The sequence below is a fragment of the Rattus rattus genome, chromosome 11, assembly GCF_011064425.1.
Source record: "Rattus rattus isolate New Zealand chromosome 11, Rrattus_CSIRO_v1, whole genome shotgun sequence".
In the NCBI taxonomy this organism is placed as follows: domain Eukaryota; kingdom Metazoa; phylum Chordata; class Mammalia; order Rodentia; family Muridae; genus Rattus; species Rattus rattus.
The window spans coordinates 74794120-74862951 of record NC_046164.1 but is presented as its reverse complement, the minus strand read 5'-3'; the positions used below and the strand labels follow the sequence as shown (position 1 = coordinate 74862951).

At 51.8% G+C, this 68832-nt stretch overlaps 5 protein-coding genes across 5 annotated transcripts in view; 4 read left to right on the top strand and 1 right to left on the bottom strand.

The window, feature by feature from the left end:
- Gck (glucokinase) overlaps positions 1–4471 on the top strand; it is a 40799-nt gene extending 36328 nt beyond the window's left edge. Inside the window, exons 7-10 of the mRNA XM_032916344.1 lie at positions 669–852; positions 1975–2130; positions 2989–3222; positions 3487–4471. Coding sequence (XP_032772235.1) covers positions 669–852; positions 1975–2130; positions 2989–3222; positions 3487–3631 — 719 coding nt within the window. The 3' untranslated portion in view covers positions 3632–4471. The remainder of the gene's footprint in view (positions 1–668; positions 853–1974; positions 2131–2988; positions 3223–3486) is intronic.
- A 2377-nt stretch (positions 4472–6848) lies between these two features.
- Positions 6849–9637, top strand: Myl7 (myosin light chain 7). Its single transcript, XM_032916298.1, has 6 exons — positions 6849–6963; positions 7144–7219; positions 7442–7546; positions 8043–8121; positions 8266–8314; positions 8664–9637. Exons 1-6 carry the CDS (start codon positions 6928–6930, stop codon positions 8763–8765), a joined length of 447 nt encoding a protein of 148 aa, XP_032772189.1. The 5' UTR covers positions 6849–6927; the 3' UTR covers positions 8766–9637.
- Positions 9638–28459: 18822 nt separating this feature from the next.
- Pold2 (DNA polymerase delta 2, accessory subunit) lies at positions 28460–33454 on the top strand. The gene is given in 11 exon segments (XM_032915914.1): positions 28460–28731; positions 30440–30561; positions 30789–30867; positions 30870–30911; positions 31237–31351; positions 31444–31642; positions 31905–31985; positions 32103–32260; positions 32481–32904; positions 32939–32973; positions 33216–33454. Coding segments are annotated over 11 exon segments (1638 nt in total). The 5' UTR covers positions 28460–28511; the 3' UTR covers positions 33379–33454.
- A 93-nt stretch (positions 33455–33547) lies between these two features.
- Aebp1 (AE binding protein 1) lies at positions 33548–43731 on the bottom strand. The gene is made up of 21 exons (XM_032916562.1): positions 43246–43731; positions 41266–41604; positions 40661–40732; positions 40468–40539; positions 40251–40361; positions 40108–40176; positions 39042–39119; positions 38640–38720; positions 38502–38558; positions 37801–37910; positions 37588–37727; positions 37187–37271; positions 36949–37093; positions 36762–36847; positions 36411–36534; positions 36003–36199; positions 35741–35920; positions 35190–35535; positions 34968–35107; positions 34771–34870; positions 33548–34367 (listed from the first exon to the last, which is right to left on the bottom strand). Exons 1-21 carry the CDS (start codon positions 43490–43492, stop codon positions 33763–33765), a joined length of 3384 nt encoding a protein of 1127 aa, XP_032772453.1. The 5' UTR covers positions 43493–43731; the 3' UTR covers positions 33548–33762.
- A 22718-nt stretch (positions 43732–66449) lies between these two features.
- Positions 66450–68832, top strand: part of Polm (DNA polymerase mu) — a 9161-nt gene continuing 6778 nt past the window's right edge. The window contains exons 1-4 of the mRNA XM_032916724.1: positions 66450–66905; positions 67946–68134; positions 68575–68668; positions 68769–68832. The exon at positions 68769–68832 is cut by the window's right edge and continues 107 nt beyond it. Coding sequence (XP_032772615.1) covers positions 66715–66905; positions 67946–68134; positions 68575–68668; positions 68769–68832 — 538 coding nt within the window. The 5' untranslated portion in view covers positions 66450–66714. The remainder of the gene's footprint in view (positions 66906–67945; positions 68135–68574; positions 68669–68768) is intronic.

The window sequence follows — 68832 nt, the reverse complement described above, 5'->3', positions numbered from 1 at the left end:
CTGCAGCAGGTCCTGCCTGCAGTAGCTTCTGGAGGGCTTACATGGTGCCTCACTCACTTTGAGAGTCTTCTAAAAGGGTTCAGGAGAGAGACTCCAAAAGGTGCCTGCAACATGCTAGAAAACAAGGGCTGGAGAAATGGCCGAGGAGTTGTGAGCACTTGATGCTCTTCCAGAGGACCTGGGTTTGATTCCCAGCACCCACATGGTGGTGACTCACAACTGTCTGTAACTGCAGTCCCAGGAGATCTATACCCTCCGCTGGCTTCTCTAGGCATCAGACAGACAGACATGTAGTGTGCAGACAGAACATTTATATACCTAACATTTAAAAAAAAATTAAAAAGGGGGTTGGGGATTTAGCTCAGTGGTAGAGCGCCTGCCTAGCAAGCGCAAGGCCCTGGGTTCGGTCCCCAGCTCCGAAAAAAAAAGAAGAAGAAGAAAAAAAAAAGCCATGACCCCCTCACATTCATTTCCAGTGTCAAAAACCACATTGGCACACCTTGTCTTTCCTCCATCCCCAGACTTCCCAGGAAAGGAGTGGGGATGCCATTCTTGTTAGAGGGCAGTCTGCAGACTGACCCCGCTACCCTTCGTTACATAGATGCTCCAGTCTCCCAGCATCCGCCCCCGGTTCTCACAGCCTCAATGTGCCCCATCCCTCCCTCTAGGCACTGGCTGCAATGCCTGCTACATGGAGGAGATGCAGAATGTGGAGCTGGTGGAAGGGGATGAGGGACGCATGTGCGTCAACACGGAGTGGGGCGCCTTCGGGGACTCGGGCGAGCTGGATGAGTTCCTACTGGAGTATGACCGGATGGTGGATGAAAGCTCAGCGAACCCCGGTCAGCAGCTGTAAGGATGCCCCCTGCCCTCCTAGCCCACCCCGGCAGCTGCTCTGGCCCGGGTCATCACAGCTGGGTCACAGCACACAATAGCTTGTTTATAAGCAGCTCTGGGGAGAAGCAAATTGACGTCTTTCTGTGAGCTCTTTCCTTCAGCTCAGTTACACCCTGCTCTGTGAGGTGTGGAGCTGTCACCGGGGTTGGTATAAAATCCTGTCCCTCTACTCTCATAGGTGGCCGGCCACTAGATGGCCCTGAAAGACCCTTAGCAAGGTTTATCTGGTTTAAGGCAGAAACCCCCACAGCACATAATGCATGCCAGATCTACACAATGAGTATTGGCATTTAGGGGAATGTATCTTGGGATCCAACTGTCTTGAATCATGGCTACTGCAGGGTGTTGAGGTATGCTCCTCTAACCTCAACACTTGGGAGGCAGAGTCCCACAAATTTCTTTGTGTTCCAGGCCAGCCAGGGCTACAGAGCAAGTTCCAGAATAGCCAGGGATACATAGTGAGACCCAGTCTTAAAATAAAAGTAACTAAGTAAATAAAATGAATGGTGCCTGAAACAAGTTAGCCACCTACATGGTACTGTTCTCGGGCTAACTACTTAATGAGTTTCATATCAGAACCTCACAGGCCTCTGTTGGATCATTTAATATCTGCTGTATTTCAAGGTGAAAATATGGAGGCTCACACATTAGACAAAAATATACCAGGCTGCCACGGGCCATGCTGGCACCAACCCTGTGAGTCACTGAGAATAGTTAGCATCCCTTCACGTGGTTGTCACTGAATTCCCAGGGTGCCGGCTTCACACAGGTTTGCCACCAGTAAGTTTTCAAAGGACCACAGAGGGTAACTCTGTGACCCTTTCATATACCAGGGCCAGCCCAGAGTCAGATGAGGCCCTCAGCTGGGTTTAAAATGTGCAGGTTCCTAGGACCTGAGGTTTCTGAAGCCTCTGTTTACAAAAGTGGGGGCAGGGTGTGAGGGCAAGGACCTTGGGTAATGGCTAGGGGGTGGGAATGAGAGGAATCACAGTGCCCCACGTGGTCACCTCCTAACCAGAATAAGCCTGTGGGGATTTCCCGACGGCCAGCTGGCATGACCCACAGTTCTGTATCCAGGTACGAGAAGATCATCGGTGGGAAGTATATGGGCGAGCTGGTACGACTTGTGCTGCTAAAGCTGGTGGACGAGAACCTTCTTTTCCACGGAGAGGCCTCGGAGCAGCTGCGCACGCGCGGTGCTTTTGAGACCCGTTTCGTGTCACAAGTGGAGAGGTGCCTGCAGGGGGCAGTAGCAGGGCCCAAGTGCGGGAGGGGAAGGGATGGAGTGGGCACAGAGACAGCTCAGTGGACACAGAGAGATGGAGCGCGGTTCTAAGGGAAGCAGAGTAGTAGGTCAGGGGCACCGGGGAACATGAAACTAGGCTCAATACTCCTAGGACCTCTTGAGTGTAGTGTTTTATAAAAAGGCCAAGAATGGGGTTTTGTAGAGCACGGTATGGTGAGGTTGGCCCATGCTGAACTGAGGCCCTGGGTTCGGTCCCCAGCTCTGAAAAAGAAAAAAAAAAAAAAAAAAAAAGCCAAGAATATGTTTTGTAGAGCACGGTATGATGAGGTTGGCCCACACTGAACTGAGGATTCCCTTTCCTCCCTGAGATACCAGCCATACTACAGGTATAGTGTATTTACTTAGGGAAAGGGAGACAGAGAGAGAGAGGGGGGGCAGACAGAAGAAACACAGAGATAGACACACAGAGAGAAGAGACCGGCCAGGAACATATAAAGGGGAGTGGGGGAGGGATGGGGAAATGAAAGAACCGGAGAACACAAGGAATTGCCAAGCAGTCCCTTTTACAGCAAGCCAGGCCTACCTAGCTGTTGCCAGGTAACTGTTGGTAGCCTAGAAGGAATGCTAACACTGAGTGTCCACTAACTCAGTGTCCACGGTCCCCAGTTTCTCTCCATTACCCAGAGCCAGCGTCTCTCAGTTTCATGCCACAGCTCGGAGAATATGGCGCTGCCATCCTCGCGACAGCGAGGATCCGGAGCTGAAGAAAGGATTGCTAGGCAGGGCAAGTCATACCCATTCCCCCCAGGACCCTCAGTGACTTCCCTCCTCAATCCTGCCCGCAGCGACTCCGGGGACCGAAAGCAGATCCACAACATCCTAAGCACTCTGGGGCTTCGACCCTCTGTCACCGACTGCGACATTGTGCGCCGTGCCTGTGAAAGCGTGTCCACTCGCGCCGCCCATATGTGCTCCGCAGGACTCGCTGGGGTCATAAATCGCATGCGCGAAAGCCGCAGTGAGGACGTGATGCGCATCACCGTGGGCGTGGATGGCTCCGTGTACAAGTTGCACCCGAGGTCAGCTTCCACCTTCGCTTGCGCTTCAACCTCCCAGGCTTCAACCTCTCCTTCTAAAGGGAGGCTCAAAGGGCGTGGCTTTTCAGTCATTTGTGAGCCCATCCTATTTGGCTCTCCCTGGGCCAGGAAAGCTGAATGAATATACTGTAGTCTGGGGTGAGGGGTGGGGGTGAAGAGATAGGGTATGGGCTGCCGTGGCGGGGTGGCAAAGGTGGGCTCTAAAGGATGGGATAGAAATAGCAGCCCTATTTTCCTCCTGTTCAGCTTCAAGGAGCGGTTTCACGCCAGTGTACGCAGGCTGACACCCAACTGCGAAATCACCTTCATCGAATCAGAGGAGGGCAGCGGCAGGGGAGCCGCGCTGGTCTCTGCGGTGGCCTGCAAGAAGGCTTGCATGCTGGCCCAGTGAAATCCAGGTCATATGGACAGGGACCTGGGTTCCACGGGGACTCCACACACCACAAATGCTCCCAGCCCACCGGGGCAGGAGACCTATTCTGCTGCTACCCCTGGAAAATGGGGAGAGGCCCCTGCAAGCCGAGCCGGCCAGTGGGACAGCCCTAGGGCTCTCAGCCTGGGGCAGGGGGCTGGGAGGAAGAAGAGGATCAGAGGCGCCAAGGCCTTTCATGCTAGACTCAACTACAGAAAATGGCGGAAAACTCTCAGGACTTGCACTTTCACGATTCTTGCTTCCCAAGCATGGGTCTGGCCTCCCAAGGGAATGCTTCCTGGACCTTGCAATGGCCTGGCTTCCCTGGGGGACACACCTTCATGGGGAGGTAACTTCAGCAGTTCAGCCAGACCAGACCCCAGGAGAGTAAGGGCTGCTGGTCACCCAGACCTGGCTGTTTTCTTGTCTGTGGCTGAAGAGGCCGGGAGCCATGAGAGATTGACTATCCGGCTACATGGAGAGGACTTTCCAGGCATGAACATGCCAGAGACTGTTGCCTTCATATACCTCCACCCGAGTGACTTACGGTTCTGGGATGAACCCTCCCAGGAGATGCCAGAGGTTAGAGCCCCAGAGTCCTTGCTCTAAGGGGACCGGAAAGGGGAGGCCTCACTCTGCACTATTCAAGCAGGAATCATCTCCAACACTCAGGTCCCTGACCCAGGAGGAAGAAGCCACCCTTAGTGCCCCTCCAAGAGACCACCCAGGTCCTTCTCTCCCTTGTTCCCAAATGCCATGCCAGCCTCTCTACACCAACCTGGGACTGTGGGGGAGTTTTTAATTAAATATTTAAAACTACTTCAACATGGCCTGTCCGTTGTTCTTTGGCCTCCGTGGTGGTGACAGCAAAGAAACATCACTGATATACACAGATACTCCCTAAATTGGCTGTGTCTCTATTTGCTGTGCCCTGCACCACCACCACCCACCCTCCTGCCCCCAACACTATTCCCCGGGGTGTGTGTGAGAGGTAGGCTGTAGGAACAGGAATGAAGTGACATGGGGGACACTGAATATCCCCTGCTGGGCCCAGACAACCCCTCCCCCCAAGCTGCCCTTGCAACAGGGAGGCGCTGCTCCAGTCAGGGGTGGGGGAGGGGTCAGTTCAGCTCTAGGATGGTCTCAGCCACATTCTATCTCAGAACCAGGGAGGAAGCAGGAAGGGCCAAGGTTAGGAGTTGTTGAGCAATTTCTAAGGTCCCTCCAGAGGCTCTGGTTGATGACATCACTAGCAAAGGGCTTAATCTATGCAGCATGAATATGCCTTCGGGTGAACAGACTTGTATGAGCTTAATGCACATTTATTTCTCAATGGAACTACCCAGGAAGTCAAGCTTACTCTGTTCTCCGTTTCATTCAGAAAAAAAAAAAATCCCAAATTGGTGGTTTTGGGTGAAAGTCGAGTTTTCCTTGAAATCTTGCTGTTTTCTGGTAATTCTCATGTCGCATTGCTTCCGATCGGCTTCACTTTCTTGAACAAACACAAGCATTGGCATTCACAGGGCCCAACACTCACATTTGCACACTTACGTATTGGAGCAGATTTTCAGTACAATGTCTTTCAGCTTCTCCTACAGACCGGACTCTGAGGCACTGTACTGATGTTTTCTTTTTTAGTCTCTCTTTACACATCCAACCTGAATGAATGAACTTTATTTTCAGATAGTTAGGAGGGGTGTTATAAAATACTCATACGGGGTTGGGAATTTAGCTCAGTGGTAGAGCGCTTGCCTAGCAAGCGCAAGGCCCTGGGTTTGGTCCCCAGCTCTGAAAAAAAAAAGAAAAAAGAAAAAAAATAAAATACTCATACAAAAGGAGGCCTTGGATCCGTGTGTGGTACAGACTTGTAATCCCAGCACCAGCCTGGGCAACATAGTGAGTTCCAGGCTAGCCTCGGCTACACAGCTGACCCTCTCTCACAATAAAGGAGGGTGGGGTGGGACTTGAGGCCCACCAGGGGCGAGTGCCCATATTCTAACCCACCTTGCCACATTGGGATAAGGATGAACATTGAACCCAGTCAGAGGCCTACTCATGATCTCCCCTAAGCTGTCCAGCTTCTCTGACTTCTCTGTCACACCAGGGTCCTCAGAAGTTGACTGTTGCTGTTTGCAACCAAAGCCCCTTGGTCCACGATTCGAGATGGGCTCTGCCAGCCAGTTTCACAAGAACCCAAAACTTCCCTGAGAAACAGTATCACACAGGCCTGTCACGTGCCGGGGCCTCTGGATTCCAGATGTTGAACAGGCTGGGTGGCCAGGAGAAGGCTACAGCTCTCCGTTGGGAATGTCAGAGAGAACTTGGGGAGGAGGGTAGAGTGAGGTGGAACTTAACGAACAGCAAGACTCCAAATAGGGTGGGTATGAATGACTCCACAGGGCAGGCGCGAGTGAACAGCAGCTCAGGTTGGAATGTGAGGAGAGCACATTCTGTCACCCCAATCCTGAGTTACCCCCAAACCAAGTAAATGGTCCTGCGGGGCTCACAGCCTGCTCAGAACTGCTGTCTGTCTGTAGTCAGCTAGGCAGCAGGCCAGAGCTCAGGGGTTTTACCTGGCCCAGAGGATACTGTCCAGAGACCATCTCGGAAACACGCACTGCTTCCTAAGCTCACAGCAGCGAAAGCAGTAGTCAAGTAGGAGGGAGGGTCAGGTGACAGGGACTTCCAATATGACCTGGAATAACAAAGGCTTTGAGTGTCTCTGACAGGGACAACACGGAGCCTGGCCACATGAGATGGATCTATGGATCCTAGGATGTTACACTCGGGGGCCTGAAGGTTACCAGCAGTGTGAGTGGGATCTACTTGGGGTCCTGTCTTTCTCCACCAGCGGGGGTTTCCAAGTTTAGCCCAGTTATCCATTCCTCTCCTTATTTGGGCCTCTGGGTGATAAGGCTCAGACATAAAGAGTCCAGTGACAAGATCATTCAGTCAGACCACTACGGACCATGGTAAGTGCTGGGTGGGGAACAAGAGACCAGTCATGCACAAGTGCTAGTCTCTGAGCTGCCAGGGGACAGAGCCAGGGACTTCTGTGCCTGTGCTGGGCTCTGGGAAGTGATCTCTCCGGGTGGGGAAAGGCCCCTCTCCCTGGCACTCCCGCATGAGACTACAAGTGGTGGGAGGAGGTCTTTGGAGAACTGGAGAGAGGACCCCTCTGACTATCAGTATTACAGGCCAGTAGGAAGGCTGGGACCCGGGGCAAGGCTGCAGCCACCAAGCAGGCTCAACGTGGCTCTTCCAATGTCTTCTCAATGTTCGAGCAAGCCCAGATTCAGGAATTCAAGGAAGTGAGTACCCTATCTCAAACAGCCTCTCACACCAGGGGAGACCGCTTCATCCCCCATGCACACTGCTCTTCTCCGAGGGTCAGTGGTCCTCGCTCACACCGCCCGAGCCTCTCTCCCTTGCCTACCTTCCCTGGAAGAGATGGGGTTAGCAGCTCCCACCTGAAGGCCGTCTCCTCACAGGCCTTCAGCTGCATTGACCAGAACAGAGACGGAATCATCTGCAAGTCAGACCTGAAGGAAACCTATTCCCAGCTCGGTGAGTGGATCCATGGATCGGCCTCCCAGTGACCCGTCTTGCTGTCCTCAGGGGCTTGCTCCGAAGGACATGGCCCGCCCTTTCTCTCACAGGCTAGCCTCAGTTCAGTCACAAGTCCCCCACCCCCTACCTGCCCACAGCTGGAGCTGCCCCTGCCTCTCCCCTCACTGCCTGGGAAGCTGGGGGGAGCAGCCTGGGTCACCTCTAGTCCTACTTTCATAGGGAGGGTAAGTGTCCCAGAGGAGGAGCTGGATGCCATGCTGCAAGAGGGGAAGGGCCCCATCAACTTCACCGTCTTCCTCACGCTCTTCGGGGAGAAACTCAATGGTGAGTTTGCATCGGGTTTGAGTCTCCTTAGCCAGAGAGCAAAGCTGACCTCACCTGACCCCTGAGCCCCATGTGAGGCTCAACTTAACTCACCTGAAACTTGTGGACCCTGCCTGCCCATGGCCAACGCGGAGGCCACGGAGCATCCTGGACCGACTTGTTCAGAAAACATCCACTTCCAAATCACAGTTTTGACTTCCCAGCTAGGCCAGCCAATCCCTTTGATCCCCAAGAAACACTCTGTAGGGTGAACCCTGACGCACACCTCCAATCCACCCCACCTTACCTTTATTCACTTGATGTAGCCTGGGCTTTACAAGGCCCCAATACAAGAAAGCTCCCTTGTAGTCTAAATTCATCCCAGGTAGGGCCTAGAGGCTGGGGATGTGAGAGTTGACCTGGCTGCTTCTCCCTCTCCCACCTCCCCCCTCTCCTCCTTCCTTCTCCCCTCTCCCCCACTTACCCCTTCCTCCTTGCTCCTCCCCACTCCCCACAGGGACCGACCCTGAGGAGGCCATCCTGAGTGCTTTCCGAATGTTTGACCCCAGCGGCCAGGGAGTTGTGAACAAGGAGGAGTAAGTGAGGCCCTTGCATCCCCATGGTGGGCACCACAGGGAAACCACAAGGGTGGTGAGGTCATTTGTGTGTCTCAGGTATGTGACCAGTTCTACCCTGGGCCCCAGTCACTCTCTCCCAGCTCAGGCCTTCTCTTTCCTCAGGTTCAAGCAGCTTCTCATGACCCAGGCAGACAAGTTCTCTCCTGCTGAGGTGAGACACCCTGACCCCATCAACACCTGCTCCTGGCATTGTGGCAAGCCCAGGGGTTAGGCCTCAAGACACCCCCACCCCAGGGCTGTGTGGTGTGAGCTAAACGGCTAACAGGGTCTTCCCAGAAGACATATGGGCTCTGTTAAGGCCCGAACGGGAGAATTCGGACTCACAGGAGGGTGGGTTTATCTCTGTGGTGAGCCCTTCGGTCTCTTCCCCGCTGGGCCCGTTCCTTAGTCTGTCCACACACAGGAAAAGCCACCAGACTGCAGTTTGGGGCTGAAAAGGCTGAGTCCCAAAGCACAGCTGTTGGGACAGGGCGTCACATCTCTGCTGTCACCTCCCGCAGGTGGAGCAGCTGTTCGCCCTGACGCCCATGGACCTGACAGGCAACATCGACTACAAGTCTCTCTGCTACATCATCACCCACGGGGATGAGAAAGAGGAGTAGAGACACGCGGGGGTCACCTCAATAAACTCTGTGCCTGAACTAGAACTGAGGCGTTGGCTTGACTGTGACAGGCGGGATGGAGGTGGACCATGCAGGGCACCTCCCTACACCACCAAGTAAAATAGCAACCACTGTTTTGCCCGTCACTGAACTCCAAGAGAGAAAACAGGGTACACACAACCTCCATGAGGCCCAGGAATGAGCCACATGTGGGCAACCCAGCTCTTGAGGTCTGGGGAAAGACAAAATATCTTGCTGGACACTTTCTGCCCAACATCCAGCGAGTGGATGCAGCCCCAGGGACTTCCAACCACATAGCCTTCCCTGTACACTCAGGTCTACTGCCCCGTTCTCCTTTTGATAGGCTGCCTGTGTGGGCCCCTATGGGAAAAGCACAGCCAGAACTAGATGCTGGCTGAGGGGTGGAGGCCTTGCTTAACACGTTCCGTGTCCTGGATTCCATTCACAGCAAGCACCTCTCCCTTAGAGGGCATCACGATCATATGGGAAGCATGGGAAGAGGATGAGATGATGGGATATGATGCTGGACACACAGCCGATCACAGATGCTAGAAATGGGTCTCCTGCTTCATGAGGCCCTCATCGGGGTTTTGTTAAGGAGTCATACAACTATATCCTAGGGAGAGGACTGCCCCTACAGAATTGTTAGCCCCCCACCCCACCCAGACCCCCCTTCTCTGTCAGACAACAGAGGTTGCAGGAACAGGCAAATTCCTCCACAAGTATCTAGGGAGAGACAGAAAAACTAGTGAGTGCTGGGGCAAACCAGAGCAGCCAGCTCTCTGTGCCCGGCCTCCCTCCAAGCCTGCCACAGTGGCTGTAAACTTGGAGCTGGGATGAGGTGAGAAAGAACAGGAGAAAGAGAAAGAGGGAGGAGAGGGAAAGGAGGAGTGAGGGAGGGAGAGAGGGAAAGAGAGAGGAGAGAGAGAGACACCTCCCGCCCAGCCCCACCTCCCACTCCCCACCCCCGCCCTGAGCAAGCGCTCTACCACTGAGCTAAATCCCCAACTGAGAGAGAACTTTTACACCATGCCTTCCTGAAGGCAGGCAAGAAAACGGCTTTTACCTGCCCAGGTGCTCCGCACCGGCCCCTACCTGAACCTGACAACTTACCTCAAGACTCAAGGCTTAAAACAGTTGTTGTGGTTTCTGTGGCTTATGGGGTCAGAAAAACCCGACTTTGCCCACATTTCCAGGCAGAGGGAAGCTCATCCCATTTCACTGGAGTGCCAGCCGGGACAGGATAGACAAATCCAGGAGCTGTCCTAGTCTGGTGACAGGCCTACACACTGGTTTCACAAAGCAAGGACTATGTGCAGCCCACGGCTCTATGCAGAGCTTGTTGAAGACTGAAATGCACAGAGAAATCACAGGAGTCCAGGGGTGAGCACAGCAGTGAATGGCTGTTATCCCAGCACCCAGAAAGCAGGGGCGAGGGGGATTGTGAGTCAAAGCCAGTCTGGGCCAAGTAGCAGAACCGTCTTTCAGAAAAAGAATCTATAGATTGGATATTGTCTCTGCATTTTTTCATTGTCTTTGAGCAGTTTCAGACTCTGGAGGTTATGAGAAACATCAGCCCATGGCTTTCATCTGCAGACACAGGAGGAGAGGTGCAGGTGGTTTCCCCTTCCGCTCAGTCAGAGAAGCCAGGCTCTCATCTCAGCCTTCCTGATTGTCCAACCTGTGGTGCTCCTTGAATCTGCTTCCAAACTCTTTGCGGTATCTCACTGGGTCTCTCATGAATGAGCAAATAAATCTTCGCCAGGCATTCATTTTATTTCATACTTGAGTCATGTGTCCTACTTTGCACCTGGTGGGGGTGGGTGTCGGTATGAGCATGAGGACCTTAGAGTCCCAGAACCTACAGGGGAGAGCTGGATGTGGTGGTGCATGCTGGTAACCCAGTAAGTATTGTGGAGTCAGAGGCAGGTGGATTCCTGGGGCTCACTGGCCAGCTGGGCTAGGCTAATCGGTGAGGAACAGGCCAAGTGAAAGACCCTGTCTCAAAATCAAAAACAAAACAAGGCAGACATTCTTGAGGTCTGGCACCCTAGTTTGCACACACAGATACATATACATGAGCTCAAGGACACATCCATACCCACACCCACACAGCCTTGGGTCCCACCTGCCATTGCCAGGTAGCAGCTTCCACTGGAAAGCAAACCTAAGACGTGCAACAGGGCCTCAGAAGCCCGTGTGCCTCAGGCTTGCACCCGAGTTCTGTGTGGCTTGAGGTTAGGCCTCTATACTCTGTGCTCCCTCTGCCTACCACCCTGCACCCCAGTTATTCCTGAAGCTCCTTTAAGGGGCCTTATCAGAAGGATATATAAAAACAAACCCTCCACCTCTGATCCTTCTGCCTTCTTGAAGCCTGGGAAGCCTCCTTGTTCCAAAGACACTGTTACTCTAACCCAAGGTGAACGTTCCGGATTCCCCAGAGCTCTTGGTCCTCTAGAACCTCCCAACCTATCTTACCTCAGGGCCCCACATAGCGACTCCCTGAGCTTCTTGCTCTTATGCTACAACAGCACTGGAGTTTCCCCATCTCCCTGGATGGACTGTAGCCACCTTCTGCTCCTCCTCTCTTAGAGGAGCCCACCCATCCTGACCTGTGCCTCTGCAGAGCCCGGCCGTAAAGGCCTGTGGAGCCTCGCTTCCTACAGTGTGTTTCTGGAATCGCAGGTGTTGATCTTATCTGGGCTCTCAGGGCAGGGCCCACTGTAGAACACAGTGCCCTAATAGCATCTTTAAGGGACAGAAGCAGAGGCATCTAGAAGATGATTCTCAAAACAAGAGAAAGTTAAGTGTTGATCTCATAGAAGACGAACGTGAAACCGTAATGGGGGAATCGAGGAAAAGAATGGGCACTAAGTTCACGTCACGGGAGAAATAAGTTCTGGTTACCACAGCACAGGAAGGGGCTACAAAGAACGGCAATGGCCCCTGCGTCACATAAAACCTAGAAGGGTGGACACTGGATGCCTTTATAAAAGAAGAGAATTGGGTGTTTGAGGAGACAGATGCGATCGCTGAGCTTTAGTTACATACATGTGGAAAGAAAGAAACATGGCAAGGCTCTCAACTCGCATGCAACTATTGTGTGTCAGCTAAAAATACACACGTAGGCTGGGTGTGCTATACAAGTAGGCTTTGTGGTGGTGCACACCTTTAGTCCTAGCACTGGGAAGCTGAGGCAGGCAGATCTCTAAGTTCGAGGCCAGCCTGGTCTGCAGAGTTAGTTCTAGGACAGCCGAAACTACACAGAGAAATTCTGACTTAGGAAAACTCAAACGAATAAACAAGAGCCAGGCTGGTGGTGCAGGCATTTAACCCCATCACTTGGGAGTTGGATCTCTCTGAGCTCAAGGCCAGCCTGGTCTATATATAGGAAGTCAGGCCAGCCAGTGTTACATGGCAAGACCCTCTCTCAAGTCAATAAGGACTTCAGAGATAGCTCAGTGGTGAAGAGCACTGGTTGCTTCTGAAGAGGATCCCGGTTTGTTCCCCAGCACCTACGTGGGAACTCACACCTGCCTGTAATTCTCCTTCCTAGGATCTGATCCCTTCTTCAGGCCCCTAAGAGCACCAGACATATGAGTGGTGCACAGACACACATACAGGTAAAATACACACACACACACACACACACACACACACACACACACACACACACACACGAATAACTATTAAAGTTTTAAAAACAAGTTAATCCCCAGGGCACAAAGGAGGTGTAGGCATCCCCCTTGTTTTCTACTGGGGCGTTTGTTTAGAAATCTTGTAACTCCAGCCTCTTTCTTGGCCTCTAGTTATATAAATCTATCTGAACATCTCTTTCCAGAGTTGCAGCCCACGACTGTTTCCTAATGGCCTGGGAGCCCACTTGAGATGTCATCACCATAGGGGACAGCATCCTTATCTCCCAGCGTCCCACAGGAAGCCAGAGGCCTAACTTCAGCAGGCGCCTCTCTGTGCGCTCCCAGCCTTAAAGATAAGAGTTTATTTTTTCCTTTGGATAAAGGTGATTAGCACACCCAGATGGTCCAGGCCTGAGGGGGACTTGGGATTCACTATGTGTGACATAGGGTTCCCATATCTCTCCAGAAAGTGAATGGAACAGGTTCGCCCTGGCAGCAGATGTCTGTGTTTGATCTCTCTGGGTTGTCAGAGACAAACGCTATGGAGTGTTTAGTGGTTACTCTCTGTATTTTTGTGGAAAGGTTTTCTGGGCTGACAGGACAGTTCGTTTTCCGTTATCTTATCAATATGGCCCAGTGAGCAATCTTTCCAGAGCCTTCACAAGCCTCTGATATGAATGCAAGCTGCTCCCTAAAAGCCAGGTTAGTGGAGGCTGGGAGCCTGGAACTTTTGTGTCCTTTGATCTTAGGCTGAGTCCCCTTGAGCCCGCTTATCTCAGCTCCTGCCTTGCTCCCACCCAGCCTCTCTCCATATTCTTCCTTCAGCTGAATTAACACCACAGATTCAGTGGGAGCCAGACTCTTAGACTGCTGCCCTAGTATGAGGACTATGTGACCCCGCATACTTCCCCGCAGGCCTGGGCTGCTTAAAACCCCACACGGTCAAGGTCTGCTGGAGGCCTGCTGGCTATGCACATTGCCCTCTAATCCAGACCAACCTCCACAGGCCGGGGCCCTGCCTGCCGCTAACTCAACACACTCTCGTTTTGCTGCACGTGATGTCAGAGGACCCCAGGGATGCTGGAGAGACAGGAGTAGGTCCATATGTGCAGTGAAACTGCTGGAATCTTCTAGACTGATAGCCGAAGGTGGAGTGATAGAGAGGGAATCATGGAAGAAGGCAAACGTATGACCCATGTATGACCTTACCCTCTCTGGGGTTTCCTTTCCACATTTGCCAACTGACCGGGTAGCACCTTAACAGCCCCCCCAAAACCCATCCGGTGACTGCCACAGTGATCTCAGTGGCCGCTCAGTGCCTGCACCCCCACGGCTGCCCTCTCTTCCTCCACAGTAACTAAGTCAGGCTGGGCTCCTGGCTCCAGAATAAAGACTCCACTTTCGGCAGTTTTGCCGGCAAATAACAACCAGATGGTAGCATTTCCTGCCTAGAAGACAGAGGAATGTCCTTTTGCTCAGACACCTGACATTCTTAGCTTTTGGTTGGTGAAAGCTAGTGATCCGATGACACATTCCGAAAAGGATTTGCCTAAAGAGTCACAAACACAGGAGAAATGGACCATACATGAATATCAAGGGGCTAAGGATGGCTCGAGATAATTTGACAGCAGCTCTTGACAATCACAATTCCTTCCAATTAGTCCCTCTGTTGTAGGCCCTGCAACACCGTCTTTTTCCCCCCTGGGGAATTTCAGGTCACATTGACATTTGTGCATAGGAATCCCAGAGCAGAGCAGAGAGCCGCCAGGCCTAAGGGTAGGTCTCTGCAGAATTCACCAGCAGAAAGCTCCCATGGTGCAACCGCTCCCTACACTTGGGAAGTTTTGTGACTCTCACATCCCCAGAGGCTCGAAGTGAAGACAGCGAATTGCACGGCCCCTTGACAGCACCCACCCAACCCCTGCAGCCTTCTCTTCTGGGTGGTGTGCATGGAATAATCTGATTCTGCTTCAGAACTTCTGGGCTTGGGTGAGTACTGCCATCTCCTCTCCAGGACACCAGCGTCCTGGAAGCCATAGTCCTGCATGAGCAGCACCCAGGAGCAATGACGCAACAGAGTTTAGTGGTGAGCTGCTCCTCCCACCAAGAGCCAAAGCTGCTGTACCGCCCCAAGCTGGAAATTCTGCCCTCGCTTGCTTAGGAATGCAAAGGGTACTATGCTGAGGATAATAATAATAGTAATAGTAATAATAATAATAGTAATAATAATAAGGCATAGGAGTGCACTCCTTTAATCCCAGCAGTCAGGAGGCAGAGGCAGGTGGATCTCTATGAGTTTGAGGGAGATCTGGTCTACCCAGTGACTTCCAAGTGAGCCAAGGCTACATAGTAAGAAGACCCTGTCAAACAGAAAAACAGAGTAAGAGACTATAAACAGACAGAGGCCTGACCCTTAGTCATTCACCTGGGGTTCTACCTAGAAAATTCCCATGTCCCCTATCTCCTTGGCCATGTCGAAGCTCAGGAAGTAAGAGACCAGGAGCCACATGGTCAACCTACAGCATCTTGCTTTGAACCAACAAAATCGGGCCAGGCCTGTCCTGCAGATCCATGGTCCATCAGCTTAGCCATTGTCCCAGTGGAGTCCAATAGGAGGAGCATTAGACACTAACTCTACAGGAGCCTGGGCTCTCTGGGCAGCCACCTGAAGCCAGAGCTGGATGGAAGGCATGGAGCGTCAAGATCAGAGAGCTTAGGCCATGCCTGAGACCATGGAGCAGCTCTGGTTGGTTCCGTCTGGGTTGGAAGAGCTTCATAACCCACAGTGAACTCCTGTGTCTGCTGCCATGGTGATGTGACAAGTGACTCCAACCAGACCTCCTCCTCCTAGTCCTCTTTCTCTTAAAAAAAAAAAAATGTAGTCAAGCTGAGTAGAGAAGCTAAGGCAGGAGGATTACCACTAGGCTAAGATCAGCCTGAGCTATAGAACAAGACCCATCCTCGAAAAAACAAAAAATCCTTCAATGATAACCGTTAAAGCATCGTAAGGCAGGCTTTACTCTAGGCCATCATAATAGGTGTGGGAACCACAGCAACAGATTTTGTAGTGGGGACAAAGACTGGACTTGACTCCAGATATAGTGTGGCCAAGGAGCCAGAGGCAGTATCTGTGGATGGAGACACCAGAGTGGGGAATTCTGACAAAATTAACTGTCAGAATTTTTGTTGAAGGCAAAGCCAGAGCGGCCAGACAGGGAAGGGGGTGGGGAAAGGAACCTAGTCAGGTATGGGGAGTGGAGGCTGTGACCAAACTATCTGTGCTAAAACAGGACACATGGGAGTGACCCCCAGGACTTTCCAGGGCTTAGCTGGCTCACCATGGCTTTGAGAGAAAGATGTGAGTGTAGCTCTCAATCCCCACACAGCAGACATTCTAAGGTGGTTAGTAGTGAACAAAGAGAAAATAAAAGTCTCCAGCCGGATGCAGAGGCAGAAGAGTCTTTACAGACTGGGTTCACAGCTCGCCACCGGGAGCAGTTAATGCCCAGTTTCCTCTCTGGGTAGCGGAGTGCGTCTCCTTCAAAGGCTGTTTGAAGGTGGTGCGTGGTGGGGGCTCTGCAGGGGAAGGGGCCTCTCTGCTGCCTGCATCTGCACTGTGTGGTTTGTATGTGTGCACTGGGGTGCCGTAAGGGTGCGTGTGTGTGTGTGTGTGTGTGTGTGTGTGTGTGTGTGTGTGTGTGTGTGTGTATGCAATAGGGAGACCCTCTTGCTGGTCTCTTTTCCACATCTTAAACACATATGCCACGCCCCCTTCCCCAGGACACTGCCTCTGCAACCCTAGGCATCTGAAGCAACTTTTGTCCTTCCGTCTCCTCCAAACCTTAGCCCTATCTCCCCTGACTGAAGATCGCCTCCTGGAATGAGCTGCTGACGTGCAAAGCCCCACAGCTCCGAAATAGAACCTTATCTCTCCTCTTGGCCGCCTACCAATAGTAGCACCTCCATCCCATTTTGCCCAGGACCCCCTGAACTTTGACTTCCTCTGCATCCTCACTCTTCTGGAGAAACAGAGTGAATTCCAGATAGCCTGGGAAAACACCCTGACGGTCCAAAGGGCTTTTATTGCAAACAGCCATGCTCCTGCCTGCGGCTTCTTGTCTGTCACAGGTCCCCGGGTAGGAGCTGAAGAGACAGAATCAGAAACTAACCGCACATAAAAGCACAGGTCCAAACGGCTTCATCACTGCGCATGACCACACATCCCCAGGACACTGCTGGTGCAGGCTTAGGCATGGCTTTGGGGTTCAGTGTGCTGTTAGCTGCAACCTTCCCAGGACTACTGGGCTCTTTTCTCTACTTACTCTGAGGCGAGACTGGAAGGTGCCTGGAGTCCGATGCATCTCCTTGGTAAAATGGCTTCTCGTAAGAACAGAATGGCCCTGCCTATTTTAAAACCACTGTTTTGAAAGTGCTCCCATGTTGAAGACACTCAGGGACTTTTCTCAGTTTCTGCTTCACTGTGGCCACCAGGTAGTAAGAGAGAGGAAGGAGACCTTCACTTCCTTGGCACTCTGGGTGCGTGTTAAAATCTGTTAAAATCACTATTTGTACTAATGATGTCATTGATCGGAGGCTTTCCTGACGCGTATGCGCCTGTAAATAAGCCAAGCTGTGGCAGACACACGAGTCCTCAGTGGTAGCCTGGGCTCTTCCTGGCTGTCCTGGCTGCCTGAACAAAAGGACTGTCAAGGGCTGGAGAGGCTGCTCGGCCGTTAAGAATACTGGACACTCTTCAGAGGACTCACGCTCAGTTCCCAGTACCCACACGGTGCTCACAACAGTCTATGACTCTAGTTCTGGGATAAGACCTCTTCTAGCCTCCAAGAAGACCACAAGACATTGTGCACAGACATCTACATGGGCAAAACACTCATGTACATAAACATTTTAAAATAACAATCATAAGTAATAATGATAACAACACTAATCATATACTTTTAAGAGGACGATCAGCCAATCAGCCTTATACCAGCGTTCTGAATGCTCCGTGGAAAAGCCGGCCCAGCAAGGGCGACTGGTTGCTCTAGCTCCCGAAAGTGCCACCTCCTGCAGGAGTGTGTCAGTTTGTACCAGACATCGTACTCTCAAAGCCTTAGTGAACTCTAGATGACCCTGCGATTACGTCTACCTAAGGTCAAAAGGGGGGATCGGATCACTGTGACTGATGCTAAAGAGACAAGGCTGCGATTTGCCTGCAAGAAATGTGTCATTCACATACAGACCTTCACCTGCAGGTGACATGTGCTATGGCTAGCCCAAGCTCCCCTCCTCTGACTATTCATAGGCAGATTAGAATCAGTGAGGTGGCTTAGAGGCTCTCCTGGGATACCCCAGACCCAGGCAACATCGGGCTCAACTGAAGACCTCTAAGCAGTCTTCTCTTTCCTGCTTTTAGTAGTAAGCTGAGCTGATAACAAGAGAAAGACCAGGGTGCAGGCAGGGAGCCAGTAGTGGGTGGGCAGGAGGATGGCTCAGGGGTTAAGAGTGTGGATGTTTTTGCACAGAACCTGGCTTTGATCCAGAGCGCCCACACCAAGCGGTTCACAATCTCCAGCGACTCCAGGTGTGGTAAGGGGGACGAGTCGGGTTGCTCAGCAGCTGGAGAAGAGCTGACTAGCCCAAAGGTATGACAAGGGGAACAAGCAGGAATCAGGATGGCAGAGATCTGAGACTGAGGAAGGATAAAAGGCTGGCAGGAGTCAGAGGATAGAAGCTGCAGGCTCTGAGTTTCCGAGAACTGCTGAACCTTAAGGCGGAAGGCCTCAGGCCTGAGCTGGAACACTGCTGCTGCAAACTTACAATAACATGGAAAGCCCAATTTCCCAGACCCACACTAGAGCTAAAATTGTAGGACTGCATTGATAGTCACGCAATTAAGAGCATTGGCTGCTGTACAACAGAACGGGGGTTTGATCCAGACAGAAGACAACCATCTATAACTTCAGTTCCGGGGAACCAACTCCTTCTGGCCTTCGAGGGTAACAGACATATACCTGATACACAGAACATCCGTACACAGAAGAGTGAAATAATGATACAAACACTTCAAAGAGCTCTAACGCGCGAGTCGAGGGTCCCTCTAGTGGATGACTGCGCTCACTCTCCACTAGAGGGCGCCAGCTGTTAAAAGTTCCCAACCGCTCACCGTTACTGCTCTCTGCGGCCATTCACTGAAGGTAAGAGCTGTCAAACGCCAGCGCTGGAAGAGCTTGTCCTTGCTCACCCACAACTTCTGTTTCAGTAAAAGGCCCTAGCCAGATGATTGGCAGCTGAGGGGCTTCGGAAGGTGAGGCTCACCAACAGAGTAGGGTTTTCTTAAGACCGAGCTTTCACCAGAACAAGAGTGGGCCCACCGACACTCTATAAACCCCTTGAGATGCCGGTGGCCCGACCCCAACCCCGAGGAACTTTAAGCACCAGGTCCCCCCCCCCAAATATTCTAATGTCATCATAAGGGCTGGACCCAGATGCAGATCAAGGTTCAAGGTTCGCCCTTCAGAGTGAAATACCTGATCTCAAGTCCTGAGCTTGAAATCCCACCAATCCCCACCCTGGAAATCTCCAACACAAGAACCTCCCCACCCCCGTATAAAACCTGCTTCCTGCCCAGTTCTTGGCTGCTTCTCGCGGGAGCAGAGGCGGCCACCCTCTTGTGCCTTTTCCAATAAACCTCTTGTGTGAGGTTTGTTGTGTGGTGTGACTCTGTGGTTATTCCTAGGCTCCTGACTGCCAGGATTTCCTTCAGAGCTGCCGGCACTTACATTGGGAAAATCCTCCCTACTCTGAGTTGACCCTTTTCCCTTAAGAGCTGCAACACTTATACACTCCATCATGGAAGGAGAAGGAACTCATAGGCCACTCTTTCCTGAGGAGCCATGAGCAGTTAATGGTTGTTGGGGAGGAAAAGGAGGCGGAGGAGTGTTAGTTAATAGTAGCAGAATATTCTGGATCCTTGAACAGAGCCTTTCTACAGAGCACTGGCTGTCTGGGAACTCAGCTCATTAAGTAAACCAGGCTGGCCTTGCACTCACAGAGATCCACCTGCCTCTGCATCCTGAGTGCTGGGATTGAAGGTGTGAACCACCACACCCGGGTTTACCAGGAAACTGACCTCACTCGAGTAAATAACCCTTCACCCATTCTCATGCAAACAACCCTAATTAAATGTGGTGAGCCCCAAAACCACAAAACAAAACACAACACATCCGGAAGGCTGGGGACTGTTGGAAAAAAGGGGGGTTCAGAAGGAGGGTGAGAATAATGGGGGATAGTATGAAAGTATATTATATATGTATACAATGTGAACAACTATATATATATATAAACCAGCTTCCCTAGAGGTGTCACGAAGACAGCGCCACAGCAAGCCCAGGCTAGCCCTTGTCTGCTGGGATTGCAGGTGATCACAACCACACCTGGACCCCTGGCTGTTCTTTGATCCCCTCAATAGTGTCCACATTAGGGCCAGGTCTGGTGACACACGCTGTAATGCCAGCACTTAGCAGGAGAAGGCTGGAGGGTTGTGGGCTCCCAGGCAGTGAGCTTGTCCAAGTTGAGTCTAGCGATTTGCTGATGACAGTCTCAGCTCTGCAGTCAGAGCACAGCTCTAGCTGTGGGTAAACTGCGGTTCCTGAGACAGTGGTTTACCCCGACCGCAATTCTTTGTTGGCTCTAACAAAAGCCGCTAATTTTCGGTTTGCTCAGCATTTTTCTTTATTGTGTAGATGGAGTGGTCACTTCCCAACTCTTTATATGTCTGACCAGATGCTAAGGCTATGATTTTAGGGCTGGGGAGATGACTGGATGTTTAAGAGCGCTTGTTGCTCTTACAGAGAACCCAAGACTTGGGTTCGACTCCAGCGCCTACATGGTGGTTCATGGCTATCCATGACTCCAGTTTCAGATAATCGAATATCTTCTTTCAAAACCTTCAACTTCCATGGGCACCAAGCATGCATGTGGTGAACACACCTGTATACAGGCGAAACACTCATATATATACATATATATGTGTATGTATATAATAGTTTTTTTGTTTTTTTTTTGTTCTTTTTTCGGAGCTGGGGACCGAACCCAGGGCCTTGCGCTTCCTAGGTAAGCGCTCTACCACTGAGCTAAATCCCCAGCCCCAATAGTTTATTTTTAAGAGGTCTTCAGGAAATGTCTTAGTCAGTAAAGAAGACCTAAATTTGAGCTCCAGAACCCACATTTTTAAAATCCCCCTGGGGATGGGGAGGGCGAGTAGCACCCACTTGTAATCCAAGTGCAAACCCAAGCAGACCCTCAGAGCTTGCTGCCAGCCGTCCCAGCCTACTTGCCAAGTTCCAGGCTGACATGAGACTCTAAAAAGGTAGGCAGCATCTAAGGGGCAACACTCGGAGTTGTCCTCCTGCCTCCTTGTGTGCACGCCCACACGTGCAAGTGCCCACACACACACAAGTGTGCCTGCACACCCAAAAGTCTTCCGATCAGTGTTCAGTTTCACACCCCAGGACAAGGGACTGAGGTGCATATTTTACATAACCTAAGCAGACCTGGCCTCCAGGTTTTCCCAGCATCCTTCAGTCCCTACCTGTCATACCCTGCCCTTAACCCTGAACTTTCCAGCCCAGGGGCTGGGCTGCCCTTCTTTCAGAGGCTATTTCCTATATAATCCAGGCATTTTGGTCTCTCTCTCTCTCTTCTCCTCTCTTGGCTGTGCACTCCCCCTTCTCTCTTTCTCTCTCCCTCCCCAACTCACCCCCTATTCCTATGGCAACTTCCCCGTACTTGGTCCTAGGGACTAGTGAACTTGCCAACCTGAGAGCAACTTCCCAATAAACCTGCTTTAAAACAATCCAATCTGGTTCAAATTGATTCCTCGGTGAAATAACCTATCCATCAGTGTTCTCTATAAAAGTATGAGACCTTGGTACGCAGCTCAGTAGAGCTCTTGCCTAGTATGTTCAGGACAATGAGTTCAGTCCTCAAGGCAGACACACACACACACACACACACGCACATGCACACACACACACGCACACACAGATACACACACATACATACACACCACACAAACACACATCACATACATGCACACACACACACACATGCACATGCACGCACACACACATACACACAACACACACAACACACAAACACACAACACACACATGCACACACACACACACACACACACACGTGAGCATTAGGGACGGTGGTGGAACAGGGACCACAGGTATCATCTCCCCTAGGTGACAGATGTGCAGCAGAGTCTGTCTGGTACAATATTCTAACTGTACTTTCTTAGACCGTGTTTGTCTATTTGGTGTTGTCTTGTTACAAGGTGAATTAGATTAACCATAGTTCCTTTCTTTTCATTTTCAGTCTTAGCATCAGGTATCTGCATATGCATGGATTTGTGAGCCATCACACATGTGCAGAGGTCAGAGGACAGCTCAGGGAGTCAGTATCTCCTCCCACCTTTATGTGGGCGCTGAGCACAGAGCTCAGGCTGCTGGGTTTGTGCTTCAAGCACCTTTACCCGATGGGCCCTTTGGGGTAGCCCCAGATTAGCTGCATTCACTTCCTCTCGATGCCTGGCACTGGTGACTTCTCTAAGTGCTCCCAAAGCTAGCCAATTATTCCTAGGGTTACCATAAGAGCTCAGCCAGCCAGGGGTGGCCCTTCCACACACAAATCAACGGTGCTCCCAACACCTGACTCCAGAGACCTGGAAATCACCTTAGTACTTGGGTGAAGCGGCCTGAGGTAAGGGGCTCTTGGAGAGTACTTGCTCAGACAACGAACCAGACAGAGGCGAGAAGAAACGTTAAGGAAACGGTTAATAAAGGCTGAGTTCAGGAAAGGGAGAGTATTACAGAGGGGCAAGACTGTGGAGATGAGGAAAACAAAGGACCAGCCACAGAAAATCTCTGTCTTTTGAAGTTTTCACTGAGAGCATGAAAAGAACATTCTGCCCAGGATGATAAAAAAACATCCCTGGATGGAGCCCTGGATATAAAAAACACACTCCAGGCTGGAGAGATGGCTCAGGAGTTAAAGCACTGACTGTTCTTCCAGAGGTCCTGAGTTCAATTCCCAGCAACCACATGGTGGCTCACGACCATCTGTAATGAGACCTGATGCCCTCTTCTGGTGTGTCTGAAGACAGCTACAGTGTCCTCATATGTAATAAATAAATCTTTAAAAAAAAGAAAAGAAAACCACACTCCACCTTTTCAGACCAACCAAGAAAGAAATAACCACATTCTACGACTGCTGGTTTGCAATTGAAGGCTCTTCTGTGTGGCCCCAAACTTGAAGAGTGTGTGAGGCAGGAAATAACCGAGCATCTCTGACCACAGGCTTCCCTTCACACTCGTTAGCTTTGGGCCACGATGGCACAGCTAATTGTATATATCCTCACCATCCTTTTCCTTCTGTCTGCTGTGACAAAGCAATTAGGCGGAGGACTGTTTACCTGGTTTGCTTTTAACTAAGCAGTGACCAGGACTTCCAGGACCAGCTGGCTGAAATGGCAGCATTTCAGTTTAAGGCATTTCTTAGAACCTGCCTCCTCCCTAGCCCCTCACTGTGGTGAGTGGCAGGCACATCGTGTGAATGGCCCTCACGGGCTATAGGTTTGAATGCTTGGTCCCCAGTTGGTGAACTGTTTGGGAAGGATGAGGAGTGTTTGATTAGGAGTCTTGGAGGAAGGGTTTCAAACACCCACACCAGGCCCAGTCTTTCTGCCTCTCTTGTGGCTCAGAGGTGAGCCCTCAGCTACTGCTCCAGACCATGCCTGCCTGCTGCTATGCTCCCTCCCATGGTGGAAACGAACTAAGCCCCTGAAACTGTTAGCAAGCCTCCAATTAAATGCTTTCTTTTACACGTTGCTTTGGTCATTTGTCTTCCTACTGCAACACAGTACTAATTAAGACACCGACTGTCCCAGTCGCTTCTCTTCTATCAACACACCAAGCTTGTATGTCCCCAGTCCTGGACCCAACTAGAACCAGTGTCTACCACTGGAACAAAATACCGAGATAACCAACGTATGGAAAGACTTAGTCAGGAACAAAGGTATGCACTTATAGTCCCTGTTACTTCAAAAGATGAGGCAAGAGGATTGCTTCAGTCTATGACGTGGGGGCTAGCCTTAGCAACATAGTGAGACCCTGGGAGGGAAGAGAAGAAGAAAGAGAAAGAAGCTTTATTTTATTTTATTTTATTTTATTTTATTTTTCCGGAGCTGGGGACCGAACCCAGGGCCTTGCGCTTCCTAGGCAAACGCTACCACTGAGCTAAATCCCCAACCCCAGAAGCTTTATTTTAAATTTTGGTTTCAGAAGTGCAGGCTCATAGTCAGTGAGTCCTATTGCCTTTAGATCCCTCTGCAAGGCAATGTACCACCACAGGAGTGCATGACAGAGTCAAACAGCTGACCTTGCAGCTAGGAGGGGACACAGAGAGTCCAGGGGCATTTCTTCTGCCCCACCACACCTCTGAAAGGTTCCACGGTCTCTCACCAGCACCTCCTAGGGGACCAAGTCTTTTAGAGACCTCCCAGGTCTGTGTTAGCTATCTTGCCATTGAGTGATCAACAGATCACAACTAAGGGGACAATTTAAAGGAAGATGGTTGTAAGCCACCATGTGGGTGCTGGGAACCAAACCTGAGCACTGTAGGATCCGTGAGCAACTCTTACCGACTGACCCCTCTCTCCAGCCCCGATTTCTAGAGCTTTTAACTGTGGGGTTGAAAATGTCCAGTTTTCTTATATCAGAGAGATATGGCGGGAAGAAAGGTACCACGACGTGCAGGGAGAGAGGGTAATACATTCTATGTGACACAAAAGCACAGGGAGGACTATTTGGAGGGAAAGGACAATGGGGACCAGAGAGAAAGGGACAGGGAGGATGAGGAAGAAGAGCACAGGAGGATGAGGACTAACAGTATGGTGGCACATGCCTCTGTCCAGTAATCAGGAGGCAGAGGCAGGTGGATCTCTGTGAGTTCAAGGCCAGCCTGGTCTACATAGTGAGTTCCAGGACAGCCAAGGTTATGGAGGAGATCTTGTCTCAAAAAGCCAAAGGGTGGGGTTGGAGAGGGACCAAAGTATAATGTCACTTATATATGAAAATGCCATAATAAAATACATTATTCTATATTCTAATTTTAAAACTATTACACAGAATTATCAAAAGAAGCTTTCAAATCCCCCCCCCAAATTCAATGATCACAAAGTATACAAAGAAACAGGACAGTGTGACCCATTCAAGGGGGGGGGGGAGGAATCAACAAATTCCTTATGAGAAGAGCTCAGGGGTCATGAGGATGACGAGGTGGAAGGACTCATATGCCAGAGGAAGGCCAGATAGCTGTCACGTTAGAGAGATGTGTCTGAAGCAACTGTATTACTGACGAGTTAAATGACGTCGAGCTAGACGAGTGAGCACGCAGTCAGCAAGTGACGTACAAGCAAACAGGAACCGACAAAGACACCTTTAAGGGTATTTTTTTTAAAGATTTATTGATTTATTTTTTTAAACATTTATTTATTTATTATGTATACATCATACAGCTTTCTGCCTACATGTATGCATCTGCAGGCCAGAAGAGGACACCAGACCTGATTATAGATGGTTGTGAGCCACCATGTGGTTGCTGGGAATTGAACTCAGGACCTCTGGGAGAGCAGACAGTGCTCTTAACCTCTGAGCCATCTCTTCAGCCCCAAGGGTATTTTTTTTTAAGTAGCAAAAATATTCTGAGGTTGGAAAACACAACAACTAAAATAAAACCTCTAGCAGACTTAGATTTAAAGTAATTTGAGCAAGGGCGACACTAAAGAAGAGCTAAGGTGAAAATCAGATAAAATTAGCAAATGTAAGTTAAAGGTTGCTGGAGAGATGGCTCAGAAGTTACCAAAAAAAACCCACTTGCTGCCCTTTCGGAGGCCTGGGTGACAGCTCACAACTGCATGTAACTCTTACTTCCAGGAGATCCTATGCCATCTTCTGGCCACTGAGGGCACTGCATGCAAATGGCATGCAGATGTACATGCAGTCAAACACTGTACATGAACAATTGGTCATGTTTATCACAGCAATAGAAACCTGACTAGAACACCTGAGATGCTCTCACTCTGGAGACGGACACTAACAATAAGCCGGAACACACTGCAAGATCCCCGACCCTCAAAACACAAACAAAAGTGGAATTAGGACCAGGGATGTAGTTCAGAAGGCAGAGTGCTTGCTTAGCGCGCATGAAGCCCCCAGGGTCACTCTCCAGCACTGCATAAAACTCGGTAGTGGCACATTGTCTGTAACCCCAGCACTCCAGAGGTGTAGACAGAAAGATCAGGACTTTAAGGCCCTGCTTGGGTACACTGTAAGTTCTAGGTCAGACTGGACCAGTCTCAAGGAAAAAGTAGAAATAAAGACATTCTCGGATAAAATTTGGTAAGTTCGTTACCATGAGACGTTTATTGTAAGAAATCCTAAGGGGTTGAACAATGAGAGAGCTTAGTGTCACTGTAACTTTGGTTTCTAACTCTAAGTGGTTTCTAAATCCATCAAATGGGGTTTGTTCCAACACAAGAACATTTCAACATATTTAAATATGCAACAGACTACTTGAGACAGTAGGCAAAAATCCCCCAAACTTATCCCAGCTTACAAAGGAAAAAGTACTCAACAAACTGAAACATTAAAAACAAATGGTTTAAATCATTATTAAAAAAAAAAACAAAAACAAGGAAAACCTTGTCTCAAAAAACAAAAACAAACAGAAACAGAAACAAGGGGCTAGAGAGAAGGCTCGGTTAAGAGCTCTTTCAGAGTGGCGGTGGGCTCCCTGCCCGACTGGGTGGCTCACAACCATCTGCTAACTCCAGCTCAAGCGATCTCAGTCTCTTCAGACCCTATTGACGCCACTTACACTCACATGTACGTAACCGCACACGGGCACACAAAATAAACAAACCCTCTAAAAGCAAATACAAAACCAGACGCTGGAGAGACAGCTCAGTGGTTAAGAGCACTGGCTTCTCTTCAAGAGGGATTCCCAGCACTCACAAGACAGCTCACAACCATTTCTAACTCCAGTTCCAGGAGGAGTCCAGTTCCAGGACGTCCTCTTCTGGACTCTGAGGATACTGCACACGCATAGGGTACAGACATGCGTGCAGGCAAAACACCCATATACATAAAACAAAACAAAAAATTCAAAAGAAATAAAAAACTTACCAAGCCAGAAGAAAAATACCTTAAATAATAAGTTTCAGATTGAGTAATTAGGAATAAAAAAAAAAAAGGAACAATGTTACCAGTGACGACTGCTGCACTTGCAGTCAGGGTCTTAGTGTGATTACAGCGTTTGCCTCAGGGTCATTTTGCCTCAGTTTCCTGTGAGATGGGAGAATTTGTTCATGCTTCCCAGAGAATTTGAGAAGCCAGAGTGAGAATCATAGCGCAGGATAGTGTAGGAGGGAAGCTGCCACCACCCACAGAAGCCTCCAGACCACAAGCGCCCGGGGAGAGTGGGATCAGCCAGGCGCAGAGCCTCAGAACGGCCCACACTACCCACGGGTTCACACGAGGCCCAGATGCAAACGCCGCATGCGCATGGGAAACCCAGTGCTAGGTAAAGGGTTGTCCGGGGAACCGGAGGCGTGGCTCCGCCTCCAGAGGCGGGGTGCACGGGGATTGGCTGGATGAGGCATGCAGCGACGGGCGGGGCGGGGCGAGACGCGATTGGCCGAATTCACCAATGGGCGGGACGGGCGCGCGGAGATTGGCGGGATGCGGCGCGGCGCGGTGAGTGTGCTGCTGAGTGGGGTCAATATGGGTGTTAGGCCAGGCTGGGGGCTACCTGGGCAGCAGGATGGGGTCTTGAGGGTGCTTCGAACTGCAACGTGGGCCCGAGGTGGGCGCGTCTGCTGCGGGACGGGTCGCCCATAGCGCCCGGCTCGGGGCACCATGTGGGCCGCTGCCACCAACGTGCGTGTTTGCCTTACATAGAGTTTACATGGGCCCATTTTGCAAATTGTAGGGTCCGCTTCCTAAGCCAGAGCTGTGCGAGAAAGAAAGCCGAGCCAGCTAGGGGAACTTGAACTTTGTAATAGCTGTACCAAAAAAGTAAAACTTGAAGAATGCTGTGTTCAAAACTTACGTTACTACATCCAACCTGTTGTCATCTCAACTACGAATGAAGAATATGTTGAAGTAGTTTATACTATATACTGAAATCCGTTGTGCATCCTCCAAGCACATCTTAGTTGGACCTCTTAGTGGGAAGGCGGTGCAATACATCCTTGAAGAAAACAAACCCTTTGCCCTCCCGGAGCTTAGGATGCAGTTGAAGGAGACAAAGTGAATGCTTGAGAAGATGAATGATGCAGACAACTGAAGTAGCAAATCTAGTTAATTAGATAAGGGAAGCTGAGTTTTAAGGAAAGACTTGAAGGCAGTAAGCCTTGGGGGAATACAGGAGAGGAGCCAGCAGGAGTAGAGAGGCCTCTACTTGGAGCCTCTCCTGTCGAAGGGACACTTGGAAGGAGAAACAGGTAGGAGGGAAGGACCAGCAGGACCAGAGCTGATCTTACAGGAAGTGGTAAGAACTTGGGGTTTTATTTACCGAAAAGCAACCTCTGGAGAGTTTTGAGCAAAGCAGGAACAGCTTTATACTTTAGTTTTATCACTAATGATTCTTTAGAGACGTCTGGCAGCATTCCCAGAGGTAGCACAGTTACCAGGGAGCTGGATAGAGGGATATCAATAATTCCACTTGAGGGTATGCTGAATTTGAGACCCTGGTGATCGGGTAGAAATAGAGAGTGGAGAAGGTGATGAGCGAGGTTTGGAGCAAGCTCCAGGATTTATCTGATTAGGTTATAGGGCAGCATCTCCGGACACATGTGTGCACATTGGGTGCAGTGTGAGCACAGTGGTTGGGACACCAGGGGAGCTGCTGCTTTGGGTACAGGTAGGGACGACAGGAACGCCTTTGTGTGTCTCTGCAGTGATAACTCTTGGGCCTGGACACAGCTGCTTGGACCAAACAAGCCACGAGTTCCGCCATGTTTTCAGAGCAGGCAGCACAGAGGGCCCACACTCTGCTCTCCCCGCCATCGGCCAGCAATGCCACCTTTGCCCGGGTGCCTGTGGCCACGTACACCAACTCCTCACAGCCCTTCCGACTGGGAGAGCGCAGCTTTAACCGACAGTACGCCCATATTTATGCCACACGCCTTATCCAGATGAGACCCTTCCTGGTGAGCCGGGCGCAGCAGCACTGGGGTAAGCTTGGGTACGTTGCTCCCAACAGCCCAGCACCTAGAACTGGGACCTTATCTAACCTGGGGTACTTCCCAGTTACCATGGGAACAGCCTCCCGCTCTCTGCTGCTTCTTAAAGGCAAGGATTGAATTAACCTGTGGGGTCGAAGTGGGGTTTGGCTCAGAGGCTGGTCAGAGATAAGGGCTGAGTTCGGGCAGTGATGGCTACTGTCTCATACATAGACATGGTTTTACTATTCTCGCTACCTTCAGTGTGCATTGGTCTCTGGTGTGCCCACCCTAGCGAGAGAGCTCCTCACAGTGGAAGCCTCGGTCTTTGAGGGATGGACCATACCTAAACCGTAGAGCCACAGGCAGGGATTCGGAATCTGTTGCTTCTGTTGGCCTCTGGTGTTTCTGTGTGGTGTCAGTCCCCCTTTCCTTCTGCGGAATTGTCAGCTCCTCTGGGTGGAGCTCTGAGGAATGTTCCTGGCTCTTCTAGGGCGTGAGTGTGGCTCTGGCCCAGCTTCCACTTCACCCTCCCTCCTCAGCAGTTTGTCCTAGGATTGGGTCTGTGCCGATGAATCCCTGGAACTCTCTGGAACTCGCTTTCCTTCTTCCTGCCCAGTGTGCCTCCCCACATCTTCCCTCCTGGGCGTGTGGAACATTCACACACGTTCCGATTTTCCTCCTGGGGACTTTGAATGAACAAGGCTGCTGACTCCACGGGGAGTAGGGTGGGCCGGGGTGGAGGGGGCACAGAGTAGGAATTACAAGGTGTGTATATTTTCAGGGTGAAGGATCGGGCAGAGCAGGGGCTGGCACATGAGAATCCAGATACTTAGCCTTTAATCCTAGCACTGAGGAGGCAGAGGCAGACGGGTCCCTGTGAGTTCGAGGCCAGCCTGGTCTGTGGAATGAGTTCCAGGATAGCCAGAGTTGTGTCATAAGACCCTGTCTGGAAAAAAACAAATGAATGCAGAGTCTTAAGGACATGGTAGTTGTCCGCACAGAGCATAGAACAGGCATGTAAGTAATATACTTCACAGTTACTTCCCCTGTCCATGAAAGGAAGTGCTATAAGGGGGAAGACTTAGGACAACACACATCTATTCTGTGGTTCTGGAGGTGTAAACTCTGAGTCAGGTCAACAGGGCTGATTTCTTGTAGAACAGAGGTTCTCAGCCTTCCTAATGCTGCGACTCTTCAATACAGTCCCTCGTGTTATGCTGACCCCCAAGCATAAAATTATTCCATTGCTGCTTCACAGCTTGTAATTTTTCTATTATGAATTATAAATATCTGATATACAGGATATTTGATATGCTACCCCTGTGAAAGGATCATTTGACCCCCAAAGGGTCACGACCCACAAGTCGAGAACCGTTCTGGAAACTCTAGGGTGGGGGCCTTTTGGCTTCTGGTGGCTCCAGGAGTTCCTAAGCTTGCTCCCTATCATCACATGGCTTTGCTTCTGACCTCCCCTGCCTCTTTGGATGTTTGGTGTCAAGGTCCCACTCTACCTAGAGCCCCTTTGTGCTCTCTGGTAGACCCTGCCCCTCCTTCAGCCTCGCACTGAGGTCCAGGGATCCTTGACTTAACATGCTCTCCCTCCTGGCAAAGACCAGGGGAGCAGCACTCCTGTGAGCCCCAGTAGAAGCTGGGCAGGATCCTCCGTGGGTGTCCTCAAGGTAGGGTTTCATAGTCTGACTCTGTGCCCTCATGTCCAGGCAGCCGAGTCGAAGTGAAGAAGTTGTGTGAGCTGCAGCCCGGGGAGCAGTGCTGTGTGGTGGGCACGCTGTTCAAAGCCATGCCTCTCCAGCCCTCCATCCTGCGGGAAATCAGCGAGGAGGTGAGCCCCACACACACACACACACACACACACACACACACACACACACACACACACACACACACACACACACCGATGCACCAACCTTGCCCGATGGGTTGAGCTGGGCCTCAGAGTGTAGGGGATAAGAGAGTCAATCCAGGAAGGCAGGGATTGTAGTGCCATTTCATAACCCGGAAGCCACAGCGACCCGGGCTCTGAGACTGCCTTCCATGTGTCTCTCCCAGCACAACCTGATCCCCCAGCCGCCTCGGAGCAAATACATCCACCCAGATGACGAGCTGGTCTTAGAAGATGAATTGCAGCGATCAAACTGAAGGGCACCATTGATGTATCAAAGTTGGTCACAGGTGGGAGCCCAGGGGGTATGGGGGGTCTGAAATGAGGGTGACTCCAGGAGGCCTAGCAACAGTGTGTGTGGAGAAGCCCATAGGAGCATCTTTGGGGGTGGCCTGTGTGTTAAAGGCTGGTACACCAGAGTCTTGGGAGGTCGGTATGGGCTCACATGGTCCAGGGCTGTTTGTCTGGAGGTCAGTGTGTCTCCTCTGAGAAGCAGTGAGCTTGAGAAGTGGACGCCAGTCCTCAGAGAGGATTCCCAGAGTGGCTGGGTCAGGTGGTGGGACAGTAGGAGAGCCTCAAAGGCTACCGTGGGGCTCCGATTTCACCTTTCCCCAGGAACGGTCTTGGCCGTGTTTGGCTCTGTGAAGGATGACGGTAAGTTTCAGGTTGAGGACCACTGCTTTGCTGACCTGGCGCCACAGAATCCTGTGCCCCCACTTGACACAGACAGGTGAGGAGCCCAACTCCGGTACCCCAGGGCCTGCGGTGGGAGGACCCGCCTCAATCCTCCAGCAGCCTGCAAGACCTCACCATCCTCTGCAGATTTGTGCTACTGGTGTCCGGACTGGGCCTGGGCGGCGGTGGCGGGGAGAGCCTCCTGGGCACGCAGCTGCTGGTGGACGTGGTGACCGGACAGCTTGGGGACGAAGGAGAGCAGTGCAGTGCTGCCCACGTCTCTCGAGTCATCCTTGCAGGCAACCTCCTCAGTCATAACACCCAGAGCCGAGACTCCATCAACAAGGTATGGAGTCCAGCTGCTCAGCCGTGGCCGGGAAACACGACTGGCCAGGCCCGATGTTCCAGGGCTGTCCTCATAAGGCCCCACTCCCGACGGTTTGGGGGGCCAGGGTGGAGTTCAGGGCCTGTCGACCACTCCCTATCTGCCCTATCTACCTGCTGCTGGCCTTTGCCTTTCTCAGAGTCAAGGGCCCTGGTGGGCTCTGGGTGTCCACTGGAGTCAGCCTCACTGAGGACCTGACCACATCCTGGGCCTCTTCTCCCAGGCCAAATACCTCACCAAGAAAACCCAGGCAGCCAGTGTGGAGGCAGTCAAAATGCTGGACGAGATCCTACTGCAGCTGAGCGTAAGCAGCCCTTGGGGGTGGCAGGCCAGTGGAAATCCAGATGATGAAGCTGCTGTTGGATGGGGAAAGGGAGGTGGGGCTTGAGGCCTATGAGCTCTCCCTGCCTTGTGCCCCCAGGCCTCAGTACCTGTGGATGTGATGCCGGGAGAATTTGATCCAACCAACTATACACTCCCACAGCAGCCCCTGCACCCCTGCATGTTCCCCCTGGCCACTGCCTACGCCACACTCCAGCTGGTCACCAACCCATACCAAGCCACTATTGACGGAGTAAGGTAGAGATGGCTCCAAGACCTGGGGACAAAATAAGTCTGGGAGGTAGCAGGGCTGCAGAAGGCCCTCCTGGCATCTGTCTGTCTACCTTGCAAGGTTGGCTTGGGCACCCCCAGGAGGCCATCAGGTGGGATCCGAGACTGTGTTTGTGGGTGGGGGTGGCAGTGATAGCCCCTGTCCTGCACCCTCCAAGCCACAGCCAGGAGAGCCTTTCCCCTGCAGGTTCCTGGGGACATCTGGACAGAACGTGAGCGATATCTTCCGGTATAGCAGCATGGAGGACCATTTAGAGATCCTAGAGTGGACCCTGCGAGTCCGTCACATCAGCCCCACGGCCCCAGACACCCTAGGTATCTGCTCAGTTACACTTGTGGGACCAAGGGCCGGGATGGGTTCCCAGCACAGCCTGGTACTCAGAAAAGCTGTTTTGGCAACTGGTCTGGAACGTTCGTTCTGTCCATGGTCAAAGCCTGCACCGTACAGACTGGGAGCATACCGTCCTAGAACTGCTGGGCCGTGGGACCACAGAGCACTTTGGTCACAGTTGGGGTGCTGTTGGCATTCAGTGAGAGGGGAGGGACCCCTTAGTGGGACAGCTCAACAACAGGCCTTCCTCCAGGGTGCTATCCCTTCACAAACCGAATTCGCTCATCTTTTGAATGCCCCTCACGCTTCATTTCTCTGCAACACCCCAGCTTGGCTCTAAAGTCATCCGAGAGGTGAGTTTTACTTTTGGGGGGCTCCAGGCCTGAGTCAAGGACATTTCTCCTCACTTGGGCAAAGGTCCCTTACAGGGTCAGACAGTTCAGCGATGGCTACTGTGCTGCGGCTATGGTGCAGCTGACTGGGCTGAGATGGCTCTGAGCACACGGTCCAACTGTGGTCGTTCTCTCTGAGGACTTCCCCGTAGGGCAGGCCCTCCCCGGAACCTAAGGTGGACCCCATATGATTGTATGCAGGTCCCGAGGACCAGGCCGTGCTGTTGGTGGCCGTTCCTGACTTCAGTTCCACACAGACAGCCTGCCTGGTGAACCTGCGTGGCCTGACCTGCCAGCCTATCAGCTTTGCAGGATTTGGGGCAGAGCAAGACGACCTGGAAGACCTGGGGCTGGGTCCCTAGTGAGAGGCAGCTGGGTCAGGATATCAGTCTTGCAATGCGAGCCCTGTAAATAAAACATGAATTTTTACCGTCTGAACCTTGCGCACCTGGGTGTGTGTGTGGGATGGGACAGATAGGAAGGGCACACAGCCAGCCGGCCTCTTGTCCAGCCAGTCAGAGCAGGGGAAGGTGGTGCCGTGAGCTTGTTTTATTGGTGTGACGTTGGCTTCCTTGCCTCCCCAAAGGCTGGCAGGTAGAACCGGGGGCTTCTGCAGAGACCCTGCTTTTGGAGTCCTGGTGGTAACAGGGCCCACCCAGGAGCATCTGCTGGCTATGCGTCTGCCAGCACAGGCTCGGGAAATGCTGCTTTAGTTTGAATTGGGCTAGGGCTTTGGGACCCCAGTCTCAGAAGTCCCCAAAGTTGACTGTGTAGGTCTCCACTGTTGTGACGGGAAACGTGAGGTCTGTGTCCATCTCCTCCTCCTCCTCCTCCTCCTCCTCCTCCAGTTCCTCCACCTCCAGGTCAGGCCCATACTCTGTCTCAAACTCTGTCACTACCTCTGTATAGGTCTCAGTCTCTGACTCCTCCCAGCCCGCAGCGGTCGTGGGTAGAATTTCCCAGAGCCTCGAGGTACTGCCTGGCGTAGGGGAAGGAGGCTGCGTAAGGGCAGGAGTGGGGCTCGTGGCAGGGGCTGTGGTAGAATTGAGACGCCGCAGCCTCATCTGTTCCCTCATCCTGAGCCGGTACCGTAGCCGGCGCTGCTGCAGGCGCCGCTGCTGGGGGGTCATTGGTCGTGAGGGGTCAACTCGGAGAATGGGACGGTTCCCGTTCATAGCCAAGATCTCCCGAATGCGCTTCCAGTTGGAGCGTGCCAGGATGAAGTTGCACTGGGTGGCCCCGATATCGTAGTCCACGTTGCAGGTCTTGGCACTTGAGGTGTAGCCCTCTGCGTGAGCTGTCACACGGTACTCACCCGGGTTCAGAATGCGCCAGTAGTCACCTCCACTCGCTGTATAGGGGAAGATGGGCCCGACTGTCCCAGGGTCTCCCAGCCCTGCTCTCTCAAATTCCCCCAGGCCCAGTCCTCAGATATCTCGCCCCGTCCCACCCTCCCAAGTCCTGGACAGGCCCAAGATCTTAGGCAGGGTCCAGAAGGTCAGAGACTTGCTACACAGACCAGGCTTGCCTTGATATGTGGGGAGAGTCGCTACTGCTTTGAGGGGACGAGGTGAGTCCCTCACCTGGGAAGGCAAATAAAGCTGTGCATTCAAGAACCAGGTGAGATGACACAAGCTCTAATCTCAGTACTCGAGGGCTATGAAGTTAAAGCTAGCCTGGGCTATCCAGCAAGTTCCGAGCCAGCCAGAGCTGCATGGTAAGACCCCCTTTAAAAACAAGTGCATGGGGAGTACCTGTCTTTACTCCGTGGTTGATGCCACTCACAGAGATGGTAGCATTGGCAATGGGGATCCCTTGCTCATCCGTCACCACACCCTTGATGCCACGGTGCACCTTCAGAGGGGAGACGTGGTGGGAGCCCACATAGACTCCACGTCTACACCCCTCCCAAGCCTCACCCCGCCTTCTGTGCAAGCCCAGATTATCCCACCTGCTCCATGAAGGTTAGCAAGGCTTCTTTGTTGTTCTCCCACTCTCGGGGCAGCTCGCTCTCGTGGGGGAACTTGTCGCAGCCCAGGTATATAGAGAGCTCCAGGCAGTTGGTATGCAGGTAGCTGAAGTCATTGAAAGCTGGACAGACAAACAGGTCTGTGGTCATCCTCTCCCCAGCCCTTCCGGGTGCCTTCCCCAAGCTCTTCCCAGGCTGACTTACTCCCAGACCGAGGATTCCACTTGGCCCCGTTGACGATACCCATGCCACTGGTGTAGTCCTGGGCCTGGCACCCTCCCCGGTAGGGCTCAGTCATGGTGAGATGGGCAGAGGCAAAGGAGATAGCCAGCCAGGAAAATGGCGTGATCTGAGTCTCCTGGGCCTCAGACACCCCATCCTCATCTTTCCACGGCAGCTGCCAGTGCCGGGCCAACAGCTGCTCCTGGCTAGGTGTCCGGGCCATGTCATAGGGGTAAGACACAAGTCGCTCGCCACCATTCAGATTTGCACCCAGCACAAAGGGGTTCTTCTCCATCCAGGAAATGATGGCCCGGACTTCTGTGGATACCTAGGGATAGGTCATAGAAGAATCCAAGCCCCCTTCCAGCTGTGAGCACCACACCACTCCCACATCCTATCTGCGGCCCTCCGAGTCCTCCTCCTTCCCTCCAGAGTCTCTGTGCCAGCACCTCAGCTTCCTGTCAGCAACCCCCTCTCCAATGTGCCCCGCCCCAGGCCTGCCACCACCCAGCAAGCCAGGATGCGCCTCTCACCGTGGCATCTGGGGACAGGTAACGTTCAGGGATTGGCAAGTTATTGTTCGGGACCCTGTAAGGGACCCATTTCTTCTCCTCAGCTGCCCAGAGCACAGAGTTGAGATCTGGGAAATCCTCGAAGATGTCAAAGCCCTCCTCGGTCCACAGCCCCAGTGCCCAGTTCCCAAACTCTGAGCCCTGCAAGAAAAGCCATAGGATGGTAAGTCAGGGAGCCCAGGCCTCCGATCTCTACCCACCCCTCACCAGCCCCACAACGCACCATCTGCGCTGCCACCTCGTAGCCGTCAGGGTTCAGCGAAGGCACCAGGTGGATGCGCGTGTCCTGCACCAGGTTACGCACTCTGGGGTTCCCATCCCGGTACTCGTGACACAGGTACTGCATGAGCAGTAACAGCAGCTCTCGGCCCAGCACCTCATTGCCGTGCATGCCGGCTGTGTAGCGGAACTCAGGCTCCCCTGCAGAGGCAGGAGCCACAGCAAGCCCTTAGCCTGGCAAGGCCCCGATGTACCCAAAAGGTTTGGGGGCAACTGAGGCTTATGGTGCTCAGCAAAGCAAGCCTGGGTCCCTGGGGTCTCCAGGTCAGATGGTGGGGGGACGTCTCCACTGTGCGGGCCCAGCAGGAGTGCAGCAGTGCAGGGCCCTGGTGCTCTGGGCACTGGCTCTCACCCAACTCATGCTCCCCGGGGTTGTCTGAGATCTCCATCGCATAGATCTTGAGCCCTCGTGAACTCTTGCCCAAGCTGTACGTGCGGGTAATGGTAGGACACTCCTCATTCACAACCTTCATCAGCTGGCAGAGAGGAGAGATGACGTCACCTGCTCCCCTCATGGGTTCTATGGGAAAAGGCAGGGAACGCCAGCCCCTCTCAGATGCCCCCAGGTGCTAGTTTCCTCCCTAAAGCAAGATTCCTCGAGGGGAGACTATGCCTTTGGAAAAAGTAAGGACAGGGCTAAGTAAGTTTAAGCTCTCCTGTACCCTGGCAGGGCCCATCCCTGCCTGTGACTCCAGTCCCTAACCTGGCGCATGTCCTTGTAGCTGTGGTGCCGGAAGTCCAGGCTGTCAGTGGTCACCACCTCGTTCTGTGCGTAGTAGCTGTAGACAGCTGCAGAAGAGCAGACATACGGGGCCTGGATCAGATCCCTTGGTCCTTGGTCCAGATCACATGCAGCTCCCCAAAAGTCACAGGCAGCCCCCTTCACTCACGGGTCACAGGGCAGCCTAGCACCTCCAGGCGCATGCACAGGCTACCGTTCCAGGTGAGTGGATAGATGCGGATGAAACGGGCCACAACTGGCTCGGGGAGTTCACTCAGCACAGGCGTGTCCTTATCCACATTCCCATGGAAGGTCTAGAGAGAAGCAGGCCTCTGGGTCCCACCCTACCACTCCCAACCGTCCTCCCAGGTCCACACACGCGAGCCGAGCATCTCTGTGGCACCCACCATTTCCTCATAGCCATTGGTGTACATCACCCAGGTCTGGCTGTCATTGCTGAAGCCCACGAAGAAGGTAGTCACAAAGTCGTCACTGTGGAGCAGACACAAGACGAAGCTGCTCTCACCCAAGGCTCTAAAGAACCTGAGACCGACTTCTGGGTTAACAGGGCTGTGAGCAGGACCTAGATCTCTGGAGCCAGATCCTGTGGCTGTTTGGCCATGGGCAGTTACTGCTGCCAAGCTTATCTACTTGTCTGAACATGTGGACTGAGTAGCCATGACTGAGGGGCGGGTGTTTTGGGCCCTCAGGGATGTTTCTGGGATTCCCAGTTCAGGTCAAGGGCTGTCTGGAACGTTCCACACGGTGCTAGAGCCCCTGCCCGCCGCCCAGGAGCCCATCTACGTACTGGATGCTGGAGTCCCGACCCTGGGTAATCACGCCTGTGAACCGAGTCGTCCTCCGGGTGTCCACCTCAATCCACTGGGTCTGAGATTCGTCCTCTGCACACCATGCCCCGTCATAGTAGTCATCTTCATTGGCACCAGCCTGTTAGAGAGGAGGCTGAGCACGGGCAGATGACCCCTTGCCCACTGCCCGGGGGGACATTCCTCTCACCCACCTGCATGTTGAGCCGGCCCCGCTGGGCTCCGAGGCCATGGCGCAGCATGGAGGAGGCGCGGATCTGGTTGTCCTCAATGCGGTGTGACTCCATCCCGATAGGCGGGCACTCTGCAGATGCGCACCTTGGGCTGGCGCTAGCTCACGGACTCGGTCTCCCTCCACTAATCCGGAGCCAACGAGCCTACAGCCTGTACCCCTTACATGCCGGTGCCAGTCGACTCAGATCAGGCCAGGAGCCAAACTGCCCCAAACCTGTTTCCCCTGCGTTAGCTGTCATCTAAAGAACAAGCTGATGTGCCCAAGACGTACAATAAAACCCAGGTCCCCGGGGGCTTCACCCAGATGAGACCATTTGCACACTGGCTTCAAAGTGAAACCTAGAAAGGCAGCTGGAAACCTCCTTCCCTCCTTCCTCGAGGCCCTGACCCCATCCTATCACCCAGCCGCTGGATACCAAGAAGCTCTGTTCTCCCCCGACCCCAAGTCCCTAATAGCCCTCCCCAGCCCATGCAAGAAGGTCAGCCGCAGGCCCCGGCATGCATGAAGCTGAGTAAGGCTGTCTTCAGCTCATACAGCTCTCCAATGTATGCTGCAAGCGTCTATGGTCAGATGAGCTTCTGGGGGTCAAAGCTGCACCAGGAAATCTGGTCCTATGTATGGTCCCGAGTGGGTTCTTGCCCTCCGCACAGCCCTACTCACTGATTTTCTCCACTGGAGCCCACTCCTCCTCCAGCTCCTCGCCCTTCCGGGGCCCTGCTAACAACAAAGGGAGGGGCTGAAACCAAGGGCCTACTGTATCAAAACCCAAACGCTGCCCCATGGAAACTGGCCAGGCACCTTTGTGGTCCTTGTTTTTCTCCGCCGCCCACTTGTCTTCTGTGTCCTCCTTGGGGCTACTGCCCTCCTTTTTGGGCTTCTCTGGGGCATGTAAGATAAAAAAAAGAGGCCAGTCAGGTTGGCCCCAGGCCTGGAGTAGGGGAGCCAGGCTGAACTGGGAATACATGGGGGGGAGTGACAGGCTGAACCGGGGCCTATGGAAGGATCAGGTTGAGACAGGGGTACATGAGGGTCAGGCTGACCTGAGAGCATGTGAGGAGGGGTCAGGCTGAGCCTGGAGCATGCAGATAAGGATCAGGCTGAGCAGGGGACAGAGGGATTCAAGTTGAGCTGGGGGCACATCTGGTAGGCACATCTGGCCTCGGGAGTTGGCCTGCTATGCTATCTGCCTGTCTGACTCACTCAACTCCTCCTTTTCTTCATCCACCTCTTGTCCAACATCGGGCTTCTGTGGTGGGGGGTGGGGGAAGTAGTAGTCCACTGTAGGAGAGAAAGCCTGGGTTAGCTGGCCCTAATCCTACGCTGGCCTGGGCTCCTGACCTCACGGGAGGCAAGTTGCGACAATAGAGAGAGGTGAGGAGGGAGGGGACAGGTGAGACTGAGTTCACAAGCCTAATACAAGCTCTGCCTATGAGAAGGAAGAATCAAAGACAGACAGAGAGTGGCGTCAGGGCAAGACACGTGCCTCGGGAGCAGCTATACCGTTTGTGGCCAGGAGGGGTCAGGCTTTGAGATCTGGGCTGAGGCCACAGGTCTGAAGCCCTACAGTAGCGGCAAGTCAGTGCTAAGTAAGAACTTGTACACGTCTAGAGCTCAGAAAGGAGGAGATTTGAAGGATCCACTGGGATCTGGGGAAGGAGTGTGCTGAGGTCAACAGCCAAGCCCCTTGGGTTTAAGGTCATTTTCTTGTGCTTCAGTTGTGTCAGGCTATCCCCAGCCGGTGCCACATTACCCTGGTTATTGTTGAGTGTGTTTTTAGCCATCTGGGGTTTGCGATCATTATAGGTTTAGACGCTGATTTCTGAGTTTATCGTTGTTGGATGGGAGCTTTTTTGGATGTTTCCCCCTTGGTTTCTGTTTCTTCTCTGTCTAGTGGCCTGAGTGGCCCGGGGTTTTAGTCAGATTTTAGTTAGATCAGGTCCAGTAGGGTTTTGTGGACTGCATGACCTCTGGGGTCCTAGTAACAGCTTAGCCTGGGGTCCCTGGTGTTGGTGGGCCTCTGGAAAAGCAGGCCCACTGGTGAGCCAACCCCACTGGAGAAGGCAGATGCAGGGACCTGGCAAGAAGCCTGCTAGAGCCCAGGATATGGAAGGCTGAGCCCACATAGGGAAATAGGGCTGAGAGACCTAGAGATACCCCTGGGTGGGAGCCAGGAATGCAGGCAGGGAAGGCTCAGTGCCCTGCCTACAATCTACCCCACACGTCTATCTGCCTGCGTCTAAGGACTCACGAAATGCTCCATACTCACAGTCATCGTAGTTGGGGATCAAGTAGCCATCCCCATAGTCAGGGGGCAACAGGGGCTTCAGAGGCGGATCTGTGGGGGTAGGGCGGAAGTGAGCCAGGGCCTCTCTCCTGACCCCGACCCCCATCTACTGCCTCCCATCCTACCAACTTCCTTCCTTTCCTCCGGCTTTTCCGTCTTCTCCTCAGGGGGCTCGGGCCAGATCCTCTTCCTGCTGGGTGTGGGTCTGGGCTGCTTCTGCCGCCTGATGTACTCAACTAAGAGAGAGGCAGGTTCTGAGCAGCCCTGCTGGGTGGGCCTCAGGTTGAACCCTCACTGCCCAGGCCAGCGTCTAGTCCCCGCCCAGGGGGAGGCCCTACTCACAGTCTTCATAATCTTCCCGCTCTATCTGGTCATTGTAGTCCAGTGTAGGCATCTCGGTCTCCTCCTCTGGCTCTGAGGGGAAGATAACAATGGCCTAGTGACAACCCTACCAAGGCCCAGTCCAGGAAGCCTCTCAGTGGAGTAGGGCTGAATGGCCGGTCGCCCTGAAATCAAGAGGATGACAGCTACTCACCGGGCCGGTGCTGCCTGGCTTCCACTTGGGTCTCTTTTCCTTGGCCCTGCCAGGTATTCGGGGAGGTTCTTCCTACGACACAGAAGTCCGAAGATTGGATGAACAGGGGTGCCTACCCGGACCACCTTGACAGCTTAGGACCACAACGCATCAGAGCTTCTGTGGATGCTATAATACCCTCCCAGGACCACAGCTCACTTCCACCTTACCTCCACAGATCCACCTCTGAAGCCCCCTGTTGCTCCCCGACTGTAGGCACAGCTACTTGATCCCCCAACTATGATGACAGTGAGTATCGAGTACCCCAAAGTCCGTGGGATGTAGTATAGCCCTGGGGTACCCTGAGGCTAGAGAGCTATGCCGCTGTTTGTGTCAGTGCTCACCATGAAGCTGGTGCCACCAGAGGCAAGCAGGAGGGACCAGGGGACAGAGCTCTCACCTATAAGCTCCCATGCTTCTTCCTCCCTGCCCAAGAGCAGCATTAACAGAACTCACTGAGAAAGCCACCAAGTTAATGACAAGTTCCCTTGCCTTAAAGTCCCAGGAATCTCTCCTCATTTCTCTGTCCTCAAAGAGGTCAGAGCCCCAGGCATCCTGCTACAAACCTCTCTCCTCTGGTAGCTCCCTGGCGCCGGGGTTGGAGGGTGAGGTGAGTGAACGCTCCAGCGTTTCTAAGGGGGCTACAGTTGAGAATCTCTTTCCCGCCGAGGGCCTCTTAGTGGCCTTGGGTGGCTTCTCCTTAGGCTTCTTGGTGGCCTTGGGTGGCTTCTCCTTAGGCTTCTTGGTGGCCTTGGGTGGCTTCTCCTTAGGCTTCTTGGTGGCCTTGGGTGGCTTCTCCTTTGGTTTCTTGGTGGGCCTGGCGGAACCTTCCAGGTGTTTTGCAGCCTTGGGGCCTTTGTCCTTCTTTCCTTTCTTCTCTTTGTCTTTGTTCTTTTCTGGAGGGGCTGTCAAGGATGAAGATGCAGGGGCGGATGATCAGAGCTCAGTCTGTGTGCCCTCCTGGTCCCCCTAGATGCCCAGAGCCTGGGTGTGAGGGCACCTGCCAGTCCCTGGTCTGGTATAGATCAGGAAAGTGAGGTTAGCCCCTTGCTCAAGTGGTAGGATGAGACCCCTGTCCAGGCCTCCCGTCTGCACATCCAGAGTGATCACTAGCAACTCTTGTCTGCGCTGAAGTTCTGAGTTCAGGGCACGGTACCTATGAGACATCTCCATCTGCCAAAACCTCCATGGGGTTCCTCATAATCCACTTTTTCACATGTCTGCCTAATCCTGGAGTACGGTTCTGTGCCAGGCATAAAAGATACAGGGGAGAACCTCAAGAGCAAGGCTACCCAAGAAAACAGCCAGGCAAATTAAAAAGCATTGCTTGGGGTTGGGGATTTAGCTCAGTGGTAGAGCGCTTGCCCTGGGTTTGGTCCCCAGCTCCGGGGGGGAAAAGAAAAAAAAAAGAAGCATTGCTTGGCCTTCTAAGAGTTTCCTTTCATGGAGAAGAAAAGCTTCAAGGAGACACTCAGGTCAGGCTGGGGGTGTAGTTCTGTACTAAAGCAGTCAGGTAAGGCCCTGGGTTTGGTTCCCTAGCACTGCCCTAAGGGAGGAAAGCAGGCAGACAGGCGGGCACTCAGTCAGTCTTTAAGTCCAAAACGGTTCCGGTTGAAACCCAGAACCAACAGGAGGCCCTGGGTACCATATCCAGGACAGAGGGACAGGCAGATAGGTAGTTCCTGGTGCTGGCTCATCTCAGAGAGGTCTAGTAGCAGGGACCACCCTCCTAGCACCCCAGGAGCTACAACGCAGCAGAGAATTTAATGGTGAGTGAGAAACACAGCCAGTTGGCTGAAACACAGGGAACATTGCAAAACATGCAGCAGAAGTAGGGTCACTTGGCAATGTCCAGAGAGTCTTGGTTGCTGGAGGCAAAAACGTGCAGGGAGGTGAGGGGTAGGGGAGAGCAGGACAGATCTACAGCAGTGGGGGCCGGAGGAGGAGTGGCTGACCTCAGGAATGATGAATGGTGCCTTACAGTCTCCTGGGAGAGAGATCACAAGATCCTTTGCCACTCTCCAGACGGCCATGAAAAACAGCTAAGATTTACTGACAACGGATTACATAAGAGGCTCAGGGTTACGTGCCTCCAGGATCCAATCACCCCGCCTAGTTCTGACCATCTCAGACCGCCCACTTTCACCTGGAAGCCTTCCTCACCCTCCTGCCCTGCCTCTGTGTTCCTGTGAGAGAAAAGGAGACAGGCAGATGCCTGGGCTTGAAGCTTACCACTAACGGACTGGGGCCAGTTCGAACGACAGGGAGATGAATCACAATTCCCCTCCTGCCCAAACCTACATTCCCTTGAGACCTAGGGATGAACAACTTGGGCGACTTCTATCCTCAGAAGCTCAAAAGCCCAGCACCACCCTATGTACACATATCTTCAGGTCTCCAAACTCCAAGACAGGACCGCCTGGCACACATGCTTTGTATTCACTGGAGAGACATTCCTCACTGGGCAGCAAGGGAAGTGGCTAGACCCTCCAGAGCCTCTGTATGCTCACCTGAGGCTACGGTCACCCATGCTACCAGGTTCTCACCTTCTGCATCTGCCCGCGGCTTGCCCCCTGCCTTGGATTTGCGGGCACGCTGGGTGGGTTCGGGAAGTGGCTGGGCTTCCACGTCGTCCTCCCGGGGCGGGGACTGGGTCTCAAACTCCGAAAGGAAGCCTTCGAGGAACTCCTGGATCTCGTCGTCCGTCAGCACCGTCTGTGGGCTCCCCTCCGGGCACAGCGCCAGGAGTGCCAAGAGGCCGCAGAGCAGGGATGCGGTGCGTACCGCAGCCATGGCTCTGGGCACGCGTGGGAGTCGGGTGGGCTTGAGCAGGGACTTGGGTGGCAGGGGCGGCGCCCCGCGTGGGGGCGGGAAAGGGCGTGAGGAACCCTGGGGAGCAACGTGGACGTCGGGGGTATCCAGAAAGGGGTGGGGGAGAGAGATTCAAGGGGATTCCAAGAGAGGTTCTGGCGAGCCCAGCTCCGGCGGCAAATGGGCGCTCCTACCCCGCGTGGCTAGCTCTCACGCGGACCGCCCTCTGGAGCGCTTGCGACGGCCTGGCCGGGGCGGGGGCTTCGGGTTTCCGGAGGGGGAGGAGGAGGAGCCGGCTTTGGACCCGGGGCTGCGGGGGAGGGAGGCGGAGCAGCACGGAGCCCCGACTAATAGCAACGTCAGCGCCCAGCTTAGAGGGTCTGGGTGCAGGGCGCCTAGGGGGAAGGAAGGCCTGGGAGAAGAGAATGCAGTTCTGGGGAAGGAAGTGTGCGGGAGTCTAAGGAGACCTATGTTCTGCCCGTTGTGCCCTCTGCTTCGAGCCCCAAGCTTGCTAGGACAGGGACGGAGTAGGGCCCTGAGAGTACTGGCGATCACCTCCCTCCCACTCTCTGCAGGTTAGTTCTTCAAAATGTCATCCGCTGTGTGCTGTCTTCGTTCCGTTATCACCAACATCCCGGGTCTTTGGAGCCAATTTTTCTGAGGGAGGCTGTGAGAAACTCTTCCCAGCATCCCAGCTGCTGCTGTGGAGATAGGGGTGCCGCTTCAGAGATCAGGTCTCGGGGCCCAGTGTGGAGTAACAGCTATTTCCCTCCTTCCTCTAGCCGGAATCAGTTAAAACAACAACAAACTGTTTACAATAGCTTCAGCTACCACATAGGTCCGGGACAGTGGCGGGCAGCTTTCAGCCAAGGCAAAGAGGCACTCTGATAGTGCGAAATGCGGACCCCAGGATGATTGACATGGGAGAGAATACATCTCAGCTGGAAGAGAAAAGAGAAAAAACAGGTCAAGAAACACCAACAGGACCCCACTCCCTCAATCTCTCACCCCCGGCCCTTCTGGGCCTGCAATGAGCAGGTAGAAAAATAGGAAGATTTTCTGGGGCTGGGCTCTGTACCCCACTGCTCTCTGGCAGTGGGTGAGCACCCTCCCATCAGTCCCCTTTCTGGCTCTCCTTGAGGAAGCAGGGATACAAGAGTTGTTCCCTGGGGATCTATCACATCTCTGCCCTCCTAGGCATCAGATTCAGCAGGGGACCTCCGTGTCCATGACTTACTGTATGCATATTAAAGGGGACCACATTGCACTGTGCCTTGCACACACAGTCAGCCCTAGCATCCATCCCACAGGCTGTGGTCCTCATCCACTTTGCTCTCCCTCCCCCCCAGCCCAGGACAATCCTCTCACAGCCGGACCTCTCCATAAGAGACTTCAGCCTGGTTGTAGACCGAGAGTGAAGCAAGCCTCACACCCACTGTCATCCTCTGAATCATTATGCTGAAAATCAGTTCTGGGAATTGGCTTCCGTGCCTGGAGTTTGGTCCAGGGTGTCATGCTGGGGAGGCCACAGGGTGCATGAGGGGACATGGATGTCACTTCCCTAGGACTGGGTCAGGCTTGGACTGAATTTGGGCTGGCTTTTCTCTGCCAGGAAAAACAGAAGCCATTTCAAAAATGAAAAAAAACAAAACAAAACAAAACAAAAAACAAAACAACAACAACAAAAAAAGCAACCCCAAAAAATCCCTAAGGTCTAGAGAGCCTTTTCCTGGGCCTCAGTGAGTCACTGACAGGAATGTGAGCAGAGGAGATTTGAGGAACTAGGAGGACTGAGGGATTGAGGCCTCCACACTGCAAGTCCGGGAAGGTGGATGGGAACATGTACAAGGCTGGTGATCCTCCCTGAGGGAGCCCATCTGCAGGAAGCCCTTTGGACCTGGGCCCACAGCTCTGGGGTAAGAGGATAACCAGAAGTCAGAGCCTTTGAGAAGAGCCCTCCACTCTGCGGAAGAGCACAACATTTAAGTCAAATGTCCAGAGGGCACTGCCAAGGCCAGCTGAGGACCTGGGAGGCTGGTGGCTTCTATGACCCAGAGCACTCACAGGGTCCAGGAGTACTCTGTGTCCATGTCCAAGTGTTCTCCTGAGGGTCTGCTAGACTGTCCAGTAACCCCTCTCCCTCCCAACCCCAGTTTTCCATGTGAATGCATTAGGGCCCTCCCAAGGGATCACACAACAGCACTGGGCTGGCCTGAGAGAAGCAAGGTGTCCTTCAGTTTTTCTTTTCAATGCTTCAGAGGTAGAAGGAGAGTTCCTGGGAGAACAGAGGCTCTTTGAGGGGGAGCCCCCCCCCGCCTTGGTCCTTCTGTACATCTGTGTAGTTTGCATCTCTGAGGGCTTGGAACAAGCATCTTCGGTTAGTGGTTCTGGAGGGAAGCCCCAGGAGAGAGAGAGGCTAAGGTTGGGTCAAGGGCAAAGAGAACTGATGTTCTGTGGTGTCACATAAACACAGTTGTCACAGGGAAATGGGCACAAACATCTCTTTTCCCTTTGCAGTATCAGATCTCCCTATGGGAGGAAGGGTACCTACTCCCTTCTTTCGAGAGGCTAACCTTGGGATAGGCTCCCGGGGTGGAGAGAAGAGATATTGAAAGCAGGATAAGAAATCAACGTTTTTAATTACATTGAATATGATAGATCACTTCTGGTGGAACAAACCTGTCATCTCAGCGTTCAGAAGGTCAAGGCAGGAAGACAGCCATTTTGAGGCCAGCCTGGATTTTGTAGTGAGACTCTGCTTCAGAAATAAGTTAGAGCTGGAGAGATGGCCGGGTGATGCAGAAGACCCAAGTTCTTTTCCCATCACCGGCATGGTGGCTCACAACCACTCCAGTTATGGGGGAATCTGCTGCCCTCTTCTGGCCTCTCTGGGTACTGCATGCATGTAGTGCACAGATGTACTTGTAGGCACACACTCCTACACAAACAATTAAAAATAAATCAAAGAAGTGAGCGGGGCCATGATGGCACATGCCTTTAATCACTTGGGACACAGGGGCAGGTGGATCTTTGAGTTTGAAGTCAGCCTGGTGGTCTACAGAGCTCCTGGACAGCCAGGACTACATGGAGAAACCCTGTCTCAAAAAACTAAATAATTAATTAATTAATTAATTAATTAATCTGAACTTAGTAAGTCAATGTTTGCAGCTGATAGGTCAGAAGTGGGAGGGTGGAAGCCCAGAAATGGGCTGGAGATGGAGGCTACTTCCTATTTCCTATTTCCTCATACATTAAGGAAGCTCATCGTTTTCCTGCGCTTCAATGGGAAGGAGTGACTTGACTCGAAGAGGAAGGGTCTGCTCCTTTGGCCCAAACAAGTAGGCTCTGGTCAGCATACGTCATCGTTTCAAGATCATTCAAGCCCCCAGGAAATACCTGACAGACTTCGATCACAAGGGTTAGAGCCGCTCCTGCTTGCAGGTGACTCTGACATCGCTCCTGTAATCAGATCTCAGTCCTGCCTTATCCAGCGGTGACCACAAGCTTCCTTATTCATCCTCCATGTGGCGGTCTGAATGGGCACCGCCCCTCTAGACTCCTGAGTTTGATTGGTTGGTCACAGGGGAGTGGCGTTTTTCAGAGGTGTGGTTTGTGGGAGTGGGTGTGGCCTTGTTAGAGGAAGTGTGTCACTGGGGGTGGGCTTAGAGGTTTCAAATGCTCAAACCAGGCTCAGTGTCTCTCTCTTCTTGCTGCCTCCTGATCTGGATGTAGAACCCTAGGTTCCTTCTCCAGCACCATGTCTGCCACGTGCCACCATGCTTCCCACCATGACGATAGTGGACTAAATTAAAGCAATTTAAATGTTTTCCTTACAAGAATTGCCATGGTCATGGTGTCTCTTCACAGCCATAAAACCCTAAGACACTCCATGTCTGACGAATACTGTGGCTTTCCAAGAAGTTCCTGAGTAATTCCTGGCATCTCTTTGAAGGTGCCCCTCTCAGTGCATGGTAGGAAACATATGCTGAGGCATTCCCTAAGGGAACCGATGAAATGTTATCTCTATGGCTCGACACATGCCTAGATGCAGGTGGGCAAGGCGGAATAATAGCAATCCATTGATCACCCAACCCCTCTCTGCCAGCCCAGTTGCCTTGAGGTTTCAAGGCTGTTTGTACACCCCTCCACGTGGGTCCTTGCCTATGTATGGGTCTTTGATTCATTCAAGAGTAGCTATAGAGTGGGCCAGCAAGATGGCTGACTCACTTGCCACTGAGCCTGGTGGTCAGTTCTATCCCTAGGAAGAACCAGTTCCTGCAAGTCGGCTTCTCATTTCTGCACATGTGCAGTGGCTCCACCAACCCTTGCAATAAGTACATGTCAGAAAATAAAATCACAATAGAATGTATGGAGCTTTCCACAGGGTGTTGGCTTGGGAATGGCCAGAACCCCAACCACTAAAGATGTTGCAACTGTCCTTTGGAAAGTCGCAGCTAAAAAGAGACTGAATCTGAGCCGGAGAGATGGCGCAGAGGTTAAGAGCACTGGTCGCTTTTCCAGAGGTCCTGAGTTCAATTCCCAGCAACCACATGGTGGCTCACAACCATCTGTAATGAGATCTGATGCCCTCTTCTGGTGTGTCTGAAGACAGCTACAGTGTACTCACAAAAGAAAAGAAAAGAAAAGAAAAGGCTGAATCCAGAAACTCAACAGCTGGGACCTTAGACAAAAGGACCCACGCAAGGACCCCCGAGCTGCTTTGGAGGAGGGTAAAGGAATAGCAGATGTCCAGACTCTGCCTTTGGACCTCTCAGGAAAGCTCAAGTCCTGACCAGGTGGGGCCCTGTGGCAAAGTCTGGTGGGTAAATCTGTTTCTCCCTTTCTGAGTGAAGAAGCTAAGTCCCAGGGAAAGGTTACTTTGTTCCAATAACAGCATCATTGTAACCAACAGAGAGAGTCTAGGCTCTTTGAGCAGCACCCACCCTCCCAGCAGCAGCCAACACATCCCTGGCAGCGCCAGTGCAGAAGGTGGGCCAGCTTTCTTCCCGAAGCCCCCGCAGCTCCAGAGCTCCACTCTAACGATGCTGGGTCCTGAGCCTGATCAGACTCAGCTGCCAGAGGGCCCCCTTGGCCAGGAGCTCTAGTGAGGAGCTGGACATGCGCAGGAGGCTGCAAGAACCTGGGAGCCAGGCAGCAAACCTTAGCCCGAGGCTTATGGGCTCTCTGTGGCAACAGTTCCAAGACAGAAAGTCTCAGGCAGTGTAAAGTGTATGTACTGACGCCCTGTGAGCCCCCCTTTCTTCAATTACTCCCAAATCTATTGCTGACACCATCATGTACGTTTGGGAAGAAACATTTTTAAACTGAACATTCAAGAAATCTGGCTTTCACCATCAGGCTTCTGGGACCTCAGACATTGTCCCTTAAAGGACGGACTTTTCCTTCCCCTGGTGGAAATCTCTAGAGATGGCTCCTTCTTGGCAGCCCAGCTGCCTGGAATTCACCAGTGGGCTGAGCTACTCAAGTCCACCAAGTGAGGTGGTTCCCTGAGCTGTGTGAACCTGGGTCTTCCAGGCAGCGGCTAGCGGTCGCAACTGGCAGAACACTCCCCTCGGTTACCAACAACTTGAAAACCACATGTGATTTTCCATAGTCCAGGCTCCCTGGGCCTGGCCGCTGAGCGAGCAGAGTCAGTGCTGAATTCCTTCCACTCACCGCAGGGCAGACAGTGGGCCCAGCTGTGGGGAGACTCTCCGGAATGGGGGGTCACCACATTGAGGCAAGGCAGGCATCCAGCCCTGATGAGTAATTCTGAAGCCTGCTGGTCTGGGAAGAGGACATGTGACAGTTTAGTGTAACAATCAGCCCAGTGTGAAGCCAGAGGGGAGTGACCCCTGCAAATGGGGTCCTCGAACAAAATGAGCATTTGCTACCCCCACACACCTTCATCAAAATGAACTTCAGACAGCTTAGGATGGCAATATTTCTTACCCTGGATAGAAATCTTGGTTGCAAACAAGCTTTGGCCCTGTGTACAACGAGAAAGTCACTGAGGATGAAATTCCAAAGGAAACAGAACACTGGAAAAGAATCCGCATCTCTCAGGCCAGGTCAGAGAGTGAACCAACACTCCTGTGGCTTTAGGAACCAGCTGTGGCCTCAGACCAACCTGCTGTGAAGTCACTCTTTGCAACATTGTACTCTTTGTTTGTCTGGGACAGGGTGTTGCTATGTAGTCCAGGCTATCCTCCGGTCTCAGCCTCCTGAGTGTAGAGACTATAGATGAGTCAGTGACTTCATCTCTGGGTCTCAACTTCTCTCTTCTGTGAAATGGGCAAAATGACACTATTAAAACTCTATGTCGGGAGGGGTTAGGGGGATGTTGGCCCGGAAACCGGGAAAGGGAATAACAATCGAAATGTAAATAAGAAATACTCAAGTTAATAAAGATTAAAAAAAAGAAAAAGAAAAAAAACTCTATGTCATGGTTCCAGGTTTTATGGAGACACATCTGGATACACTATTAAATCTCTGTCATGGTTCCAGGTGTCATGGAGACACATCTGGACACTTGTGCCTGAAAACAATAATTGTTTTTTGTTTTACTTTTTTATTTTAAAGGCTTGCTATGTGTGTGTCACACATCTTGTAGTTCCTGGAAAGACCCAAAGTCCAGAAGGGACAGTGTCTGAGGTCCTGGAGCCTAGATGTTGAAAACCAGGTTTCTTGGACCTCCATTCAAAATATGCTTCTCCCCAAGTGCACATGGTGATGTTAACCAGCAGCACTAGGGAGGCAGGGGGATCTCTGAGTTCAAGACCAGCCTGGTCTAAAGTTCCAGGACAGCCAGGGCTACACAGAAAAACTTTGTCTCTAAATAAATAAATACATGTTTATTTGTTTTTATGTGTATGAGTGTTTTGCTGTATGTGTGTCTGTGCCTGCCCCAGTAACGCTTTCACAAAGGGAAGCTGCATTTTTAAGGTTAATTTGATTCTATTTCCTTCTCAAGTGTCTAGCTTATTGAGAAAACATTTACCCAGCATGCAAAAGGACCTGGGTTCTAGACCTACTCCCCAGAGAAACAACCCCCCCTTCAAAACCCAAAGAATAAAAGTAAGCTCAAAGGGTTGAGAGATGGCTCAGTGGTTAAGAGCGCTGGCTGCCCTTCCAGAGGTCCTGAGTTCAATTCCCAGCAACCACATGGTGGCTCACAACCATCTGTAATGGGATCTCATGCCTTCTTCTGGCGTGCAGGTGAATGTGCAGATAGAGTAGATAGAGTATTCATACATAAAATAAATAAATCTTTAAAAGAAATTAAACAAAGGTGACCGGAGAAATGACTCTGTGGTTAAGAGGACTGACAGCTATTCCAGAGGACCTGGGTTCTATTTCCTCACATGACAACTCACAGTCACCTCTAACTCAAGCCTCAGGGCTACCTTCTCTGGCCAACAGGAGGGACCAGGTGCACATGTGGTGCACAGACTACGTGAAAGCTGAATAAATCATACAATATACACAAAAATAAAGAGTCTTGGGGCTGGAGAGATGGCTCAGTGGTTAAGAGCACTCACTGGCTGCTCTTCCAGAGGACTTGGGTTCAATTCCCACACCAGATGGCACTCACAACCATCTGTAACTTCAGTTCTAGGGGAGCTGACACCTTCATACAAACATGCATGCAGACAAAATATCAATGCACATAAAACAAAAGTAAATAAACCATAAAAAGGACCAAAGCCAGGCATGGTAGTGCATACCTTTAATCCCGGCACTTTCAAGTCAAAAAGATCCCTGGGACTCTGAGGACTCTGAGGCCCAGGACAACCAGGGCTATGCAGAGATCCGGTCTCCAAAACAAACAAAAAATCAACTAAAATACACCAAGTAGTTTTTGTTTTCTGTCTCTTTTCCCCCTCTCCTCCTCTCTATCCCACACCTTCCTTCCTTCCTTCCTTCCTTCCTTCCTTCCTTCCTTCCTTCCTTTTCCTTTTCTTTTTTTTTTTTTTTTTTTTTGGAGCTGGGGACCGAACCCAGGGCCTTGCGCTTGCTAGGCAAGCGCTCTACCACTGAGCTAAATCCCCAACCCCCTTCCTTCCTTCTTTAAAAAGGTTTTTATCATATGTATGAGTGATCTATCTACACATACACCTGCATGCCAGAAGAGGGATCAGACCCAGACTCTGTTTTAGATGATGAACCACCATGTTGTCACTGGGAACTGAACTCAGGACCTCTGGGAGAGCAGCCAATGCTCTTAACCACTGAGCCATCTCTCCAGCACGCTCGCTCTTTCTTTCTTTCTTTCTTTCTTTCTTTCTTTCTTTCTTTCTTTCTTTCTTTCTTTCTTTCTCATGTAGCCCATAGCTGGCCTTAAACACGCTCTTGTAGATGAAGATTATTTTAGATTTGTGATCCTGCATCCTCCATTTCTCCTGTGGCAGAATCACTCCTGGTTTTGCAGTGATGGAAATTAAATCCAGGACAGAGAGAGAGAGAGAGAGATAGAGAGAGAGAGAGAGAGAGAGAGAGAGAGAGAGATATTGATTTTGAGTTTTTGTATTGTTTGTTTGGTTTGGTTTGGTTTTTGTTTTTTGTTTTTGTTTTGAGACTGGGTGTCTCTGTATAGCCCTGGCTGTCCTGGAACTCACTGTGTAGGCCAGGCTGGCCTCAAACTCACAGACAACCACCTGCCTGTGCCTCCCTAGTGCTGGGATTAAAGGTTTACGCCACCACCACCTGACTACTTTGCTGTTTCTTTAACCTCAATATATAGCTTCTCTCTCACACAGGAATCAGTTGCTTACAATCCAGTCGTTTTCACAACATCCAAGTCTGCAGAAACTTTCTTTAAGAATACTTTGTAGCAAGGTGTGGTGGCTGGCACCTATAATCCCAGCATTTAGTAGGGGGAGACAAAAAGAAGCAAGAGTTTGGGGCTAGTCTGTACTACAGAGCAAAGCTGTCTAGCTCTCCCCTGCTCTCCCAATCAGCCAACCCATCAGTCAGGAGACAAGCAGCAAAACCTTCCACCACTCTCTAGACACATAGAGTGCCATGTTCATCCCACTGATTCTATTGGCTTTTAATCACAACTGTCTCATGGCCATGGCCAGCTATGAAATGGGAAGCACAGCACAGCTTTTTTCTGATGTCCTGGGCTGTCTCTAAAGAAGGAAGTTGACAGATACCAAGGAATAATTAACAGACTCTGCTACACGCGATATTCCTGCTTTTGTGTCTGGTAAGATCCCTGAAATCTAAGGATGCTATATATATTAACGGGGGGAGGGGACAGTGTCTGATGAGGAGGGTGTGAGCTGCAAACCCAGGGAGCAGAAATCAGAGGTGGAATCTGCAGCTGTGACGTGTGTATGGGGGGTGGGGTAGAGGGACTCATATTCCTGCCTGTTTGCAGGCTCAGCCAGAAGCCCAGCCAAGCAAAACATGAAGTGGGCAGCCAGCTCCAGCCAGGGAGACACCCTGCAGGTACCCAGCCCAGCTCCCCAGCTCGTGCCAGCATTGAGAGAGAATGTTTGCCAGGATACTGGGGTGCCCCAGTTCTAATGCCAGGACCTATAGCTGTCTGGTTACCATCTCTAACCTCTCCTTCCAGTCAAGGAGTTGTTCACACACAAACACCCATTTCCTCAGCCCCAGGGCAGTTCTTCATAGCCCAGCCAGTGCATCTCCTGGCAGAGCTGGGGTTATCCTAGGTTTCCAAGTGCCTCCTTTATCTTCTTCATTCTGAGGCAAGGGGTCCCCATTTAATCTGTTCGTTATTTCCTCTTCCTCTTCCTCCTCCTCCTCTTCTTCCTCCTCGTCTTCTTCCATTCTGAGGGTTGAACCCAGGGCCTGACAAACATTAGACAAACACTTCGCCCAGCCCTTCACCAGTCCCCACTGTTTTCTTCCTTTCTCCTTCCTGTGGGAACACTCCTGCTACAGAGAGGACCACCCAGGCTCACCCCAGACTACTCTTGTTCTCCATGTCTAGGCTGGACTTCAATTTGACTTCCCATCAGGGCCAGCTGCCCTCTCCCTTGGCATTGAGGAATCTGGGTCACCACTCCTAAGGTCCGCTGTCTCCTTGGGCCCACTGCCTCCCACTACTGTGGCTGTTTGGAGTCAGTATCATGGCTGATTCACTTGCTCACACCATGTCTCTCTTTCCATCCCCACATACCAACTTCAGGCCATTGCAAAGACTTGTGTACTGTACCTCCACACAGTGGAGGAAGTTCCACTCTAAGAGCTCTTAAGACAACCCTGTCCTCTATCTTGACCTCCATTTAGCCCTGAGTGGCTGGCACTGATACTTTTCTGCTATAGTTGTTCTGGTCTACTGCCTTTGAACCTCATCCCTGAAGGTCTAGACCTGCCGACTTTCATGAATTACCTACTCACAGCCCTCTAGACAATCCCCTTTCTACAGGGTAAAGAAGACCTGTAGAACTATCCATGAAGACTCTCAACAGGAGAGGAGAAAATGGCTGCAGTCTGACAAGACCGACACAGACTTCCTGGAAGAAAGGCTGAGTGGGGCCTGCAGAGAAAGGGTACCCTTGGGGGTTGGGGGAGAGAATTTTGTTTTCTTTAAACACAGAAACGTTATATGAATGTTTCTGTTTTAATCCCAGGTGTGTGTGTGGGGGGGGGCTGTTTCAGATTGTCCACAGCAGCTGACTGTGATGCGTCTCATGCTCTAGCAGGGGTGTGGTTTTGACAGCTGCAGATAGTTTCTGCAAGTGTGTGATGTTTGCCATTCTGGGAACTCTTGAGAGGATACATAAATGCCAGCCCTGAGAGGGGGTGGTGGCTGCTGCTGCTGCTATTCCTCCTCTTCCTCCTCCTTCTCCCCCTTCTCCTCCTCCTCCTTCTCCTCCTTCTCCTCCTCTTCCTCCTCCTCTTCTTCCTCTTTCTTCCTCTTCTTCCTCCTCTTCCTTCTCCTCCTTCCCTTCTTCCTGCTCCTCCTTCCCTTCTTCCTGCTCCTCCTTCCCTTCTTCCTCCTCCTCTTCCTCCTCCTCCTCCTCTTCCTCCTCCTCCTCTTCCTCCTCCTTCTCCTCTTCCTCCTCCTCCTCTTCCTCCTCCTTCTCCTCTTCCTTCTCCTCCTCTTCCTCCTTCTTCTCCTCTTCCTCCCCCTCCCCCTCCTCCCCTCCCTTCCCCTCCTCCTCCACCTTCTCTCTCTCCTCCCCCTCCTCCTGCTCCTAGTTGCTGGTTGCTGGTTGGAGATATCCTGACAATGAAGATCTGAAGTGGAAACTTAAGGGTTCTTTGGAAAGTCGGTTGGGTGGTGTCTTGCCGGGGCAAACACATGGAGGAACGTTTAGCTGAAGCAGACGCAGGTGAAAGGTTGTCCTGCTAAAGCAGGTGCGTGAAAGGACACGTAATGAAGGATTCTTCGCTAACGACACTCATGTATCGGTCTGCCTTACATTGTGTAGTTAGGCCGTGTGCTGCAGTTTCTTCTGTGGGCTTAGGCTGACTGGCAGAGTGGTGTCAGCTGAGACGGATGCACGTGCTGAGGCAAGACCTGTGGAGGGCATGTTATGTTTGGAGAGATAGGACTCAACAGACAGTGACAAGGCTAAGCTAGGCTTGCTTATAGAGCTAGTTGTGCCATGGGTCTCGAGTCTTCACTGATCTACACTTCTCTGAAAGAGGCACAGCCCAGAACGTTTCCTGGCGTGCCCTCGGTGTCCCTCCTGCTGACTCGAGCCAAGGCTGAGGTCATGTCACTGCTGTTGCTAACCCGACTCTACCAAACTGGACTGCTGAGCTTTGCAAGTGGATCGAGCCCACTTCCTGCTAGCCTGTGAACCAAACTGCCGATTTCCAGACAACACAGACCCGAGTCACTTCAAAGAACCTGTCTAAACAGGTCCTCTTATCCCTTCTCTCCTACTTCTGGTGGGTGGTGGGCTACAAGGGAGGTTGGAAGGGGTGAGGGTGCAGTAGGGTGACAGGGAAGGGAACCCATAAACTAACCCAAAGTCCAGGAGGTTACAGGAGGGGGCCAAAGAAGGGGTGAAGGTGGGTGGGAGGGGACATAGGGAGAAGTCAGCCTGAGCTCGGGTCTTCACTGGGCTGGGACAGAAGGCACTGGAGGGGCCTTCGCAGAGCAGAGAAACGGGGACGGGGACGATGCAGACATTCAGCCACAAGAAATGGTCAAAGAGTCGACTGGGCCAATAGACCTTGGAAGCAGTAAATAGGATCCCAGAGAGAGAGGAGGAGGGGAGAGAAGGGAGAAGACGCCTCACCCCTAGTCTGTCTCCAAGACAGCTGAAATACTGCAAACGCTTGGTGAGAGAGGGGGAGCAGACTTCTCTTAGTGGGAGGGGGTGAGTCCACCCCAACCAGTTGCGAAAGAAGAATCCATTCGTGTGTGGCAGGTGACCATGTGGCCTGACCCCTCCCCATGCCCCTTCCCAAAATGAACCCATGCCTAAGGGTACAGAAATGGCCACTGGTGACCACATCCTGAATGGTTCTGGATTACTGGTGCCAGTAGCTGGGTAGCTGGTCCTCCTTACCACCCTACAGGGCCTGGGATCCCTGCCAGCTAGGTTGACACCAAGAAAGGCTGTGGTCATGGGCTCAGCGCTTTCCTGGTAGGGAGCGGGGATGGGGCCAGGGAGCCTCTAGTGGTCGATTCCCTTCCCCCCCTCACCGATATACAGGTGCCATGAAGTCTGTCTGTCTTGGCCAGTGCCTAGCTCAAGTATACACTTTCATCAGGCGAGAGCTGGGGGCGCAGCATTTCCACCTTGTGGAAGCCCCTCTGCCTCCTTCCTGGCTGGGAAGTGCTGGGAACAGATGGTGCTGGCTCTGAGGACGATGGCTCTTCAAAAGACTTCTGTTGCGCAAGCACTGTGCGCTCACTGTAGAAAAATTAAAAAAACACGCCAGGACAAATAACAAAACCACTGATATGTGTTATCAGAGTACAGGCTGCCCCTCCCCCCTACCAGAGAGAACAACTGTAATCTCCCAGAGGTTTGTGAACTTGTTTAGACCTCGAGACACCTGAGGGGCCCAGCGTCCGGGGTGGGGTGGGGTGGGGGGGTGTTCACATTCCATCAGTCAGGAAGTTTGCTCTCTCTGTCTCCAACCCCTCCCTGGCAAGATGCAGGCACTGATGTCACTCCCACTGACAGGACATTAAAGAGGTGACATGCATGGCGTGGAGTGTTGGAGCCGTCTGGCAGCGAGCGCTAGTCAGGCTGATCTCATTATGTAGATGTGCACACCCTTAGAAACATTTTATTGTGGAAACTTCAGTCATCTGCACAAGCCGACTGCCAGCCTGGGCGCGTGCGCCTGCCAATCCACTCATGGACCACCTGCTCTGCTGTGCTTCGATGAGCTCTCCTCCGAGGGCATCATGTGATTCCACCAAAGAGTTCTCCCTCCCTCGATCCATTCCTCCCCCCTCCCCCCTTTTATCTCTCTTGAATCCCCAAGTGCTCTTGCACTTTGCATTTACAGTTTATTTGGATCAGGATCTGTGTAAGACCCCATAGGCTGGGATTACCATGTCTGCCTCCCCTCATTCTTCTCTCTTGAACTTTTCATTGCATCTAGGCTGCTTCTCCAGAACTTTCCCAACGCCTGGACTTCGCTAACGTCTTCCTACACCAAACATCTGAAACAAACTCAGTGGTATTTGCAGTGACGACAGTTCCATTCCCAAAACTCAACTTGACATTTCCCTGAGTGGTTTCGTTCTGGTTTTGAACACCCCGGCCTGTTACAGTCTCGTAGGGGTGCCTTCTTCCCTTTCCCTTGGCCTCTGGGGTACCAGAAGGCAAGGGTGAGCTAAAGAAAGTGGCCTGGACTCACTGTTCTGAGGTGCATGCTCAGCCCTCCACACCTCACCTCATTGTAGCCAAGGGATGTCCATGTGCACAGTGCAATCCCTGTCTGTCAGTTTAGCTTGCATTTGAGCCCCTGCGGGACTCTCAGGATTTTGTTCTGTGAATGAGAAAACTAGAGTTTGAGCTGTCGTTTAACAAATGGCACCTTTAAGCAGATAGAAAACAAAAGGGATAGCTTCTGGTCAGGAGGCTCCCTGTCTCCTCAATTTCCAGCAGAACTTGGTGACACCTCAGGGATGGGTTATGGTATAGTTTTCAGGTAGCCCGCCAACTCTAGTCAGCTTATTATCCCCACCCTCCTCTTGGTGCTTGCTTCTGTATATCTCCTTTGCTTGTCCTTTGTCTCGGTGGGAACTTGCACTCAGTCCTTTCATCTTCTGTACCTGCGTCCCCACCTTTGCAGATCTTCTTGCCCCTGGTGCTTCCTTAGAGCTGTAGACCTCACTGCTCCTAGGTTGTGACTCATCTAGCAAGGCATCTTCGTCAGGGTTTCCATTGCTGTAAAGAGACACCATGACCAAGACAACTCTTATAAAGGACGACATTTCATTAGGGCTGGTTTACAGGTTGTGAGGTCGAGTCCATTATCATCATGGAGGTAGCACGGCAGATTCCAGGAAGGCAAAGCACTGGAGGAGCTGAGAGTTCTCCATCTTGTTCCGAAGGCAGACAGGAGAAGCCTACTGTCTTCCAGGCAGCTAGGAGGAGGGTCTCAAAGCCCACCCGGACAGTGACATATTTCCTCCAACATGGACACACAACCAGCTACTCCCTGGGCCAAGCGTATTCAAAGCACCACCCAAGGTGACCCTCATCCCCTGCCCCTGATAAGCCTGTAGCTCCCAGGAACGCAGCCCTCGATCTACCCGAGGCTTTCTGCTCACGGGTGCTGGCAGCTCCAGCCTTTCTGCTGCTGAAGAAAATCTCTGCCTCTTTCCCTCTCGGCCAGAGCTGATTCATTCAAATCACAGAATAGTCAGAAGCCTGCATTCCTCCACAGGGGCAGGACAGTGGTCTGTTGGCATGGTCTGCCTGCTCCTACATGTTATCTCTTCATGTTCAAACTAAAAGGGGTCAGTTCTGGCTTTGAGCCTGTCTTAGTCAGGGTTTCTATTCCTGCACAAGCGTCATGACCAAGAGGCAAGTTGGGGAGGAAAGGGTTTATTCAGCTTACACTTCCACATTGCTGTTCATCACCAAAGGAAGTCAGGACTGGAACTCAAGCAGGTCAGGAAGCAGGAGTTGATGCAGAGGCCATGGAGGGATGTTACTTACTGTCTTGCTTCCCTGGGCTTGCTCAGCTTGCTGTCTTATAGAATCCAAAACTACCAGCCCAAGGACAGCACCCCCCACAATAGGCTGGGTCCTCCCCCCTTGATCAGTAATTGAGAAAGTGCCTTACGGCTGGATCTCATGAAGGCATTTCCAGAACTGAGGCTCCTTTTTCTGTGGTAACTCCAGCTTGTGTCAAGTTGACACACAAAACCAGCCAGTACAGAGCCTCTGCTTGAAAACCCCCCTCCTTCAGAGTGAAAGCCGAAGTTCCTCTAGTGACAAACAGAGCCATGTGATCTGACTACTTTTGCCCCTCTTCCCTGCGGCTCTGCTCCGGCTGCCAGGGCACTTCCTTCTTGAACATGCAGAGCACAGCTTCACCTCACTATTTCCTGCCAAGAACAGGCCAGCAGGAGCACCGCTCAACCTTCAGCCTCTGTGCATGTGCTCTCCCCTGGTTTTGATTTTAAACTCTATGGATACACCCAGTTCTGTGAGTTTCTGCTTTGTTCCTGCTCAGCAGGAGCCGGCGTCAGTGCTGGGAGCTATGATTCTTGTCTGTATAGCTTGCTCACTCTTTCTTTCTTTCTTTCTTTCTTTCTTTCTTTCTTTCTTTCTTTCTTTCATTCTGGCTTCTTGTTACTCATAAATGGACCAGCCTCCTGACATGGCTGTTGTAAGCCCTTGTCAATGTGGACCTTGTCCACAGGGTCACACTGTCACTTCTGTATTCTGTTGGCCAAAGCAAATTTCAAAAGGAGCCGGTGAGATGGCTCAGTTAGTAAAGGCACTTTCCTCCAAGCCTGACAACCTGGGTTAGATACCTGGGTCCCACAAGGTGGAGAGAAATGACATCAGATAAGCAATGGCAAGCCTCTGCCTCTTTCTAGGGGGAAGAGACGCCAATCTGTCATTAAAGAAAGACAGTAGGTGGGCAGAATTCCTGGGCCACCTTCACTGTCATTGACTAATCTGCTGGTCCAATGTGCATTCTCCCTGTCTGTCTTGCACTATGTGGGCAGTGATTTCTGTATGTTACACACACTATACTCCATGTGCTTACACACCAGCCTGTGTGTTTGTTGAGTGAATGGTTGGAAGGGTAGCTGTAAAGCTAAATAGCTAGTTAGCTAGTTAGTGTTTGTTTTGGTGGGGGTTAGGTTTTTGCTATTACTGGGTCTCAGGCAGGACAAAGTGCTCTAACATTGATCTCTGCCACAAGGTTTAAGTTATAGTTTATATGTGTGTATACATACATATACACATGTATGTAGCATGTAGTTTTATGCTCTATCTGCCTTTGCTCTGGAAGCTACTATCTCCCACCTGGAAAAGCATCCCCTTTCCAATTTTTTATCTCCAACTCTCCCACCTGCCCTAAACTCCAATAACTAGTCCTATTTAGCCACTGCCAAACACCCCTGACCTGAAGTAGTGACCACAAGCCCTAGCTCCTCCCTAGAGACCTCACATGGTTCTACTCTCTCCTAAGCATAGCAAACTCTGACCTCCTCCTCGACAGCTCCTCCCTCTTTCTTTCCACCCATCAATTGGCCCATGGCTTTCTTTACTGACAGATCAAGAACCAATTGGGGAACAGGGCCTTAGCATCAGAACTGCCTCCTACACATGTATACATATACACATATAGGTGTTTAAGTCATGCTTCTGCCTTTCTGGCCGCAGGAACCTCGGAAACATTATTTTAGCTCTAGACCTGCAGCACTAGCGACACTGTGAGGACGTGATTGTGAAGCAGGTGTAGTTTACACCTTCCCTTAGAGCACCCTGGAAGCAGAGGCAGGAGGGTTGGGAGTCCTAGCCCCTGAGCCACACAGCAAGACTTTGTCAAAACAACAACAGTAGGGGCTGGCGAGACAGCTCAGCGGTTAAGAGCACTTACTGCTCTTGCAGAGAAATGAGGTTCAGTTCTCAGCACCCACATGACATAGGTGGCTGTAACTACAGTTCCAGAGGATCAAACATCTTCTTTTACCCTCTGAAGGCAGTGCATGCACATGTCGAATAAACATACACTCTTATGCACATTCAGAAAAGCTATAAAAATAAAAGCAAAGTGAGTGGTGGTGGTTGCAAGCCTTTAATCCCAGCACTCAGGAGGCAGAAGGTGGATCCTGAATTCAAGGCCAGCCTGGTCTACAGAGCCCATTCCAGGGCAGCCCAGGCTATGCAGAGAAATCTTCTCTAGAAAAACCAATAACCAATAGATAGATAGATGATCGATAGATAGATAGATAGATAGATAGATAGATAGATAGATAGATAGATAGACTAAAACCACCACCACCAAAGTGCAGATGGGTCTTAGCTTCTAATGGTCTCACTTAACAAATCTTCAAGTTTAAAGCTTACTGTGTTCAGTTGAAATTACACTTTGAATTTGCATCTTTCCCCAGACAAGTGAGGTGCTGAATCTGTTAGAGCGGCAATGACCACTTGACCAGGAGGTGACCCCACCACTGACCTGCGGTGTGCTGGGCTCCTTTGCTTTGGTGGTCTGTAGGGCTAGTGTAACAAATCACTTCCTACCTGGAATATTTCCAGGTTGTCACAGGCTTGCCTTGCATTGTCCCACCACTGGTCAAGGATCCTCTACGACCAATTCAACTGATTCAGAAAGAAAATAAGAATCCGACAAGTCACAGCATGGTATGTAGCCGCCTCCAAGCCCTCCGTTCATGTAAGAGTTGTTACTTCTTACCCCTGTCTATCTGCCTACCACTCAATTTCTTTTTTTTTTTTTTTCTTTTCTATGTTTTGGAGCTGGGGACCGAACCCAGGGCCTTGTGCTTGCTAGGCAAGTGCTCTACCACTGAGCTAAATCCCCAACCCCTACCACTCAATTTCTGACGCAGGCCTTGCCCCTGACTAGGAATCCAGAGTCTTTCTGCTGAAAGAGCAAGAATTGGGGTCAATCTGAGGCCAGAGAGAAAAATCCACCACAAACCTCTGAGCACAGAAAAGACTCCTCTCTTCCAGGAGGAGTAGAGCTAGTTTAGTTCTTGGAACAGCTACAAGCCAAACTGTTGAACAAAGCCACCTGTCACTCCCCATCCGACCCCCTCAGAAAGTCCCGGAATGGTCCACTGACCACGAGTCAGTTTGGAGGTTGCTTCACCCCACCAATAGTACCCTGCCTAGTTACCATTGTGCAAATTCTGCCCCAGTTGTTTGCAAGGTATATATAACTCCCTGTTAAGAGTCTGCTCAGGGGCTGGAGAGATGGCTCAGTGGTTAAGAGCACCGACTACTCTTTCAGAGGTCCTGAGTTCAAATCCCAGCAACCACATGGTGGCTCACAACCATCTGTAATGAGATCTGATGCTCTCTTCTGGTGTGTCAGAAGACAGCTACAGTGTACTCATACATAATAAATAAATAAATCGAAAAAAAAAAAAAAAAAGAGTCTGCTCAGGGTTGTCTCCCCTTGAAGTGGGATGGCGCCGACATGTCAGAATGATTAAATTACTCTTGCTTTTGCACCAATCACTGCCTCGGTGAGTCTCATTCAAGAGGTCCCGGAAGAGGTTCAATTCGGACCTCACACTGCAAAGCCTCCTGCCTGCTGGTTTCCCTTTTTCCTTGACTTGGCTTGGCGCTACTCAGGACTTTCCACCCATCTACACCGTGGATCAGAAACCAGGAAAGGTGGCCAGATCTTCCAACTCTGTGTCAATAAACCAGGGTTCTCCCTCCCTAATCACGGTAAATGAGAAAATAAGTAAACGACACTGGGTCTGATTGCTCAAGAATGAAAAATAGTATTAGCTTCCAAGGCTGTGTGAATGAAATCATCTGTGGATTTTTGTTCGTTTGAGGTGGAGCCTCACCATGTAGACTTAGCTGGACTAGAACTCTCTATCTAGACCAAGTTGTCCTCGAACGAAGAGATAGGCCTGCCTCTGCCTCCTGAGTGTTAGCATTAAAGGTGTCTGCCACCACACTTGCTGTCTTAGTTTGAGTTTTATGGCTGTGAAGAGTCACCATGACCAAGGAACCTCTTACAAAGGCAAACACTTGATTGGGGCTGGTTTACAGTTTCAGAGGTTCAGTCCAGTATCATCACGGTGGGAAGCATGGCAGTGTGCAGGCAGACATGGGTTCTACATCTTGATCGGAAGCAGCAGGAGACTGAAATTCCACACTGGGTGGAGCTTAAGCATAGGAGAGCTCAAAGCCCACCCCCACAGTGCCACACCTATTCCAACAAGGCCACACCACCTAATAGTGTCATCCCTGTGGGCCAAGCATTCAAACACGTGTCTATGGGGACCATTCCTATTCAAACCACTGCATACGGCCATCTTTGGAACTGGGTTATGCAAGCACCCTTGTCTTTCTCTCCTTCTAAGCCCTCGAGGCACTCTTATTGCCAGCTATGCCTGGGTTGGATAGACAGACCCAAAGAGCCTTCGTTTTAAGGGTACTTCCTTTTGCTATCATCCTCTGGCTAAATCCCTAGGCAGAAAGTGGTCTCTGTGCTTTTTGACTTCCACGACTCCCATATTGCAATGGGGTCCCGTTCTGGTCACTGCTCCAACTGCTCACTGGGCTCTTGCATGGTACCCGGCCAGAAGGAAAGACACAAATCTTCCTTAAAAGGCAGCGAATGTTTCTCCCAAATAAAACCTCTATATTTGTTACATAACCACCCAGGTCCTGGCAAGCACCAGCCCCAGCCCCAGTGCTAGGACATCAACTGCCAAATATCCAAATCTAAGCCAGGCATGGCAGCGCACGCCCATAATCCCAGCAGTGAGGAAGCTGAGGTGGGGGTATTGGAAGTTTGAGGCCAGTCTGGACTAAGGCCTGTTTCAAACCATAAAATTACACAAATCTTAAGGTTCTGACAAGTCAGAGAAGGTGGGAAAGCTATCCCCAGGGTAACAGATTGAAAAGCACCTCCCCCCCAACAACAACAACACACACACACACACACACACACACACACACACACACACACACATCCATGTCATCCCAGAACTCTTTTGGAATAAGAATCCTTGTTGATATAATTAGGGGAAGAACCTTGAGATGATGGCCTCCTGAATTTGAGCAATGTTTCTTGACCAGTGTCATTCTAAGGAAAGAGGAGGGCTCACAGAAGAGCCCAGAGGGAAGGCAGCCACTAAAGTGATAGCAGAGGCTAGACCAGTGTAACACTGACCAGAGGGGGCAGACAGGTGTCTCAACTGCAGACTTCAGGAACTTGGCCCTGCTGACATCTGGTTTGGTTCGTTTGTTTGTTTTTTAAATTCTGGCCTTGGAAACTAGGATACAATTTGTTTCTGTTGGTTCAATCTGCCCAATTTGTGACCATATGTTACAGCAGCCAAGGGAAAGGCACACCTGAGATGAACCACTACAATGTATCAAAGAGCTTGAAGGTCCAGGCCAGTGTTCCTGAGGGGCCCACCATCTCCACCCGCCCTTTGCAGCAGCATCAGGAGTTTAACCACAAGCCTTCCAAGTGTTGCTGGCAAGTGGCCTTTAGAGCGAAAGGAATGAAGACAGGAAGGGCAGATGCTGGAGCAGAGCTGACTCCCAGTCCTCAGGCCTTTGAACGAGCCTCACACAGGTGCAAACTACACCAAAGCGGAAACCGAAGAGAGGCACTGCTGGGGTGGGGCGAGGGGCAGAGGTGTGCTGTGGGCTGTCCAGCTTTGGGAAGGTTTCCGACCGAGTAGTTCCCTCTTTCCCAACACAGGTTAGAGAGTTGGAGAGAGGGCAGCAAGTCTCAGGGCCATTGAAGGAGGCCAGCCATGAGGTAGACTGTGTAGGCTCTCTATGTGGGTGTCTCCAATGAACCGGAAGCTTGAAACTTAGATGGGAACGCCTGAGCTAACTCTACTAGAATAGACCACCCAAATCTTTCTGATGTCACTGTTTCCCAAAAGGCACAAGAGCAGCCTGGGAGTTCTGGAGAGGAAAGGCCAGAGACTCCCCACACTCAGGTCAGGTCTCTGCCCCTGCCCATCTGGCTGTTGCCCGGTAATTTCGGGCGGAGCATACCTGGTTGTTGCCAGGTAACTGTGGGGTGGAGCTTAGAATGCTAACAGCCTGGGCCTGTCTCCTGAGGCCACCTGCTCTCAGTTAAGGAACTTTTGGGGGCCTTTTCCTCGGTATGTCTGAAGGCATACACAGCATTCTTTCTACTTAGCGTTAGGCGCTCTAGGCTCATCCAGGCGATTGTGCCACATTTCCCTTTTATCTTAAGGACACCTAGTATTGGAGACAAATAGGAGTTGGCACACCTCGCTGCTGCCCCTGAGGCAGGCCCCTCCATTCTCAGACTTACTCCGCCACTACCTTCCTACAATGACTGCCACAGGAGGACTGTGTGGAACCCGAGGAATGAAACCAAAAGACAGTTTCTATATGGGGATCTGAAGACTCCGTTCTATGGAGTCTTTGTTATCATCCAAGAACTACCCTCCGGGAAGGGCGACTCTAGTCAAGCACATCTTAGCAACACTGGGGCCAAGGCCTACCTGGTAACTACACATTCTGCTGCAAGTTCGGCTGCAAAAGCTATCCCCAGTACCACCATAGTCACAAACAGGTCCCTCGGCAGTCCAGGAGAGATCCTTTCCCTTCTCCACCTACCACAGGATTCCAGACCTGCCTTTAGCCCGCTCGGGGACTCTCATAAGCACACAGCCACTAGAGTACACTTACCACCCACAGTCGGTCCAACCTACTCTCAAAATGGAGTCCCTCCATTGGAGTGCTGACAGCACAGTTATGCCGCCACCTTGCCAGACCAAAAATTTAAAGTGATATGTGACTTCACTTGCCATTCTTTCCCTCCAGTATTCCCAAGTTGGTCCTGCTCCTTAGATCGCAAAAATATTCCAACGGGGCTGGAGAGATAGCTTAGGAGTTAAGAGCACTTGTTACTCTTGCAGTGGGCCTGGGTTCAGTTCCCAAACATCCTTACCCCAGTTCAAGGAGATCAGACACTCTCTTCAGATTTCTACACGCACCAGGCATATACATGGTGTACATACATACATTCAGACAAAACAGTTAAGTACACCATTTAAAAAAAATTATTTTTAAGGGACTAGAGAGATGGCTTATCGGTTAAGAACACTTGTTCTGGGGTTGGGGATTTAGCTCAGTGGTAGAGTGCTTGCCTAGCAAGCGCAAGGTCCTGGGTTCGGTTCCCAGCTCTGAAAATAAGAAAAAAGAAAAAAGAAAAAAAAAAAAAAGAACACTTGTTCTTGCAGAGGAACTGAATTAGATTCCCTGCATTCGCAGGGGCAGCGGCTCACAACTATTCTTAAACTCAAGTTCCAAGAATCTGATACTTTGTCACTCAGCGGGCACCAAGCAAGCATGTGGTGGACAGCTACGCACGCAAGTAAAACGCGTAGACACATAAAATAAAAATAAATACATCTAATAAATATTTTTTAAAGTGAAAAAAAAAATCGAGTGTCACCAGTAGAGTTTTTGGTTTCCTTCTCAGATTTCAATGTTTGATCCATCTGGAACTTACTTGACACTAAACAGTTTGTGAGGGGGCCAATTCCTATTTTCCAAATGGACCGCCAGCTGATCCAATGCCGTTCGTTAGATTGGAAAACTTTCTCACATTCCACCAGCTCACACGCAGACTACTCAGACTTACGTATCTGCTGCCCTCTGTATACCCAGGGGAAGCCGCGTGGGCGCCCCGTCACCAGCAGAGGCAGCAGAGGGCTGGACCAAGACTTCGCCTTTGACCCAGGATAAACCGAGGCCCCGCCCCGAAAGAAGAAAAGTGCCCGCCCAGTAGAAGGCGAAGCCCCGCCTACGGACCCAGGCTCCTGCAAGGTCTGAGAAACCAATGGGGCTTTCTCCGAGAGTAGTTCAAAACAGAAGAGTCCTCGGGCATTATTTGCATAGAACTGGGGCTTCGGGAGGGAAGCTAAAGCATCTTAGAGGGCGGCTCGTTTGCATAGAGCAGACACCACTTCCTCTCTCCGCAGTCTTCCTCCCTCTCCTTCCGCCTTCTTTCCTGACCCTGCCTTCCTTCGTTCTGCGGCCTCCCGTGCTTCCTGAGTCGGTGTCCAGATGCTTCCGAAGCGACGGCGGCGGGTGCGAGCAGGGTCCCCACACAGCGCTTTAGCCTCTTCCACGCCTCCAGCGGCGCGCTTCCCGGGTGTAGCCATCTACCTTGCGGAGCCGCGAATGGGCCGCAGCCGCCGGGCCTTCCTCACTCGCCTGGCGCGGTCCAAAGGCTTCCGCATCCTAGATGTTTACAGGTGTGCGGCTCCCGCCAGGGCCCGACGGTGGGGGGCTGCCAGCCTCGTGGGGGGCTGGTGTAATTATGCCCGTCACCCCAGTGCATGGACTTAACTGTGGCCCAGGGCGAGAGCTGGCGCGCAGCTGCTGCGACAGCAAGCAGCACCTGCGGCTTTGGGTTCCAAGCCAGGCTTGGTACTTCGCGGTTGCGGTATGGTTCTCCAACCCGGAGTTCCTCTTTTTGAAAGGATGCCATCGAGTCAGAGGCTTCTTAAAGAGCCATACAAGGAGGGATGGTTAGTAAGCAATATTTGCTAGCTGCCTTCCCTCCCAGTGAGCTAGCGGTCAAGGATGTCCTGGGTTTGCAGACACCAACTGACTCCAGTAGAGAACATGCCCAGGGCAGTGGGATAACTTTGAGATTGAGGAGACCAGAGGAATTTGAAGCCTGTGTTCCTGTAGCTGGCTGGCTTGTTTGGAACTCTGCCCTCCACAAATGAAACATTCCTAAAGACTAGTGTACCTAAAGACTCACTTAAATGAGTAGAGATAACGATTTGGATTGCACGTGGCTCTGCATTTTTACCACAGCCTGACAAGATGGTTTGCATTGGATTTTTCCAATGTAAAGAAAATATAAATGGCACGCTTTCCAAGGGCATACAGCAAGAGTCCGCCTACTGGGGTTTGAATAAATAGGGCAAGAGTCTCCTGTCTTAAAATCTTAGCAGCGTGGGATTCCTGTCTGCAGTCCTGGTGCAAGGGTGCTAGCATTCTAGCCTGGCCTACAAAGCAAGTCTCCAAACATCGATTAGCATTGTGATCAGAACCACCTGGCCCTGGGCAGTAAGACACCTGAGGCAGAGGGTGGCGGATACAGAATCTGAGTGGCTTGTGAGTGAGACTGGAGGAAGAACCTGTTGGACCCAAGTGGACAGGTGTTCATCCATCAAAGAGGGGCTGGGAATGCTTTCTGGAAAGAAACAACAAAGAACAAAGTCTTGGGATGGGAGCAGAAAGAACAGCTAGGGCCCTGGGTTTCACTCTCCTCTCCTTCCAGCTCAGAGGTGACACATGTGGTGATGGAGGGGACCTCAGCCAAGGAGGCCATCTGCTGGCAGAAGGACATGAATGCTCTTCTCCCAGACTGCCCGCAGCCGGCTCTGCTAGATATTAGCTGGTTTACAGAGAGCATGGCAGCAGGACAGCCTGTTCCTGAGGAGGTCCGGCACCGCCTGGAGGTGAGCTAGTGAAGGACTCTCTCAGCTGGGACAGATGACACAAGAGCAGGTCCTTGGTATCCTCAGGAGGAGGTAGGGAGTGAGGACTCTCCCAAGACTGCAGGGGGGCCTGGGGAAAGCAATAGAGACCCCAGCAAGGATTTGGGGACTGGACCATCCCACCTTCTGGTCTAATCATTTGGGACCACTCTTAGTAGAATTAATTTCTTCCTTAGTGAGTACTTGGGGTGAACTGAGTTGACAGAAGCCTGTCCTTGGGATGCTCTGGAGTCAGGCTGCTAGGAGACAGGAGGCAAACTCCCTCACTTTTGAGACGCCCCCCATCCCTATCCCATATATGTAGAGTTGGGAGGCAGAGTACAAACCAGTGCTGCGGCTTCCTGATGACCTGTGCCTTGTCTTTTTTTTTTTTTTTTTTTTTTTTTTTTTTTTTTTTTTTTGCAGGTAGCGAGCCCAGGAAGGAACCCCCAATCTCAGTGCCGATACCAGCTTATGCCTGTCAGCGCCCCTCGCCTCTCACACCCCATAACACTCTCCTCTCAGTAAGCGGCATCTACGAGCATGGGGACATGGGTGGAGCTGGTCGGTAGCCGAAAGGCAGAGGCAAGGTACCTTATCCATAACCAAGGGTCCTCCCTGCAGGAGGCTCTGGAGACACTGGCGGAGGCAGCGGGCTTCGAAGGCAAAGAGGGCCGTTTTCTCACCT

Bases quoted from the DNA above. Each gene is read 5' to 3' on its own strand.
- Myl7 (XM_032916298.1), top strand. From the start codon at position 6,928: ATGTTCGAGCAAGCCCAGATTCAGGAATTCAAGGAA. The intron at 7,547-8,042 runs GTGAGTTTGCAT...CACTCCCCACAG, and splicing joins CTTCGGGGAGAAACTCAATG to GGACCGACCCTGAGGAGGCC. The intron at 8,315-8,663 runs GTGAGACACCCT...CACCTCCCGCAG, and splicing joins ACAAGTTCTCTCCTGCTGAG to GTGGAGCAGCTGTTCGCCCT.
- Aebp1 (XM_032916562.1), bottom strand. From the start codon at position 43,492: ATGGCTGCGGTACGCACCGCATCCCTGCTCTGCGGCCTCTTGGCACTC. The intron at 41,605-43,245 runs GTGAGAACCTGG...CATCCTTGACAG, and splicing joins GCCGCGGGCAGATGCAGAAG to CCCCTCCAGAAAAGAACAAA. The intron at 35,108-35,189 runs GTAAGTCAGCCT...TTGTCTGTCCAG, and splicing joins GTGGAATCCTCGGTCTGGGA to CTTTCAATGACTTCAGCTAC.